This window comes from Anabrus simplex, chromosome 3, assembly GCF_040414725.1.
Source record: "Anabrus simplex isolate iqAnaSimp1 chromosome 3, ASM4041472v1, whole genome shotgun sequence".
Lineage (NCBI taxonomy): Eukaryota > Metazoa > Arthropoda > Insecta > Orthoptera > Tettigoniidae > Anabrus > Anabrus simplex.
This window is the reverse complement of record NC_090267.1, coordinates 7101863-7173951: the sequence shown is the minus strand read 5'-3', so window position 1 is coordinate 7173951 and position 72089 is coordinate 7101863. Positions and strand designations below refer to the sequence as shown.

Sequence of the window (72089 nt, the reverse complement as noted above, 5' to 3'; positions counted from 1 at the left end):
TCAGAGCGACAAATGGACTGAAGCATAAGACGCGGTCTAAATGGCCGGTCCTATAATATTTTCTCGTATCTCAGCTATTTGTGTGTTATAATTAGTTTGAAACGTTGCATAGGATGTAATTTGGGTCAGATTGTCTCACAGTGCATTACTTTTCATATAATTATGTGACAGCTACAAACATTTGGCTACTCTGTGGGCCAATGATCGTGTAGAATTTGATGATTCTATCTTTCCTATAAGTTATTCAAAGTATGAATTATGTGTGTAAATAGTGCAAAATTTACTTACAATTCAGAATTAGAGACAAATGTAACATGTAAGGGATAGAGATACGACAAAATGTCATAAGGCCAAAGATGTAGATCACTCCAATTTGAATGGAGATTGTGCTATCCATTTAGTGATAGGACTTAATGATTGGGCTCAAAAGACTTCGAGAAAAAGGTCTGCACCATAATTAAAATTGCTTCCGTATTTCGATATTCTTCGGGGATAAAAAAGGGAAAACAGAAATATCTCGGAAATTTTCTGTCTGTTACAGGCTAAAATGTATAATTTGGCTAATGTCAGTTCTCTAGCTCACCTGGCAGATTGTGCTGCAATCTTGGTTTTGGGGGAGGGGAGTAAAAATAAGGACATCCAGGAAAATAAAGCTAAAAAATATATGCAGATGGTATTTATTGGCCCCTGAAGGGATACCTGTATGAAAATTTCGACAAAAAAAGTCAATGTACAGATACATGGCCGTTACGACTTCATTTACGTCGACCGTTCATGATATCTTCCTTATTAATCCTCCTATCCAAATGATGCACATGAGAAAAATGTTTACAAATTGATTTCCGTTAAAGATGGTGGTTTCCATTTATTTTGGGTATGCATATTTTGCGAGAGTGCAAAGTCATGGTTCTGGTTTTGGATAAACCGCCAGTAAATTTAGGTATTCAGAAATATTATGGGCCCTAAAACCTACCCAACGACAGGATTCTAAATATCAAGTTTGGTAGAAATACGCTTGATGCTGATGCTTGCTGTTTTAAGGGGCCAAACATCGAAGGTCACCGGCCTTCGTAGAAATACATCCAGTAGTTTTCAAGTTAAAGGAACTCAAACAGAGAAACTGACAAACACCAAAGCTACAAAGTATGCAGATGGTCACTATTACACCTGAAAAGGATAGCTGTAGGGAAATTTTGCCAAAATAGTCAATGTTCAGACACACAGTCATTACGATTTTACTTATATAGAGTAGATAAGGAATCTGCTCCACGTAACAACACCTTTTGGAAAATGTCCGCTGGACTTGGCCTGCAGAACCAACCACTTACGATACCTCACCTATTAATCCTCCCGTCAAAAAAATGCACATGAGAAAAAAGTTCCATAAATGGATTTCCATCAAGATTAGTCAATGTCCATTCAGGTTGGTCTGGTATATATCGTGACAGTATAAAAGCACTGTTTCGGTTCCCTATAAACCGCCAGTCCATTCCGGGAATTTGAAATAATATCGACCTTAAAACCTACCTTTGGACAGGTGGATGCGAAATATAAAGTTTGGTTTAAATATCTTTAGTAGTTTCCAAGTTATAAGAAATACGCCTTACATGGACTAACTTTTGAGTTAAGTCTGTTGGGACTTGTGCTGAAAAACTGTCTGTTAATAACATCTCCCTTATTAATCCTCCTATCGAAATGATGCACATGAGAAAACCTTTTAGAAACTGATTTCATTAAGGATGGTCGATTTTGATTAAATTTGAATGTGCATATGTTGTGGGAGTGCAAAATCTTGGTTTCAGTTTCGGGTAAACCCCCAGTAAATTTGGGTATTCAGAAATAATATTGGCCCTAAAACCTACCCATGGACAGTGGATTCTGAATATCAAGTTTGGTAGAAATATATCCAGTAGCTTTCAAGTTAAGAACTCAGACAAACCAACAGACACCAAAATAAAAGGTATGTAGATGGTCATTATTACCATTATTACACCTGAAACGGATAACTGTATGGAAATTTTGCAAAAAATAGTCACTCTACACACACACAGTCATTACAATTTTGTTAATATAGACGACAGATAATCATGCGCACGTTTGTAAGTCCAGACCTTCATTTCAAGATTTACTGCTCCTAAATGGTACATGATATCAAATAATGGTTTGCACCACCCTGAATGTTTGGTCCTGGAATATTTTCTTTTATCTCCTGTCTTTATGTGTTTGAATGAGTTAGGATGTTTGAATGGGATGAAATTTCAGTACATTTTTAACACTTTACATTATTTTTCACACATTTATCTGGAAGCTAGAATCATGTAATATGTCTCGCATATAGGCATTGGTCATGTCAATGTGCGTGCCAAATTAGATGAGCCTGTCTTTCCTATAAGTGTGTCAAACTATGAAATTGCATGTAAAAAGCGCACATTTTATGTACACTAGAGAAATACAGCCAACCTAATGAATAAGGGATAGAGACTAGAAAAAGTCATACTGTAGGACGAAAGTTGTAGATCACCCCAAATTAAACAGAGATTGTGCCACCTGTTTTGCGATAGGACTTACCGTTTAGCAACACAATACCTCAAAATGAAGGTCTGCGCCATCATTGAAACTGACTCAGTATTTTCTTGTTATTCATGGATAAAAAGTGAAAAATATAAAGATCTTGTAATTTTTCAATCAGTTACAGGTTAAAATGTACAAGTTTGACAAATTTCAATCTTCTAGCTCATCTGACAGAATGCGCTGCAATCTTGATTTTGGGGGAGGGGGGTAAAAATTCAAACTTTTAGGAAGCTAAAGCTAAATAATATGCAGGGGTTATTATTACAATTTAAACAGATGACTGTACAAAAATTTTGCCAAAATAGTCAATGTACAGACCCAAAGTCGTTACGATTTATGTAGATTGTAGATAAGGAATCTGCTTCACATTCAACACCTTTTGGGCTATGTCTCCTGGACATAGCCCACAAAACGGACCATTCATGAGAAAAAAGTTTTAGGAATGGATTTCCATCAAGGCTGGTCGATTTCCGGTCAGCTTGCTCTTGTATATATTGTGGGAGAGTAAAATCACTGTTTCGGTTCTGTATAAACACCCAGTACATTCCAGGAATTTGAAATGGTACGGACCTTATAACGTACATTTGGACAGGTGGATGTGAAATATAAAGTTTGGTTGAAATATCTTCAGTAGTTTTCAAGTTATAAGAAGTACGCTTTTCACAGACTCGCTTATGAGTTAAGTCCGTTGGGATTTGTGCTGAAGAAGAGTCCGTTAATGATATCTCCCTTATTAATCCTCCTATCAAAATGATGTTCATGAGAAAAAAAGTTTTGGAAGTTGGTTCCCTTTAAGGTTGGTAGATTTCCATTAATATTGGATGTATCTATTTTGTGGGATTGCAAAATCATGGTTTTGGTTTCGGATAAACCCAGTAAATTTAGTTATTCAGAAATAATATTGGTTCCAAAACCTACTCAAGGAGAGTTGGATTCTAAATATCAAGTTTGATAGAAACACATCCAGCATTTTTCAAGTTATAAGAATGCAGACAAACAGACAAACCAACAAACAGATACCAAAACTAAAAAAATATGCAAATGGTCATTATTATACCTGAAATGCGTAACTGTACAGAAATTTTGCCAAAATAGTCAATGTACAGACACATGGTCATTACAGTTTTATATATATAGGTGTGTGTTCTTTGAGGACTAAGCGACCGCTGGCCCAATAGATATCACAGAGGGGTACCAATTAGTCTTCATGGATCCATCTCATTAAGGCAACATTATCATTTTTTAAATGAATATCTATCTGAAAACTTAAAAGTAAAAATCACAATTGGAAATCATATAATAGTTTCTGCAACAAATCATATACCTCCTGGCTATTCCCCACCTCACAAATTTGTAGAGTATATCATTCGTAAATACAGTACATATATCATTATCACAGATTTTAACATTATATCATATACACAACAACAGCAAAATACTTACGATCAACTATTACATGATATCTAGGGTGTTAACTTACCCTTCCATTCCCCTAGCTGCTCTACATCAAATATGACCCCTGAATTTCTGATCCTCATCCCTAACCTAGCAACAAACTGTGACATCACCATGCTACTTTCAATGGGAGATCACCATGTCCCTGCCCTACTTACCGTAACAAATGTACTAACAAACCCATGCGACACAACCATCGTCCCCCAATAATCATACGGTACATGATACAATTGGGTAGCATACAATATCAGACATAATACGCAATAATGAACCATCTACTTCATCGCATGAATTACAAGATGAAGTTAAAAAAATCAGAATCCCCACTAACTATTGTTGACCGACACCATTTTCCTTGCCACACCATGCATCCATCCAAACCTCCCCTCCCACACTAACCACTTCAATTATTAAAATATTCCCTTGAACTCTACAAGGCATGCCTTCCAACTTATGACCCAAATATTCCCAGCAAACATAGAAATACCCTCAGACATGCTAGATCATTCATCAAGGCTATTAAAAGAAAAGCCTAGGAAAAACCTTGCACTGAATTAACGAACACAACTGACACTTGCAAATTAAAACAACTGACAAGCATAAAGCAATTCTACTTCTGGTGTCCCATAGTACGTAACAAATATGCACTCAGTGATAGTAAAACAAAAACTTGATATTTTTGCAGATTAATATAAAGCAATTTTCTCACCATCTTCTGATTCCAATGTCTACCGCCCTGACCACGATGCAATATCCGAATATTAGGATATCGCACAAAATCCTGTTTGCCCTACGTGTGGATCCCCTCCAGCTCTAGACTCCCAACATCCTGTAAATGCTCCTATTACAGTAAAAGGTATAAAAGATGTACTCTAGGACTAAACAGAAGAACACTGCCCCTGGACGCTCCACATCCCTTCCTACAACTCCGACGTATAGTACATAACCTTATTCTCCGTACTGGATTCTTCCCCTTCCTCCTCCTCCCCCTTCCCAACTGGGTACATGCTAACTGCAATCTCAACTAATATTTCTATCGTACCATAAGTCTTCTAACAGTGTGTTCTAAACTCTTAGAAATCATCTTCGCTCACTGTGTATTCACCTACCTCAACTCCCTCCATCTCATACCTCAGTAACACGCCAGTTTCTGTCCTCAGCACTCCATACATAACTACGTCTTTCATATCTCTGCATCCCTCACAAAATTCTTACCTACAAAAATGTGCCCTGCCCTTACCAGTCTTGATGTTGAGAAGGCCTTTCAATGGGTTGATATATAAACTCCATTACCTTCCAGTTCCTATGACAATCACCCATTTCCTAGCCAATATCAATATCCATATCCATATCCATACAGCTCTCCAATTAAAGCAGGAGTATCACAAGGTAGCCCATTGTCACCACATTGGTATGTCCTATATTATATCAATATTATACAAGCTATACCTGCATCTTGATTGTCACCTTGCTGAACACACACAATTAGTGGCTGTAGAATTCAATAACTGATCCTTGCAATCCCATTTCCAAACCGATTTAAATGAATTCGAAAAATGGCTTTATCTCTAACAAATCAAAATTAATGTAAGCAAAACTAATAATAATTTTCCTAATCGTAAATGTAGATGCTGTCCTACTAACAAACTCCACCTAAGCATACACAATAATCAACCCCTTGCTGAAAGCACCTTTCTTAGCTACCTAGGGGAAACGTTTCAAAATACAGTAATTTACAATGGAATGTACATTTGGATCAAATTTATAAAAAGGCATCCCTCAGGATTCATCTCCTCCGCTGGCTGTTAGACTGAACCTAGGGCTTAAAAGCCATACAAATCATTAACATATCAAAGCATTTGTTCGACCTGTTATCACGTACGCCTCATTATCCTGGATCTCCGCCTCCCTTTCCCGATATTTAAGACGTAAAATCTTGACCACCATGCTATCCGATTAGCTTACTAACTCAGACCAGAAACTAGACTCAATGTAATCAATATGCTTTAAATGTTCCCTAAAATCCTTTGTCATTGACACTCTATTTGTCTTCTCTGTTTACAAAATGAAGCCTCCCACAACTCACATAAATTTTTAGAAGCACTTAGCCTTTCCCATCTCTCTACTGCCATTATTAACAAGAAACCAACCAACACCTTCTACCAACTATGCCTTCCCACCTCTGATTCAGCCCGTAGAAAAATTTAAACTCAAAACAGAATTATTGAGAACTGCAGATCACATATTTCTGGGCGGGGTTTTTCTTGTTATATTTCCTCTACTCAGAAATTATGACAACTTGCCTTATTCACATTGAGAAGAATTGGTTAATAATTTTATGTTATCGATTGTATACTTAAATTATATATATATATATATATATATATATATATATATAAGATGACATTAGCCTGATGGCGGTGGGAAATTTCCCCAGTACGGTTTCAGAGCTCATACAGAGCTCCTTACGTAGGGTGGAAAGATGGTGCCACGACACGGACTTGTCGGTTAATCCCGACAAGACGGAGCTCGTGGTATTTACCAGGAGGAGGAGGCTAGACGGACTGTCAGAGCCTTTCCTATTTGGGAAAAAATTAGTTAAGACAACCTCAGTTAAGTACCTAGGGGTAATCCTTGAGGCAAGACTGAGTTGGAAAAAACACATAGATCATAAGGTGGATAAGGCTCGCAAGATTATGTGGGCCTGTCGCAGGGCCGTCGGAAAGACTTGGGGCCTAGGACCTAAGGTGGTCCATTGGCTCTATATTTCTAATGTACGGCCCATGATCACCTATGCATCTTTAGTCTGGTGGCCAAGTTCGGAGAGTAAAACTGTGACCACCAAGTTAAACAGTGTCCAAAGACTTGCGTGTCTAGGAATAACAGGGGCACTGGATACTGGATGGAGGCCATCCTAGGTCTTCCCCCCTTACATTTATATGTTAAGGAAATAGCGGGAATGAGTGCTTACCACCTCTGGTCACTCGGAGGATGGTCCTTCAAGAATCCGAATAGAGGTCATGCCTCTATTCTCACAAGGCTTCACCAGACCTGCCCTAAGACAATGATGATTGGGGACCTGATGAAGCCTAGTTTTAATCTGACTTATAAATTCACAGTTGGCATACCCACAAGGGAGGAGTGGGCCACGGATGCTGAGGCCCGTCTTAGGTCTGGGGGCTGTACATGGTACACAGATGGCTCGCGGACAGAGACGGGCACAGGCGCCGGGGTCTGGGGGCCTAAGACAAGGCTCTGCCTACCTATGGGTAAATACGCTACTGTTTTCCAGGCTGAAGTATACGCAATACTGGCCTGGGCTCTATATATATGGAACATGCCTGGACACAGAAGATGCATCACTACTTGCAGCGATAGCCAGGCAGCGTTAAAAGCACTATGTGCAGTTAAAACAACATCAAAAATGGTATGGGAATGCCAAAGGATGTTAGATCAGCTGTGTGAACTTAGCTCAGTTACCCTATTATGGGTCCCTGGGCACACAGGTATCAGTGGAAATGAAGAAGCTGACAAACTAGCAAAACAAGGCTCAAAAGGTTCTTTCACAGGACCAGAGCCCTTCCTGGGAGTGTCACTCCGAAGTGTGAAACTCATAATATCCCAGTGGACAAACCAGTCTCACTTAGACATTTGGAAGAGGTTAACTATAGCAAGGCAGGCACCTGAACTTATCAAAGGGCCTAGACAAAGTTATAAAAAGGTCCTGATAAATTTGAATAGGACCAGAATGCGAATGGTAGTTGGACTGTTGACAGGCCACAATACCTTACAGAGACACCTACACATCATGAAAATCAGTCAGGATCCGATGTGTAGAAGATGCGGTAGGGAGGAGAACACCTCCGCGCATGTGTTATGTCAGTGCGAGGCTCTTGCAAGCACTAGACATCGATACCTTGGCTCACATTTCGTGAGTCTGGAAGACATCAGGAATGCCAACATCCAGACACTGGTATCCTTTATAGGAGCACTAGGGTTGGACTAAGCAAACCCATTTAAGGGACACAAAGGGTCTTCACAGACCTACGTGTGGAGCCCTGCGAAGGCGGGGTTCACCCATTCTTTATCTATCTATCTATATATAACTATAAATGCATTTAAGTAAATATGAAATATATTTAATGAATTTCACTTCAAGGAAAACAATATTTACTGTTCTGTTATTATGTTTGTAGTGATTCATTGCTTTAACCAGAAAAATACTTTTATTTTGACGTGTTTTGCATAAGCAGAAGCAAAGGTTTTTTAATTTACTTCCATAAAACATATGAAATTAGCACACAAACATAACAAAAACAAATATTTGTAAATGTAATTGGCCAAAGGACCATTTATGACTGATGGCCCACTCTCCTAGTGGGGAGAATGAAATAACTATTAAACTAAAATGATTGGTTCATCTCTCTTAGTGTCTCTGTGTCATTGGCAAAATATCTATCATGATACAACCTACTCCAGGTTATATTTGCAAAGAGTGTAGAAGAACATCCCTCTGCAGGTATAAGAGATGTCATGAGAAGTCGTGTAGTACAATTTTTTGGTGCTAAAACTCTAAAAGTCCATTCTAGAATATTTCCAACAGCAAACTTCATGAAGAAGCTTGTAGTGTAACTTCATCCAGAAATAAGTTTAAAGTACTCAAATGTATTCTAGCAGATAATAATTTATTTGTGAATTGTGCACCTTTACCAAATATTTCAAACCCTACTTCATTGTCTAGATTTACATCAAGTTCTCTTGCTATGTTCACATCTCAAGAGGAAGAAAAAGAAGATCTCAATGATTTTTACCATCAGTGTTTTCAATTCTATTTTATTGCCAAAGCCTACAACATGTTCTATTGCAGTGCAAGCATCTACAGGAGAAGAGCAGCAGGATGAGGTTCAACACAAAGAAGGCGATGAAAATGAAGACAACCGAGAAGATCTCAACGCCTTTTTACCAACAAAGCAGGTTAAATACAGTCTAATACATATCAACTGTCTGCATATAGTCTGAAATATTAACAACAAGCCTCTGTTACCATATAGCCTATAGATACTATAAGGTCCCACCCTACTTGTAGAACGCTTGTCAATTCTAAGAGCTAATCAAGACTGTCGTTACACAAAGTATGAAGCAGAAATTGTAGAAACGGGGCAAGAATTAACATTGTCTGGGAATTATTGAGTCATAGCTCTTCAAAGTGACAACGTTACTTGTAGTACAGTCAGTACAGTACCTTCATATATTCATACTCCTAAACCTATGCTTTCCTTCTGTAGCATATAGTACACTATAATATTGCAGGCTTTTCCATAACCTCCATTTCTTAGGGGGTTAACTCCACCTGTAGCTGTAGAGCAGGTCTCAAGCCTGGATAAAGCAAGAGAGACACAGTAATTGTAGTAGACCAGCTGAAATGGTAGTTTAGGGGGAAGTATACAATTTAATTCCTTTATAACAGCATAAGCAGCCATTCTATCAAAAAATGCTACATAACTAAACATGTAAAACATACCTTTTCTAATCATATTTGTCTGAACATGACTATTCAACACAGATATTCACGAATTTAAACTTTTACTGAGTAGTTTAAAAATAGTTGCATACAATGTAAAAAAACTGCAATGCACATCTTGATAATCCACGCTTATTAGTCAATGCTCATTAGCCCACATTCATAAGTAACTGCTCAATTGCCCCCTGATCATTTGCGATTGCTTATTAGCCCCTGCTTGTTAAGTCATGATTATTGGCCCCTTTGCTCACTAGCGACTGCTCACAGCAGATGACCATGTAGTTTCAAACAAACTTACCTCTTACACGGCCGGTTTTCCAAACGTGGAAGATGGATGGGTGTTTGTACCATATTTAGAATTAGATGACATCTTCTCAGCCTAAGTTAGTCGATATAAACTTTATATGCTGCTAACTTTTAAGTTCACTTCTGCCATTTTTAGATCAGCCTTTGAGGCTGATGGCCTTGTAGTTTTCAGAACTCAAAAAGCTAGTATTCTGCCACCTGAGGTACTCAGTCTAAGATAGTCCACAAAGAAGTAACATGCTGCTATGTTTCAACATCACCTTTGTCCAGTGATCCTTACATCAGCCCTTTAGGCTAATGGCAGTGCAGTTTTCAAGACTCAAAAAGCTAGCGCTCAGCTCCTTGAGCTACTCAGTCTAAGTTAGTCTACACAGACTTGATAGATATCTTCCAACACTTTTGTTAGTTCTGAACCCAAGGCTTTAATCTCTAAGTGATGTAACCATAATGGTATGCAATTAGAAGTCTCTACAGTTAAAACGTATAAGCTCAAAAGGTTAAAATCAACAAGGGACTGAATCTGTGGTCACTCAGCTCTGAGACCCTGAAATCAACGTCCATTACGTCCATATAAGCAATTCAAACATGTTAGCCATTACACGACCTCTCTAGTCCCATATAAACTATGTATAGTCACAATCTTGTACAGAACTACAATTTTAGCAGAGTCCCTCAGATTGCCTTCCATTATGCCCCTGTCAGTATTAACTCTTACACCATCTCCCTCGTCCCTTTAGTAAAATAAGTAACCACCATGTTGTTCAAAGTCCAGCACTGAGTCAAGCGGCTGCCTTCCAATGTTCTGACCCTATGAGTAAAGTTTACGTATTAAGTCTTACACCATCTCCCTAGTCCAATTAGAACAATGTGTAGCCAACATTTAGTTTCAAGTTTAGCTGCGAGTCCCCAAGTTCTTCCTCCAATGATATGCCCCAATGAGTAAAGCATACGTATTAAACCTTACACCACCTCCCTAGTCCCATTATTACAATATGTAGTCGCCATCTTGTTGCAAGGTCAGTTCCAAAGTCAGCTCCGAAGGAGCTGTAATGCTTCTGTGCACTGCACTAAAATAATTGGGGGTATGTTTTTCAGGCTGGTGGCAGCATGTGGTCGAGTATTTTGAAGGCTGTTAATTACCTTGATCTCTGTGAAGTAAAGGTTGGGGAGGGAGAACGGTAATGGCTGAGCCGTGTTTGGGAACATATTTGTACTTTTTCCTAGCTCATTATAGCTCCCTTTAAATTTCTTATTGATCGTTGAGGAAATGACTTCGGGGAAGGCAACTGTTTTCCCTTTAGAGTAGAATGCACTAGGTGCTGTTTTGCCGTGTCTAATATTAAGGTATTATCACATGTCTTTGCTGTTATTGCTTATCTTGTTCATGTAGTTTTTGTAAGCTTCATGGATGAGTTTCTTGGTCGTATTCATCACGCATTTATGTTTGTCCCACATAAGATTGCTCTTTTGCGATCTATGGAAAGTTTTTCTTGGAACGATGGGTAGATGGCTCCTTAGAAGTTATGATAGCAGTTCCCAGTCAGCTTTCTTGTAGTTACAGACTTTTCTATTATATTTTTTACTGGTGGTTTCTTGTATTTTAGGTTAGCTCTAACTGCTAGGTGTTCAGAGAAATAGGGGATTACTTCTGTCTTCAGTACTGAGGATGGTATATTAATAAGGACAAGAGTTTTCATTATGTGGGTTGGTTCAGTAATGAATTGGTCAAGGAACAGGTCACAGAATGCTACAACAAAAGTTGCTGCTAATGGACTGATAGTAATAGTCAGGAGGTGAGGGCGATCATGCTGCCAGAACATTTCCAAGATATAATCAGCAGCCTTGTATATACCTTTTGTTGGAAAGGCATGATGTTTCGGAAAGTAATAAGGTCAGCACGGTTTATATCAGAATGACACTATTTATTACATACGTAAATCACAGATGGATGCAGGGAAAACAATAGACATGGAGATTACAATCGTGACGTGACAGAATGGGGAAAGAAACCATAGTGTGTAGGTGGCGCTACTTGATGGTGGCTCAGCCAGAATCATATGAATATATATAAATATTCTCAACATGCCCTATCAAAGGCTGAACCAGCTTCAACATTTCAGTCTTCTGACACCCAGACATTCTAAGCACTTCCAGTGCTTATCCTTCAGTAGTCCCTTGGTTAATATGTCTGCAGGCATCTTATCAGTTGATAAGTATACAAGATGAATGTCCCCAGAAAGAACCTCTCATACAAAATGATGTCGCACATCAATGTGCTTAGTCCGAGAGTGGAAAACAGGATTTCCAGCAAGCTTCTGAGCTCCCATGTTGTCGTTAGATAGCTGAACAGTCAACATGCTGTTAATGACTACCTCCCTTGCTAGTTGTAGTAAGCGCACTGCCTCTTTTGAAGCCCCACTCACGACCATATATTCAGCCTCCATTGAGGACAATGCCACTGTCCGTTGTTTTCTGGATACCCAAGATACAACTCCGCCATACACTGTAAAGACAAAGCCAGCGTATGAGCTGCGATCATTGATGCATGCAGCCCAATCAGCATCCACATAGCCAGTTAAAATTACTGGTATCGCTTGCAAAGGTGATTCCCACATCAGAAGAAACTTTCAGGTACCTCAGGACCCTCTTTGCTGCTCGCCAGTGTTCTTTGCAAAAGAATCATTGTATTGGCTTAACATATTCACTGCATGGGATATGTCTGGACGTGTTGCAGTTGATTGGTAATTAAGAGCACCTATGAGCTCTCAGTAGGGACTTCTCACCACTATCCTTGGACCAAGAACTTGATCTTCACAGTTTAATTCCAGCTTCAACTGGTGTGGTCATGGGTTTGCAATCAGACATTCGAAAGTGATCTAAGATGTCCATAACATAGCCTTTCTGTTGCAAGTTATACTGGATACACCTTGAGAAAAATCAATCCCAAGACAGTACTTAATGTCTCCTAGGTCTCTAACCTCAAATGACTTTTGTAGAAATCTGTAGACCTTGTCAATTTCTACCGAGTTCTGTGACAAAACTAAAATGTCATCAACATAAACTATGATTAGGAGAGCATCAGCATCTGAACCCTTCACGTAGACGCTCAAATTGCCAGACGTTGGTGTGACACCAAGCTTTAGCAGTTGCTCGTTCAAGCACTGATGCCAACAGTGGCCAGCCTGCTTCAAGCCGTACAGAGCTTTTTTAATACGGCACACACAATCCTCGTTCAGCATCCTCAGCATCATCTTGGCTTCAGCTATGATCTCGGATGCTGCACTGCTTTCCTGTTCGATGTATCTGAGCATTTTTCTGGTGTAGTATGGTACCTGCATAAAGATTTCCTCTTCAACAATTCCATTTAACCCTTTTGCACTCAGCGCGCCTATCTATCGGCGCGAGAGGTTATGGCAAGAAAGCTCACGGCGCCGATAAATTGGCTCTGTCCTATTTAGGGATTTTTGTCATTTGCGTGGCTGTTAAATCGTAACAGTTGATCGTGACGGTACCTTAAAGCGTTGAATTTGCGTTTTACTCTACAGATATATCCACCAGCCCTACAAAATATTTTTATTATTGACAAATAAAATCTGTTCACCGTGAATGTTTATGTTGTGGTTATTTGAAGTTGTTATGCGTGGATCTGTTTCGGTTGGCTTATGAATACAACAATTTGATCTTGATATGAGTTTATTATAGAGTATATTTCGTTTCTTTGGTATATCTTGTGTTCGCTGTAATTCGCAAACTACAATTTTACGCTATTTCATGACTCCGTTGTTGCATGTGCTTGCGTCATCTTTTTATCGTAATGGCTAGGCCATATTCAAGGCTGAATGAGGGCGATATACTTGAATTTTCAGATGATTTAGACAGTAATAATGACCTTCTTTTGCCGAAAGTGATTCGCATTATGTGGGAAATGACACAGTCACAGCTGCTCACCGTGCATCGGACCACAAGGACCTGACATCGATGACCGTTACATGTACAGTGAATAACTATGTGCCATCCTTCATTAATTAATTGCAGTACACACATCATACTGATATCAAATTATTGAGAATCAAATGTTCTTTCTTTCACGTCTAAGAGTAAAGAAGAAAGACGCAATAATGTCTGATTTTTCAGTCATTGAAAATCAAAAATTTTTTTTTTGGGCTTTACCGGTAACAATATGTCCTCGGTATATTAATTTCTGAAATGCTCATAGTTTCTCGTATTAGTGTGATTTATTTTATTTTAATGTGTGTTAAAATTTTTACGTGTTGTTTTTTTGTAACTTGATTTGGAAAATGACAGAAATTAGTCTGAGTGTCTTCGAGCAAACTCCTTTATATAGGCTGAGTGCCAAAGGGTTAATTATGCAGTTGCTACATTGAATTGTCGGACATACATTACAAGATGAGCAGCGAGCGCAATAGCCATTCGTAATGAGCTGAGTTGTGCTAATGGTGTGAGCATTTCAGTATATTCTACACCTGGACTCTGGGAAGAAACCCTGGCCACGACTCTAGCCTTCCTTCTTGCAATCTTGTCATTTGCTTCAGACTTATTCCTAAGGAATACACGACTTCCAATTGTCGTCCTATTTTCTAAGAGATCTCAGGTCTTGTTTTGCCAGCATTCACTCATTTTTCTCTGGACCTGAAAATGTCATCTGAATTGAAACCAGACATACCGAATCAATTTGTCCTCCGCCATGTTCCTGGAAAAGCTATCGAGGTCTGCCTCGTGTTCCCGAATAAATCATTTTTGGTCTTCCTGTAGCATGTCAAGATTGTTGTATTTCTGGTTCAGTTTCAAAACCAAGAAGTTCTTCTTCTGAACTGCCTGGATCTTTGATGCTTTCTGTATATTCTGTGTGTCTAGGAGTTACATTTACATTGATGAAAGGATCAATCTGCTCTGGCTCTATCCTGGCTCTACATTTGTGCACTGACTTGGGAAAATATAAAGAGCGTACTTTTGCTCTTTTCTGTCTCCTTTCAGAAACTTGACATCATGTGCGATTTCCACTTTTTGTTCCTGTGGTATCCAAATTCTGAAACCTTTGGACTGCTCCGCATATCTGAGGAATATGCCCTTTTTTCCCTGAGGGTCGAATTTTCCTATGTTCAGTGTGCCGCACCAAGTTTCCCTTGGTGGCGCACTTCTTTGTATGTAATATACATTCTTTGACTGCAATCGACTTTTGGGTCGATTTATTCCCCGGACGTGACGTATGACTCGTTTTCTCCTTGACAGAGTGCGCTTCCGGCCATCAGCCGAAGTGCCCTCTCAGTCAGTCTTGTGCTCGCCTTCTTTGAGATAAGTTCGCAGGACGGTTGCAGCCGACATGGCGGCCGAGACAACAATATACTTTTTGAGATACGAGATCTTTGACCTGTGCCGTTTATATTTCCTGCAGTATATTTATCTACTTGAATGCCCGATTCTTCATCTCTGTCGCTATTTTGTGACTACATAATGCTCTGAGCAACGCCTGACTATTAAGGTAATTTTTTGGCTTGCTATGGTTGCGTGGGCGTATTAGTTATGTACATTTATCCGTTAATGCTGCATTTTGTCTTATTGCTAGTTTTCTCTGATCTTGTGTGTTCTGATTTTTGTGTGACTTAAACCCGTAAGGATGGAGGATGGTTTTAGTCAGTGGTGTGTGTGTTTGGCGTGTATGTGATCTGAAGTTCGAGACCTATTGCCATTTATTTTTATTCGTCGATTCTCTCATGGCCGAGCTCTTGATGCGTGACGTTGTGTTTGACGCTATGACTGGTATTCATGTTCGTCCGTGGTGAGGCGATATGAATACGTTGCAAGCGTGATGGTTACGATGAAGCTACTGTGAATTATGTGGGGATATGCCTTGCCCTTGATGCGGCAATCCTTTGTTATTTTACGCGTCTTGTATTGAGCTCATGAGTCCATGAAAGCACTTGTCTTGCTATGCGGACCTCTCTGTGTTCGTTATGTGTCTGGACAAAACTGATTATTCTACCCGTACACATTTCTTTTGGGTCTCTACGGTATGTGTGTACGTGTGGTTGTGCTGTATGCCTGCCTGATTAACAGCATTCTCCTTTTCTTACAGTGTTATTTTTTAAAGTATTATTTCCATTTTCTTATTTTCATTCCTCGGGCTATTTGCTGGCCTAATTATGTATTTACGTTTGTTGTTTTCATTTGAATGAGTCTTCCTTTCATTGTTAGCATTGTTTACTCGCCTCGTAACTATGGCAGCCATTTTTATTCTTTGATTTTCTTTCTGGGATGCTGTGCTTTTCAAATGGGGGATTGTTGCGTGATGGATCTCTTTCTGGGATGCTGGTCCATATACATGGAGATGTTTGAGATGTAACGCGTATGTTTTTATTTGATGTGCGTGTAAGTTCTTTCGATATATGTCCACTGATATTAATTCATTGCGAGGACGAATGTGTCATACGTCGCGTGCATGAAATTGTGTGGAGGAAGTAAATCGTATGTTACAAGTTTGTGATTGTAAGAAGCTTGTGTGGCCATGTTTGATATGTTTTTCAATCTGCCTCTTGATATGATTGGATGAATAACCCGCACGATAAGTTTCTATGCATATCTCCGTGAGTAATATTTCAAGCTTGATTTTTTATTTTTGTTTGTTTGATCTCTTTCGCTTTATTTTTCATTAATAAACCCCCATGTATTTTTGACCCCGTTCTTTCATTTATCGGGAAGGGTTCTGGGTTCTTTCCGTCTCCCGCTCCTCCCTTTAGTTTAATTTTGTTCGAGTCCAGCTCCAGACTGTTTTAGTCTGTTCCAGCCCGTCCACGGCCTCGTCTCATGAGGTAAGTTGGTAAGTATTCACGGACCTGTTGGTGTGTGTATGCGTGCGTGTGTGCGTATGTATGTGTGTGCGTATGTGCGTGTGCGTGTCTACGGTAGCAGAGTGTGTGTAAGGCATGAGTGGGTGTGGGTGTGTTCGGCAGATGCTATGCAGAGCGTGGTTCGTGGCTGGAAAGTTTCACCGAGGGGTTGATTCTCGGTGGAGCAGAGCTGGATTCTTTTAAAATTAAGTCCTCCTTTTTGTGTTTATACTGTGCCATGAATAATATATATATTAATTGATGCTATTTCACAGCATATTTTCGTTAAATCTTGTGTATAACTTTGGTTGTGATTTTGTCATTGTTGACTGTTGCTCTTGCATTATTTATCTTATCTGTAAACAATGGAGAACATACAAGACTATGCGTGTGAAAATCCTCCCAGTGTTGATATGCAAAATAATTCAGGCACGTCTATGGAAGGTAATTCCGTTCATTCAAACTCTGATCACAACAATGCGAGTATTGCTGTAAACAATCGCCCTGATGAGTTTATCTCTAGCATGGATGTTCAAACTGTAAATCGCATTCCTCAGCCTATTGCGAGTGGGCCATCTCTATTTAATCCTGCGCTTGATGTTATTCGAAAATGGAATTTGAAATTTTCCGGCGAAGAAAAAGGTTTCTCCGTGATCGAATTCTTAGAGAGAGTCGAAGACGTCGCTGCGTGTGCTTCTATGTCCCTAGACCTATTTGTCCCTGTTAACCCCGGTATGTTAGAGGGACGTGCAAGTAAATGGTTCCGATTAAATAAATTTAAAGTCAAATGTTGGTCCGATTTCTCAAAAGAACTTAAAATTAGGTTTGGTCTATCAGACATGAATTTTGTTCTTAAACAAGAGATCCTGCGGAGAACCCAAGGTCCTAACGAACCTATTGATGAATATGCGACTGGTATCCTTACCTTGTTTAACCGTCTTGATGTTGACATTCATGAGACTGAAATATTTGATACATTTTACCGTAATTTGGCTCCTAACTATAAGCTCTTCATAAAGAGATCTGAGGTAAATTGTGTGGATGATATAATCAATCTAGGGCGCGAATACGAGTCTACTCTTCAACTGAATCACTTATATCAACCCCCTCCTCCGCCCGATGCCTGTTCTTTCCCTGATACCGCCTGTCGCTCTGTGTCTAAATCGGTCTCCTTTGCCCAACCGCTCTCTTCTGCGTCATGCACTGATCGTTCTGATTACCGGTCAAAACCTCCTCACTCTTTAAATAATATGGCAGGCAGTCTTCAAAATCATAACGTACCCCGTAGGAGGACGCCTACGTCCATTAAATGCTGGAATTGTGGAAAAGATGGACACGTCTTCATGCAGTGTAAGTCGAAGCCCCCAGTAAAATGCTGTCAGTGTGGCCTAGTTGGCGTATTTCGTGATATCTGTCCTCGATGCAATGGAAACCAGGGAAACTGATCCCGCACCCACGAGTAGGCCCGTCGTTGGTGCCCCAAACTTCTTCTAATCGCAAAGTTTGTGGTCTTCCCTTTGCGTCTCCTTGGGCCAAAATTATTTCCGGCTCGCGCTCGCTATATGCCCTTTTGGATACCGGATCCTCGAGTTCTTTCATAAATCAGTCTGTGGTAGAAGGCATGGCTTTGAAACATCTTCGAGATAGTGAATGTTCCGCAACTTACGTGTCTGCCAATGGCCATCGTATGTGTCCCACCGGACGTGTTCGTATCCATTTCAAAATTCACAATTTTTCCTGGGACTGGAATTTTAACGTTGTTCCCGATTTGACTGTTCCCCTCATCCTTGGATCTGATTTCATGTTAGCCACCGGGTTATCTATCGATTTTATCAGCTGTTCATTTGCCTTTCGCTTTCGATCAAATGAAAACTTCCGTTTTGAGGTTCCTTCTGGTAATAATCCGTTATGCCTTGTATCGAACGGCGTTCCCCTTATCGATCCATCTGATCTTTCCAATGACCAAGTCTCCGTGCTCAATGATCTTCTAAAAGATTTCCCTGAGGTACTTACTGCCAAATTAGGGTGTGCCAAAGAATTTTCGTACTGTATCGAACTGAAAGATCGTACTCCCGTCAGACACCCACCTTTCAGTTGCTCCCCTCCCAAGCTCGCCGCTATGAGAAAGTGTATCAATGAACTGCTGGAGAAAGGCGTCATTAGCCCATCAAAGTCTTCTTTTAGTAGCCCCGCCTTTCTGATTCCCAAAAAGGATGGCCAACCTCGTCTTGTGATTGACTATCGATCTTTGAATCGCAATGTTATATTTGACAGTTTCCCTCTCCCAACCATCGAATCTGCCCTGCAATCCTTCGGGAAGGCCCAGTTCTACTCTGTCTTCGACTTCAATTCTGCCTATTTCCAGATTCCTCTTGACCCTAGTTGCCGAGAATTTACGGCTTTTGCCACCCCCTTTGGCTTATATCAATTTAATAAAGTTCCCATGGGTATTTCAGTAGGCGGCCAAGCGCTGAGTCGCATTCTTGACTCCGTCTTCGGTGATTTAAAGTTCTCTTGTTTATTCTCGTATTTAGACGACGTCGTGATCTTTTCTGACACATTCGAGGAGCATGTCGCTCATCTTCGCGAATTTTTCACTAGGTTGAAGAGACACGGATTCACTGTCAATCCTGAGAAGGCATCTTTGTGTTCTAGAAGGATAAAGTTTTTAGGACATATCGTTTCCGGCTCCGGCATATCTGTTAATCCTGAGAGAGTGAAATGCATTCGTGAATTTCCCAGGCCAAAGAACCTACGAGCTGTCCGTAGATTTCTTGGCATGATTGGATTTTATTCTAGATTCATCCCCAACATTTCTGAAATCTCAGCCCCCCCGAACTCGTTGAAAAAGAAAAATGTTCGTTTCTTCTGGAGCGATGCTCAAGAGCAAGCTTTTTGCCAACTTAAAGACGCCCTCTGTCAAGCTCCCGTATTGCACAACCCTGACTTTAACGGGGAATTTGTCCTTCAGTGTGACGCTAGTGATATTGCTGTCTCTGCTGTATTGAACCAAAGACTGGAGAACGATCATCTTGCCCCCATTGCTTATTTCAGTAAGAAATTGCTCGACTCTGAAACCAGGTACTCCACGTACGAGAAAGAATGTCTGGCTGTTGTCCTTGGTGTCGAGAAATTTCATTCGTACCTCGAACACCGACATTTCTGGATTCACACTGATAACCAAGCACTATCTTGGATGGCTGCCAATGTCAAAAGGTTAGGGAGGACTGCTCGTTGGATTCTCCGACTGTCGTCTTATAATTTCACTGTTGTTCATGTAAGAGGTAAAGATAACATTGTTGCCGATTGTTTGTCGCGCATGTTTGAAGGTGGTGAGACAACTGATTACGAGATCGGGTGCAGCCCCGATAATCATCTTCCTGTCTGCATCCTTCGAAACTACCCCTTTAGTTTTACCGAATTGTCTGAATTCCAGAAGAAAGACGATGAATGTATCCGTCTAGCCGATAGACTTTCGAAGAAGGAACAAGGTTGGGAATCCTTGGAAATAAAAAGGGGCCTTTTGTGTCACAAAAGTCTTCACAACCGTACTTCTAAAATTTTCGTCCCCCAGAATCTGAGACCCATGATCTTAAATTATTATCACGATTCTCATTTAGGCGCTCATCTCGGTCAGTTAAAAACCTTTCATAAAATTTCCCGGAATTATTACTGGCCGAACTTAAAAAAGGAAGTCTTCGAGTATGTCAAAACCTGTGATATTTGCCAAAAATGTAAGCCTGCTCAGAATACTCAGATTGGTTTTCATTCCGCCGACGTTGCCAATTCTCCTGGTGAGAAACTATTCATTGATTTCTTTGGACCCCTAACTCGATCTCAATCTGGTAACGTGGGTATCTTATCTATTATCGACGGTTTTTCTAAATTCATTTGGCTGTTCCCTGTTCGTAAAATTAATTCTAACGTCACGGTGAATTTGTTAACTAAACACATCTTCGGAGTTTTTGGTCCACCTAGGACGCTTGTCTCTGACAATTCTTCGGTGTTTACCGGCGCTAAGTTCCGTAATTTATGTTTCTCCTGGGGTATAAAACATATCCGTCTGAGCCCTCATCATCCTCAACCGAACCTTGTTGAAAGATTTCATCGAAATTTAAAAATCTGTTTGTCTGCCTTCCATTATAACACCCAATCCCTTTGGGATTGCTATCTCTCTTTTTTCAGCCTAGGTTTCAACACTGCCATGCACGAGTCCAGCCGGTTCACTCCTGCCGAATTATTTTTGGGCAGGGTCCCCAATGACCCACTCTCTTTGAAATGGAATGTGGAGTATCTCTCCGAACCCTCCCGACGTCTGGATGTCCTGGAGAAATGGAAGATAGCCTCCGAGCAACTGATTAAAGCCAGAGATAGGGTGGCCCAGAGGTATAACAAGGGAAGAATGCCTGTGCCTTTCCGCGTCGGAGATCTGGTCCTGGTAAAGAGGTTCCCTGTCAGTTCTACCATGGATCACATTAGTAAAAAGCTGTGTCGAAAGTGGTCTGAGCCCAGAAGGATCACTGAGTTTCTGGGACCTGTTACGGTAAAAGTGGAGGATCTCTCCGGCCGTGTGCAATCAAAGGCGCACGTTTCCATGTTAAAAAAGTATTACTCCAGAAGTTCGTAGCATTGATTTATTTAGCACCCTTAACATGTATTGGACTTCATAATATGGAGTTAACTTTGACTTGTTGCAAGCACGTATGCTTATATTGTTTTGTGTTTCAGGTAATGATTGCCCTGTGAGAAACACATGTATCGTAAGGAAAAGAAACGTATTGATAGCTCGACCGAATTCCTTCGCAATCCACCCTCAGTGACTGAGAAGAGGTCGGAGTGTGTTGAAGTACTGTGGTCTGAACTTGTTTAATTCACTGGATTATTAATCGACAGATACATATGTTTACCTGACTCGCCATAACTCTCCTTGGAGTCAATTACCGCTCGGTGAAAGGACACTGACACCTGCATAATTCTTAATGAATCTGTGTTTGATAACGAAAGGACGTTTATTATATTGTATGTCTTCAAAATAAGGTGTAATTATGACGTGTGTACAGATGTTTTCATATTCTGTTGTCCATTTTTAATGCTTTGAAGTTATTGTTTAATTGATACGCTTAGTTATAGGGTGTGTACACACTTAGTGTTAAGTTTCACCCGTGGTAAAATGAGCCCTTCTTGCCTGATCACCAAGTAAGGACTCATTTTCGAGGGGGTGTGGGGAAGATGTGCCGCACCAAGTTTCCCTTGGTGGCGCACTTCTTTGTATGTAATATACATTCTTTGACTGCAATCGACTTTTGGGTCGATTTATTCCCCGGACGTGACGTATGACTCGTTTTCTCCTTGACAGAGTGCGCTTCCGGCCATCAGCCGAAGTGCCCTCTCAGTCAGTCTTGTGCTCGCCTTCTTTGAGATAAGTTCGCAGGACGGTTGCAGCCGACATGGCGGCCGAGACAACAATATACTTTTTGAGATACGAGATCTTTGACCTGTGCCGTTTATATTTCCTGCAGTATATTTATCTACTTGAATGCCCGATTCTTCATCTCTGTCGCTATTTTGTGACTACATAATGCTCTGAGCAACGCCTGACTATTAAGGTAATTTTTTGGCTTGCTATGGTTGCGTGGGCGTATTAGTTATGTACATTTATCCGTTAATGCTGCATTTTGTCTTATTGCTAGTTTTCTCTGATCTTGTGTGTTCTGATTTTTGTGTGACTTAAACCCGTAAGGATGGAGGATGGTTTTAGTCAGTGGTGTGTGTGTTTGGCGTGTATGTGATCTGAAGTTCGAGACCTATTGCCATTTATTTTTATTCGTCGATTCTCTCATGGCCGAGCTCTTGATGCGTGACGTTGTGTTTGACGCTATGACTGGTATTCATGTTCGTCCGTGGTGAGGCGATATGAATACGTTGCAAGCGTGATGGTTACGATGAAGCTACTGTGAATTATGTGGGGATATGCCTTGCCCTTGATGCGGCAATCCTTTGTTATTTTACGCGTCTTGTATTGAGCTCATGAGTCCATGAAAGCACTTGTCTTGCTATGCGGACCTCTCTGTGTTCGTTATGTGTCTGGACAAAACTGATTATTCTACCCGTACACATTTCTTTTGGGTCTCTACGGTATGTGTGTACGTGTGGTTGTGCTGTATGCCTGCCTGATTAACAGCATTCTCCTTTTCTTACAGTGTTATTTTTTAAAGTATTATTTCCATTTTCTTATTTTCATTCCTCGGGCTATTTGCTGGCCTAATTATGTATTTACGTTTGTTGTTTTCATTTGAATGAGTCTTCTTTCATTGTTAGCATTGTTTACTCGCCTCGTAACTATGGCAGCCATTTTTATTCTTTGATTTTCTTTCTGGGATGCTGTGCTTTTCAAATGGGGGATTGTTGCGTGATGGATCTCTTTCTGGGATGCTGGTCCATATACATGGAGATGTTTGAGATGTAACGCGTATGTTTTTATTTGATGTGCGTGTAAGTTCTTTCGATATATGTCCACTGATATTAATTCATTGCGAGGACGAATGTGTCATACGTCGCGTGCATGAAATTGTGTGGAGGAAGTAAATCGTATGTTACAAGTTTGTGATTGTAAGAAGCTTGTGTGGCCATGTTTGATATGTTTTTCAATCTGCCTCTTGATATGATTGGATGAATAACCCACACGATAAGTTTCTACGCATATCTCCGTGAGTAATATTTCAAGCTTGATTTTTTATTTTTGTTTGTTTGATCTCTTTCGCTTTATTTTTCATTAATAAACCCCCACGTATTTTTGACCCCGTTCTTTCATTTATCGGGAAGGGTTCTGGGTTCTTTCCGTCTCCCGCTCCTCCCTTTAGTTTAATTTTGTTCGAGTCCAGCTCCAGACTGTTTTAGTCTGTTCCAGCCCGTCCACGGCCTCGTCTCATGAGGTAAGTTGGTAAGTATTCACGGACCTGTTGGTGTGTGTATGCGTGCGTGTGTGCGTATGTATGTGTGTGCGTATGTGCGTGTGCGTGTCTACGGTAGCAGAGTGTGTGTAAGGCATGAGTGGGTGTGGGTGTGTTCGGCAGATCAGCGAACGATTTAGGCAGAAGGTTTCACATCCAAATTCTTTGAATTTACAAACATTTGGAACATTTTCAGCCTAGGCTTAGGCTTCATAAGCAGTTCGTCCACCTAGTTTACTTGTAGTGCATCTGTTCCTAATGTAATTCACTGTTGCAACAGCCTCTGCCCAGGAAGAAGGAGGAAGTCCGGACTGCATTTATAAACATCTGGTCATCTCAACGAGTGTACAGTTCTTCCTTTCTGCTACTCCATTTTGTTCCGGGTTATGCAGAATCATCAGGTGCCACAGGATCCCGCAGCCCTTCAACAATGCGTCAAATTGGGAATTCACATACTCCATACCATTATCAGACTGCAAAATATTTATCTTCGCATTTTTCTGTGTTTTGAAACACTTTCTGGAGTCCTGAAACTCATTAAAGCCATAATTTTTCTAAAGAAGAAACTTAACTTCACACCATCCAGTCGCATCGTCGATGAATGTGACAAAGTAACGTGAGTTCCCATTGGAGGAAACCCTCATAGGGCCACAAATATTGGAATAAATCAATTCCCTGGTTTTATTCTCCTACTGGACTTCTTTGGAAAAGGGGTACGTGCCATCTTTCCTTGGAGACAGATCTCACATTCAAAATCCTCTTCAGTGTCGATGACTTCGATTCCCTCTATATCCTTTTATTCTTCACTGCCTCACACACATCCGTTACATTTAGATATCCCAATCGAATGTTCCAGTCCACAATGAACCCTTTGCGCATATCTTTGGCTAGGGCAATTTTTCCCTGTTCTTGATGTACGACCCGTTAATATAATAAAGTCCGTATTTCCTATGTGAAACGAATAAGGTACTATCGTTCTCATCTGTAACTCGAACGGATGTTTTGTCAAACACTACGTGCTGACCTCTGTATGTGACCTTCCCGACTGAGAGTAGATTAGTACGCAGATCTGGTATGTATAATGTATCACATAGGTTGAAACATTTATCATGACCATGACTGACATTGTCACACCGCCTTTTGCACTTACTTTCGTCGTAGAATTGTTCGCTAACTTTAAATCGTCAGAGACATCGGATTGTACTTGTGAAAAACAGTCCCGATTACTACACATGTGTGATGTACAGCCACTGTACAGGCACCAATTTTTATCTGCATCACAGTCCGTCACGAACTTACACAAGTTCAGTACTGATGTGATATATAGCGAGGTACTTTCTTCGGCCTTCTGAGCATTGTTGTGATCATTTTTACTCAATTTGCACTCCTCCAGCTTATGACCTATCTTTTTACAATGATAGCAACGAAGAGATTTGGATCAAGCATCATCATCATTATTTTTTATACCTAAAACCTCGGGCTTTGGAAGTTCAACAACAATAAAGCTGTTTTAATTTAATCCACCTAATCAATACTTTTATTTTCACTTATAGTGGTTACATAAACAGACTATCAGTTAAATGGGAAATGTTTCGCCCTCAATTAAGGGCGTCTTCAGCCTAAAAACAATCATCAAGAGTACAACTAGTATTAAATGTGGAAGCCAAAAGTTTAGCCAGTTATTAAAATTCGGGCCATAAAAATGTGAAAAATGATACAATATATGAGGATGCTAATGGAAACACTGTCAATGATTAAACTATAATCTTGTCAGCGACTAAAACTTCTTCCTTTAAAATTCTAATTAAAACAGTTCAGTTAAAATGTTAGTGGAATACCAAAGTGGTAATAATATGATGGCGTGAACATGATTGTCGTACGTCCAAGGCCGCTGATGAGAGAGAAGCCCTCAGCACCGGTCGGTAATACTATTTGCTGAAACCTTGTCAGGAAATGTCAGTAGATACTGAAATAATGTTTTCTGTTATTTGAAAGTTGTTATTTGTTATCTACTGTTGTGTTGGTTGCTGCCCTTCTGTTGGCTCTGAGTCTAGTGTTGGAAGTTCGTCGCGAGATTCTATCGTGCACCAAAAGTATTCGAAACTGACTGGCAAGATATACAGAAGTAATATGGATAACAAATCATCCTTGACTGCTACGTCCATACCTTTGAGCTTGTCCATGGCATCAGAAAATCTCCGCAAAAGATCGCGTACATCCCAATCCTCATTCAGTCTTTGAAGTACAAGCAGCTTTAATACTGTTGCTTTCCACGCTGGCCCCTTCAATTGGTATAACAATTCTAGTTTTAGCCACAGTTCGCACAAAGTGACACAATCTTTTACCTGTTTCAATTCCGAGGGTTGGATTGCCAAGATGATATCTGACATTGCTTCACTGTCACGTTCTTCCCATTCTGTAATAGGAGCCGCATTCTCGCTGACCAGTTCAGGCTTAACCTTTATCCCAGCCACGCACGATTTTTTACTAACACAGCCTTCATATGAATTTTCCACGTGTCAATTTTTTCCTTTGAGAATGTCTCGATGCGCACCATACTTGAAGTGTTCATCTTCACACACCATTTCTTCGCAGACGACACTTGGCTAAATGCTTAACTGAATTTCGCCAACTGTGCGCGACACAATGTTTACATGCATCTATTTTTCAGTGTATGTTATCAGTACGCATTTGATCACTCTCCACATGCACATCCTGGGCCTGTAACCTGTTGGAAAGGCACAATGTTTCGGAACGTAATAAGGCCAGCATGCTTTATATTAGAATGACACTATTTATTACATATGTGAATCACAGATGGATTTAGTGAAAACAATAGACAGAGATTACAATCATAACGTGTCAGAATGGAAAAAGAAACCACAGTGTGTTGGTGGCGCTACTTGATGGTGGCTCAGCCAGTCATATGAATATATATAAATATTCTTAACAACTGTGAACCAATGTTGTATAATTTGTACATGGCTTAGAGACAGTAGTAATTCCTCATGATGTTGCAAGGGGAGTTCAGGGCTAGGTACATTGAACGGAAAAGAAGTTGCTTTCAGCGCACGTAAATTCCACCCAAATAAATCCTGTCTTTGTTTCCAGCTGCTGAAAGCACACAATTCAGGTTTCATGGCAATAAGTGTTCCTCCCTCTGAGGTTTTCTAAATACTGTGTATGACTGATGTACCACTTCTATGTCATAGATTGACAAATTTAGCCAGGATTCACAAACGCGCACAAGTGGCAGGTCCAAGCAGCAAGAATGGCCAGGGCTGTCTGTTTAAGCTTCACATATTTCAAGCTGTGAGCATTAAATCAAAACACAGTAGCTGTCCAGTTACCTGCAGTCCAAGATTCTGAGTTGCTAACATCTCTATTTACACTGCTTGATGTCATGTTAAAAAATGACCCTGAGATTGAGGGAAACTACATTTCACACATGATCATGTCTGAAACCCCGACTTGATTTTCGACAGTATAGATGCATTAATCTTTGCAGATATTCTCTGAACTGGTGAGTTACAAAATGTACTTGTCACAAATAGCTGATTAACATGACCTTCAGAATTACACACATTACACAGGCATTTGAATGAGACTTCTGAGTTTGTTCCTGGATTCAATTCAACATTTCCACTAAGAGCAAATGAACACATAACAAGGTGGAGTAATGATACGGGCGGTTTGGCAACTTCGCTCCCTCCATCACCCCTTCCCCACGAGATGTATTTTACCCATTCCTGCGGTGGACTGTAGACCTTCAATTCCACACCACACGCAAGAATGAATCTCATATTAAGATACTATTAATATGCACTTATTAATTCCTAAATCTGTATACAATTCTCTGTTTGTCAAGGAGTACTTTGATTCTATTTTTGCAGATGTTGTAACACTTTTTACCATTGAAATCATGACACAAACTCAAAGAAAATTGTATCATTATGGAAATGCTTGCCGCTATCTTGAACTATTTCCTGGTTAATTTGCTGTGATGAGCTGCAGATTTAAATATTCGAGCATAACATTCTTGCAAAACCAAACATTAGATTCCTCCACTTTCATCCAACACGGCCAGACAAGAGATAGTGTTGCCAACATTTCTCTCCCAGCATATACTTTCCACCTGCGTGAACACCAAGGATGCCGAGGCCAACCTCTCGCTCTGAATCAACCCCACTTTTGTTTTTGTTTACTCATTTAATTTAACCCTAACAGGATGCATTTCCCAAATAGGTTGCTTACCTGTTACTCATGAACGTATTGATTTGATGGTTCTTGGAATATTGCAGAGAGTGAGTCAGTGAGTGGTATTTTTTATTTTTACCATAAATTGCCCGTGATCACTACATTGTTCAGGAATCAGATGTAAGAACAAAGACTGTGAAAGAGCAACAGGAGGCTACGTTAAATGTCAGAGAGCAATAAAGTCTTGACATTTACACTATTAAATATCTCCAAACTGCATGAAGCCGTGTTTATAATAAGGTAAATAATAATAATCGTATGGCCTCAGCTACCGTGTGCAGACATTTCGATTTGACGCCATCTGGCTGTCTGCTCGTCAATTTCGACGTTCCGTTTTACTCTAGGCCCACTAGATGGCATACAGAGTAAACCGGATCTCTCTTGGGCGTCTATGGCTGAGATTTAATTAATTTTGTCGGGTAAACACCAAATGTGTCACCAGAGATCTTTTACATGCCAACATCGTACGACATGGAGTATCGAAAGGACTTTTTTCCGCCCTTCAAAAATCCGACTACCTCTGCCGGGTTTGAACCCGCTATCTTGGGATCCAGAGGCCGACACTCTACCACGGATCCACAGAGGTGAAGAAGAAGAAGAAGAAACAAAATACAGATGATGGAATATAACACACCAGCCTCTGTGGATCACTACTGGATTTTCAGCCACTGGATCCCAAGGTCAGATTTTCAACTGTCGGAATAAATGTTGATTATAGAAAGCAAACTGTATACATCAGAACATGGTCACCTAATTGCAAATAATCAGGCCTTGAAATATAAGAAAGATTCCAGGCAGGTGTCTGAAATCTGAAACAACTTTTAAAATAAGTACCTAACAACACCAACTTAAAAATCTACTGTGTCATCATATGAGCCAGTGTATTGAACAGCATTGATACTTAACGAGCCACAGAAATCAACGGTGAATATATCCATAACACAGAAAGAGATATTGGCAATGTGCCATTAATGAAGGAAATTGGGATTCGACAGAACACAGAGAGGTACAGAGATATGAAAGGAGACAAAACTGAGTGCCTAATTCACTGGACTTGTCATGTTGCAAGAATGGCGAACAGTAAAGCCATGGTCAAACAGGAACACCTATTACAATATGGAGAACAGAAATGGTATAGTATTATTAATAACCATTGTACTGGCTCAGATACCAAGTGGTGCAATCTAGGCAGCCTGGCGATCAGTAGATATTACAGGTTGAGTTATTTCAATTTTATGACATTTTCTGACGAGCCAACAAGTTTAGACAATGAGTGAAGTACAGGTGACAGAATTCGAGAACAATCTGGATGGACCTGTGCTCACTTTGATATCGAGGTCTACACTCCACCTCTTGTCTGCAGAGGAAGCTACTGAACACATACATAACAAATTCCATGTTGTTGGGTGTTAGGGGTGTAAAATCTAATTAAGCTAAACTGAACTTACTTGTCTTCTTCTTTGAAACAGGTGACCAGCTGACCAACTGCATGTTCATCTATGCATATTTCATCCTTTATATTGGCAGAGGGCTGTAAGGAACAAATATGTAAAATAAAGTAAGAAATGCAAACAGACAACTAGAGTAAAAGTTTATAAATAAGCACGATATAGCTGACAAAATAAATTTTGTAGTTGCAAAATAAAAATATTAATTAAGTCTCCCAATGTTCAAAGGGAATAATAATTGAACAAGTGTCATGTCATAACTATATGAGAACAGGAACAAGAAAAGGAACTCATAATAGGACAAGGACTTGAAGGACTAGGATATTCTCCACATTCCTTGTCTTCTCTTCCACAACATCCTGTCATCATGTTCATCCTATTATGAATTCTTAAATGACCTGTCACTTGTTGGTTTCTTGTGTTCCTACAGATGGCCCTCATTGTCACACAGATATACACTGGATCTTAACCTGAGAAAGGTCAATCTCTTTCCTACCAAGTCCAAGTTTGGTCAACAATTAGTCATTTGTTGAACTTTCCATTGATTCTGGACAACGTGAAGGCTTTATCAATATAGAGCCACAACATTTAAGGCAAACAAAGTATGGGAGATAAGATGGTTGTAACTTTAATAGTGACAGCACTGCTGCAGAGACGCCATGCAACGGAATCCAATAATGTCACCACAGCAAAGTCCACCTCTGTAGCATAACGGTTAGTGTTATTAGCTGCCGTCCTTGGGGGCCTGGGTTCGATTCCCAGTACTGCCAGAAATTTAAAACTGGCCGGAGGGCTGGTACGTGATTGAAATGGTGCATGCAGCTCACCTCCAATGGGGGTGTGCCCGAAAAGAGCTGCACCACCTCAGGATGAGGATACGAGCTTTTTTTACCACAGCAAAGGTTAGTTACATACCTCAGAGGATATGGATTCTCCATTCTCACATCACGCGCATGCCAACTGGCATGAGGAACACAGCCTCGGCAAACTAAGAGAGTTTTTAACGATGTTTCTGAAACCGGAACAATGGAAACGAATGAGGATTGAATGAGCCAGATGTCATACAGCAGACAGTGTCATCAAGCCCATCAAGAGGCTTGTGGAGAATCTACATTACCTTACAGGACAGTGCCAAGGTGGGCAAAAACCTTCAACGAGGGACACCAATATGTGGCAGATGTGCGTCAGCCAGGTCATGCTAGTGACAGTGAAGGAGAAGTGCAAGTTCTTGCCATCTTAATGGACACTGGTTGATGTAATATGGTATGTGAGCTGGCCCGAGACACTGGATTAGTGAAAACTGTGCTTCATATTTGAAGGAACACATGGGCATGAGAAAAATATAATCACAAGAGCTCAGATAGAAAACAACTTCTAGGGTAAGAAGACAAAGCAGAATGATGACAAGAGTATATCCAACAGTTGTATCAAGATTAAGAAGTAGATGATAGTGTTCTGGCACAAGTGGCTGTTGATGAAGATGAAATGGGAGTGTCAATTTTGAGGTCAGAATTCAACAAAGTTTTGAGAGACATAAGTATGAACAAGGCATGAGGAATTGATGACATACCCACAGTATGGTGAGGTTAACCGATGTAGTGTGCAAGATGCATGATACAGGAGAAGTGCCATCCGATTTTTGATAGAATGATGCTATAGCTTGTCAGCACGAAAGCCGGTGCTGACAAATGAGAAAAACTATTCCACCATTAGTTTAGTATAGAAATACAATTTGAGACCAAGTTGAAGGACATCAATTTGGCTTCAGAAGAAATGTAAGATCACGTGAAACAATCCTGACTTTATGTACGATCTTACAAGTTTGAATTAAGAAGGACAAGAGCACATACATATTGTTCGTAGGCATTCAATGTTGTTGATTCTGGAGGTGATCGGTATCATATACCGAGAAAGAAAATTATTTACAATCTGCACAAATATCAGTCTGTCATGATAAGAATCAAAGACTTTGAGAAAGAAGGAGCATTCCATATGGGAGTGAGGCAAGGCTGCAGGTTCTCACTCCTTCTTAATGTTCATATAGAATAAGCGGTAAAGAAGATCATAGAGGAATTTGGAACAGTAATCACAATCCAAAGAAAGGAAATCAAAACCCTGAAGTTTGCTGTTCATATTCTTGTTTTATCTCAGTCTGCAGAAGATCTGGAGAAATTGTTGAATGGTATAGACAGAGTCTTGGGGAAGAAGTACAAGATGAAAATAAATAAATACAAAACAAATGTAAAGGAGTGCAGTAGAACGAAGTCAGCTGATGTAGGAAATATTAGATTAGAAAATGAACTTCTAAAGAAGAAGATGAACATTGTTACCTGGGTAGTAAATTAATTAAGGACAGCAGAAGTAAGGAGGACATCAAATGCACACTACAGGCTAACACAAGCAAGAGAGGCCTTTCTTCAGGAAAGAAATTTGCACTCTTCAAACATTGATAAAAGAACTACTTAGATGTTTTTGGACACTTTTGTCTGGAGCGTGGCATTGAATGGAAGTAAAACATGGATGATAACTAGCTCAGGAAAGAAAGAGGGTAGAAGCTTTTGAAATGTAGTGTTAAAAATGAATGAAGGTGAGATGGGTAGATCGAATCATGAACGAAGAGATACGGAATTAAATTAGTGAGAGATCAATTTGGCTAAATCTGACAAGTAGAGATACAACGATAGGACATATCTTAACCCTTTCAGACCGAGTTCGCACAATTGTGTGGGTTCGTATTTTAGTTATCCCTGACCGTATTTGATGTTTTTTCGGCGCTACACCGGACTGCAGTGATTGTGCAGGACACGTGGCGTGTATTTCAATTGATTTTAGTATGCGCTTAACTGCCAGGGCGAAGGAAGAAGAGTTTAAAAAGCACAGTTGATCGGCGAGATGGCAGGAAGCAGTAGTGCCGAAAGTAAGTATTTATTTACTGCGTTTATATTAATCTAGAAGCTTTACTGAATACCGGAATATATTCAATGAAGTGTGTACATTGGTTAGTGAACGTAAATTTTGAAGCTACACCATCGTACGTGATACGAGGTTTTGAATTTTGATACGCACAATTGTGTGGGTCCTGTTTTTCGGATGTTAGTTTTTATTTTGTAAAATAAACTATTAATATGTGTACTGAGGAGCATTTTAGTCAGTTCTTGACGTACAAACAAAAATTCACACCTCCAGTTTTCTTTCAGGTCTGAAAGGGTTATGACACCCAGGACTTGTTCAGTTGGTTTTCGAGGGAAGTGTAGTTGGTAAGAAGAGTAAGGGTACACCATGATATGAATATGACAAGCAGATCAGAGCACATGTAGGATGTAGTAGTCATATAGAAATTAATAGGTTACGGGTCTCACAAAAAGTTGCATCAAACCAGCCTTTGGACCGATGACTCAAATAGTAGCAAGTGAGAAATTGTGTCCTGCTTAACAGAGACTGGAATTCCTGTCCAAATGGACATGCTGAGAACCCGGTTATATTCATTAATCAAAATGAAGAAGCCAGTCCAATACACTTGTAAAACAGACTGCATTTGACCCAAACATGATCATACTGTACTACAGCATTCTCCATATCACCCAGAATTTAATGGGCAAGTATCAACAGTGGCAAAGTATGTTCAGAATGGAAGCATTACTAATATTTATGGATGAAGAAATTGCTTATATTAAAAATGAGGACTGAAAGAAAAATTGGTGAGCACATAAAGAACATTGAAGACCAGTACATTTCAAGTGAAGGTTTATGGGACCATGGTAAACATATACGTGAAAAGTGAGATGGACACAAATAGTGAAACCGAAAGAGAAGGTAATAATAAATCAACCAACACTGCAAGTAGAAGTGAACTAGACATGGATACAGAATATGATGAAACAGAACGAGGGAAATCTCTAACAGATTTACAATAAGATTGTATTTTTCGTAAGGCCTGTATTGTAAAATATCCTCACTTATACTCTCCTATGCATGCTCATACCTAGTCTTTGTCGCCTTCCACTACAGCACTCTTCCTGTCCTGCAGTTAAACAAGCGTTCTCCACAATTTGCGCAAGCTGTATGCAAGGATTGCGACTTCGTCCTCAACACATCACAAGCAATGTAAAAAAGAAATGAACACCACCTGAAATATTTCTGGTGTTCAACATACATGCAGACAGTGTAAGAAATATGGTATATATAGGGAGTAAAATTGGACCACAGTGCTGATATCAAATGTTGGATAGAGAAGGCAGAGTCTATTTCATTAGCATGTGGCAACTCCTATCCTGAAACGATCTCAGAATAAAACTCAAAAAGAGAATAATATGTTGTGTCCTCTCCATCCTACTAAATACCCTAGAGACCTATATATTTCATTACCCAGAGAAAAGAAAATCCAAATCAAGATGTGGATATAACAGCAAATGTTATAAATCTTGTGGGTTATTTTTACGTCGCACCAACAGAGATAGGTCTTACGGCAACGATGGGAAAAGAAAGAGTTAAGAGTGGAAAGGAAGCAGCTGAGGCTTTAATTAAGGTACAACCCCAGCAAATTACTGATACGAAAATGAGAAACTATCAAAAATCATCTTCAGGGCTGCCAACGGTGGGGTTCAAACCCACTGATCTTTTGGTTGGAGCATAATAAAAATAGGGAAGTACCCCACACAACAACCTGTCGACCTCAGCTATTCAAGACAATTAAATTGAAGAGGCTAAAATACGTGCATTACATTACGAGGACTGTTAAAAAGAACAGTCTGTTACAAGTAATATTTTGAGGAAAAAATTTAGGCGAAAGTGGACTTAGCAGAAGATGGACATCTTGGATCAGTGTTTGAAAAAATGTGTTGGAACTCTTTGACACATGACAAAAAGAAGTTAGCCATGGTCGTAGTCTAAATCTGCTTAGGATAAGGCAGCAGTAACAGTGATGAAACAAGACACCAGATGCCAAACAATGGAGAGACTTACTGCAGAACAATAATAGCTGCTGTATCTAACCTAGCATAACATTTTGAACTAAATGAAGAAAATATGAAAATCATTTCTGGAAATCTCACTATAAATCTTTCTGAGGACCTTCAAAATGTCTGCTTTAAAATGACAAGTTGCTCAATGAAATCTATTCAGCAGTTTGTTACAATTTCCATTATCAGAAAAATGGCATCAAAATATTGGATTACTTCAAATGCATTCACCTGTGTTGCTCCTGTATCTGACAACTCTGATTTGGGTTCTTCTTTCAATTGCATCTCCTCTGATGTAATTTTATAATTGTCCTGTGGAAAAGTTAATATATCAGGCACATTTTTCAGACACATTTGGAAATGTAGTTATATTCAAGTGGGCTTAACAATTCATAATTTCCTAGTAAATGAGTCAGTTTCAGTTCCAAATCTTCATTACCATTTTTCAGAAAAGGCTGAAGGAAACATAGTAGAGAAAGAATGGACAGTCATGAAGAGTGAGACCAGTAAGGCTGCTGAATAAAAGTTATGAAGAAAGGAAAGATCAACTAAGAAAGAATGGATAACTCAACAGATACTAGACTTGATTGAATGATGAACGATAAAAATACATGAATGGAAAAAATGAGGAGGGCAGACAAGGATACAGGCAAATAAAGAATGAAGTAGATAGAAAGTGCAGGGCTGCTTAGGAAGAACGGCTGAAGAAGAAGTGCTAGGATGTTGAAGTTTGTATGGTTCCAGGAAAGGTAGATGCTGCATACAGGAAAATCAATAAAATGTTTGGAGAAAGGAAAACTAGGTGTATGAACATTAGAAGCTCAGATGGAAAACCACTTCTATGGAAAGAAGGCAGGTCAGAAAGATGGCAGGAACATATCCAAGGTGAAGAAGTTGGAAGAGGCTGTTGATGCTGATGACATGGGAGACCCAATTTTGAGGTCAGAATTTGACAGAGCTTCGAGAGACCTAAGTAAGAACAAGGCACCGGGAATTAATGACATACCCTCAGAATTACTGACTGCCTTAGGAGAAACCAGCATGGAGCAGTTATTCCGTTTAGTGTGTAAGACGTATCATACAGGAGAAACGACATCTGATTTTCGGCAGAATTTAGTTATACCTATTCCCAAGAAATCCGGTGCTGACAAGTGTGAAAGCTACCACACCCTTAGTTTAGTATCTCATGCCTGCAACATTTTAACACGTATCATTTACAGAAGAATAGAAAGACAAGTTGAATCTGAGTTGAGAGAGGATCACTATGTTTCAGAAGAAATTTGGGAACACATGAAGCAATCCCGATTTTACGTCTCACCTTAGAGGACGGAATTAAGAAAGACAAGCCCAAACATGGCTTTCATAGATCTACAAAAGGCATTCGATAACATTGATTGGACCAAGCTATTTGAGATTCTGATGGTGATTGGGACAGATACCGAGAAAGGAGAATTATCTACAATATATACAAAAATCAGTCAGCAGTGATAAGAACTGAGGGCTTTGAAAAAGAGACAGCAATCCAGAAAGACATGAGGCAAGGCTGTAGTTTGTCCCATCTTGTTTTCCAGGTTTACATACAACAGGCGATAAAGGAAATCAAAGAGGGAATTGGAAAGGGAATCAAAATGCCACGGAAAAGAAATCAAATCTGTGAGATTTGCCAATGATATTGTTATTTTATCTGACTCTGCCAAAGATCTGGAAAATTGTTGAATGGTATGGACAGACACTTGGAAAAGGAGTACAAGATGAAAATAAATAAGTCAAAAGCAAAAGTAAACAAGTGCAGTTGAACAAAGTCAGGTGATGCAGGAAATATTAGATTAGAAAATGACGTCTTAAAGGAAGTAGATGAATTTTGTTACATGGGTAGTAAAATAACTAATGATGATAGAAGTAAGGAGGACATAAAATGCAGACTAGCACAAGCAAGGAAGGCCTTTCTTAAGAAAAGAAATTTCTTTACCTCGAACGTTGATATTTGAATTAGAAAGATGTTCTTGAAGACTTTCATCTGGAGCATGGCAATGTATGGAAGTGATCTATGGAAGATAACTAGCTCAAAAAGAAAGAGAATAGAAGCTTTGGAAATGTGGTGTTAAAGAAGAATGCTGAAGGTAAGATGGGTAGACAGAATTATGAATGAAGACATACTGAATCGAATTGGTGAGAGCAGATCGATTTGGCAAAATCTGAAGATGAAGAGGAGATAGAATGATAGGGCACATCTTAAGATACCCAGGACTTGTACAGTGGTCTTTTAGGGAAGTGTAGGTGGACCAAGGAGATTAGAGCAGATGTATTATCTAGTAGTTATGTAGAAATGAAAAGTTTAGCACAGGACAGGGTGGCATGGAGGTCTCTATCAAACCAGTCTATGGATTGACGACTCAAACAACCACACACTAAAATATGAAGTAAGCCTACATTTTAGAAAACTCAGGATGATCATGTGTTTCGCATAGATGACCAGAGTTTAAGATATGTGAAATTACTTCAGAAATCCAAATAATAAAAGGAAACCCTCAACGCGTTGCTTTCAAAATTATACCAACAAGCATGCTTTTCTCCCTTGCAGTCGAGATGGGCAGCCTGCCAATGCTATTTTTCATCTTCTTAACTTTGTACCCCAAGATCGAGGTGTCCCACACTTCTCGGTATGTGAATATTTCATCGTACATATCTTTAACAGCTTTATCGAACATAATGCCATAATAACTGAAAGGTACAGAGAAAGAAGGGACTCACTGCATTTTTGATAAATGTCAATATTCACTGTAGCTGGTACTCACTTGAACTTCCTAGTGGGCAACTCCACTTGTGAAAGAAGGAATTCCCGCTATAGAAAGTATAAGAGCAGCAGGTTAGCTATGCAGAACAAAGCATTTTAATTGAAAAAAAGCCGTAAGGATATATCAAAAGTCTATGTGAATGTGAGGTGACTTGCTTTGACTGTGGGAGAAATTTGTCAGTTTCTAACATCTTGATGAATGAAGGTCTATGATAGGAGACAGTTTGTTTGCATATAACATGTACTTTCCTCTTCCCAAAGTGTTCTTCATGTGTATCCGAAGCATGAAAGCAAAAAGGGAAGTGACGATGTAGATCCTTGTTGCATCACTACATCTACCATTTTAATGTAATATACCAAAGTATGTTCCATGACTAGTGTAGTGGATAAGAGAAGAAATTTACTTCCTTTCATTTCCTCTTCAACAAGGTGAACATTGAGAAAAAAAGTACCATGCAAGTTGGCCGTGCAGTTAGGGGTGTGCAGCTGTGAGCTTACATTTGGGAGATAGTTTGTTCGAACTCCACTAATGGCAGCCCTGAAGATGGTTTTCCATGGCTTCTCATTTTCACAACAAGCAAATGCTGGGGCTGTACCTTAAGGCATGGTCACTTCCTTCCCACTCCTTACACTTTCCTATCCCATCATCACCATAAGACCCATCTGTGTCAGTACGACGTAAAGCAAGTCATGAAAAATGAAAAATAACTTTCCAAGTAAGGAGTCATTCCTATCTTGAGAAGGATAAGAACATGGGTTCGGTGGATACAAAAGCCCATACAATTGTTTGTAGTGACCGGATCTCTATAATCTTCCCTGCCAGTAAGAGAGATGGTCAAGACAGGATCACCGTTAAGCTTCCGGACTACATACAATGGAGCTTGGGAATCTGTCTCCATAGAGGAAAACGGAAGAGACATGATGCTTCGAATCACCCTGATGGCCAATTTGTCTGGCCAAAGAAGCTTATGAAGGTAAGTGCATCATTACCTTCCTGGTGTAATTCACACGTTCATTTAATTACTCCAGAAGAACACAATGCTTTTCTTCCCTAGGAGCTTTGCCCATAACTGCCAAGAACTTCATAGACTTAAGAGAGTCAAGGAGATTCTGTGATAATAATCAAAAATCCTCATGGATAATGAACTGAAGCCTGTGTCAAGGGATATGATGGATGTTATAGTTACTAAAGTAATTGATAAATTGTTACAAATATTCTAAAATGCGCTTGTAATGGACTCGAAAAATATTCAAACTTTATATAATGTTCTTGTTATTTTATTAAGGATAATGAAAAAGAAACAATAATACAGAGACTTCAGTGCAATGAGCCCCTTCCTTCCAGCACATGTGCATAGTCAAGAGAATATTTTAATTTTTATAAATTCCATAATAAAAATAAGTTACAGTCAAAATGAATGTACAACGGTTTGTGAATTTCTGGGCTTTAAATGGGTAAAAGAACAGGTTTTACAAGGTTTTGAAGTTTAAAATGCTTCTACTAAAAAATTGGTAAAATGTTGATGAGCCCTTTTCTCCCTGTACCTTTCGATTGTGTTAGACCATTCTTCCATGTTTCTGCCTGCATCCTCACACTGTTACTGGGTAACACAGCACCAGCATTCTAATTGCAAAAACTGCCACAGAGATGAGGCACGCAAATTCATAGTGCCTAATTTCATGCAAGTTGAACCTAACAGAAAGCCAGTTCAACTAATCCACTCAAAACAATTTGTTTTCAATTAATATTTGCTGACAAAGTCAATGTTTATGATATTTTCACTACCACATGACACAATAATCAAATTCTCTCATTCAGGGAAAGTGCAAATGTATGGACCAGGGCCTCTCAGGGTGCATGCACCAGTGCATTGCACGGTGCAGGGTGCAGGAGACGACTTTATTAGGTTGACCGCAGTGCAAACCCTTACTCCTCTTTCCCCACACCTGTCTCACCGGTTCGGCATGTCTCCGCCTTCTTCACCTTCCCCACTGATTCTCCCCTCACTGTGAAATGTTTGTGTGCAGTGAGCAGACACACACACTCTTGTATGGGACAATGTTACCGGTGTTAAAATACTCTCCTTTCAATTTGGTTTGAGAAGACAATTTATCTTCTCTAGGTCTTCTTTTCCTTTTTCTTTGCAATTATACCAGGAGTATCTGGCTGACAGCAATTCTGAGAGCATACTTTAAATTACAATCATAAATACTCGCAATCAATCTAGTCTAGCGTAGTCAATACGGAAAAAAATAATCTTTCACATATTCATATGGAAATAAACACTGAAATAAACTTAGCTGCTTCTCGACGCAGCTTAAGGAAATCTTCTTTTGACAAATTCTGGTAGAATTCGAGCAGTGCCTTTGCATTTAAAAATAGATCTTTTTGATGATCACATAATTATTGTCGCAGAGATTAAGTATTTGGCTTTATCATCATGACTGAGAAAAAATATGAAAGTTTCCCATTGGATTGAAATGTACTTTCGAAATTCTTTGCTTTCTTCGAAAGAGGCTGCTCCATTAATAAGTTGTTGTCCTGCGCTCATCTTTTTCACTGACAAACAAGCCATCAATCACCAAATGATTCATCGTTCTCAGCGCACTACACCATCTGAGTCAAGTTGAGTTGAGCCGAGTTGGACCGATGCAAAGTGCACAGAGCTTCTACGCCTAGGTTTGCATGCGTGAGACTTTGGGGATTTGAGAGGCCCTGGTGTACACATTACCACAATATTACTGCAAACCTTGAGTGTCAAATTAAAAGTTTAAAAAACTGAGCACAAGGTCAATGCTAGACCTATCTCTGTAAAGAAAATAATGTGCGCATTTGTCAGAAGTTGCAGCCCTGTACAAATTAAAACCTTTCTGTCTTACACTGAATATTTTTTAATCAGCGCTAAGCAAAATGTAAGAAGACACTAGTGGATTTTGCGATATGCAAGAACAGATTTCAATGACACTTTGGTGAACAAGCAATGAACATATTCTAAATTTTGCTGTAAAATCAATGGTAGTATTAAAACAAATTACACAAAAGATAAATGGGTTGATCACAACAATTAACTGTTAATGGTGCAGACTGATTTTAAGTAAGCAGTGTACAAATCTGCAGACAGTTTAATTTTTAATTTTTTGCAGTGCACAAAGACACACATGGCTTTTGACAATGCAGGGATGGGAAAGGGTTACAACTGGCAAGGAATCAGTTGTGACATCAATTAAGATACAGTTCCAGCATTCACCTGGTGTGAAAATGGGAAAACAGCCTGAAATTTTTTTCAGGATTGTTGTAAGAGGGTATTGAACCATTTTCAAATTGCATAAAACAATTTATACAAAAAATGAGATTTTGGCACCGTGAATAGGATTTCTACACAAGTATTTTACTGACTCATGCAGCATATCAATATTTCAAAATATTACATTTTTAACACATTGAAGGCGGCCATATTTGAATGTGCTATCCCCCAGAAATCGCAGGATTTATAACATTGTTGTAAAAACTGTTGGTATAATTAGAAAGACCTGACTTTCCTCTTCACAAAAATATGTTTTAATCATTATAATAGTACACCGGTTTATTTTTTATATATTTATGAACATGGTATGTTTTACAAGCAAAAAAATGTTTTTCCTGATGTTCCTATGGATATCAGTCAGTTAAAATTTTAAATTTTTGCAAATATTGAGAACAAATCAGCTAAAACATACTACTGATATATGCATAGTCTAGCTTACGAGGTCAATTGGCATGGGTATCATTGTTCACAAGCAGTAATTAGCTGTAGTGTGATAGGCCTTGAAACAATCTCAATATCACCAATACCAATATCACAAACGCTGCAGAACCATCGTGTTTCCCTCCTAATTCTCTTTCCATTATTCTTTTGCCCTTTGTCTGAACATATTTCACAGTACCTACATGCATACTGCTTTCCTGTGGTGGGCGGAATTCTTTCAGCAAAATGCCTCCCAGTCAGTCATGCAGCTGGGTACTGGATTGTCAGTGCCAACCATCTCCAGGAACTTATTTGCTAATTCAATCATAAAGCCCTCTAAAAGTGCTTTCTTTTGATTTGACCAGGTTTTCTTGTAAATTATGAAGGAATTTAAAATAGCCACACAAAAGGTATTGAAAAATACTGTTTTCCACCATTTCAGTAGCTTATAATAATAACTTAGGAACTGATCCCCATGATGCACTCCAGTTTTACTTTTATTGTAATCTAATACTAGATCAGGCTTTTCTTTGTTTAGATTTCCTCCCTTACATTTTACCTGAACACTTGTCATTTTTCCCCATGTCTTGATGAAAGGCAATAAACACCCCTTGTGTCTTTCCACTTAAGTGCAAGTAAATGTTGTTTACGTCTGAATAACACTTCACCCTTTCTCAATTTAGTTGTCTTGAAAACTGTCGGTAGGTTTTTCCTATTTTTTTTAACAGTGCCAACTGCCATTGATTTTCTGCTCCACAAATGATGAAACAGTGGGACACTAGTAAAGAATCTATCCATATAAATAGTGTGACTCTTGTTGAAATAAGGACCACATAACCGATTTATTAGTTCCTGAAATGTGTTAATTGTTCCCCCAGCCGACCCTGTACAAATTTCGCAGTTGCAAATGTAACCAGATTCTGCACCACTGACAATGTAAAACTTGATTCCATATTTGTTTGGCTTATTCTTTATGTTAAACATGGAAACCAACCCGGCCTCGGAAGGGACATACGCCCTCATCAACTGTCGAATTTCCAGTGAGATAGAAATTTTCTTGACATTTTGTAATCAAATGGTCATTAATCAGTCTAATCTTGTGCAGGGTAACATGGTTGTGTTCACCTTTTGTAACATCGGTTCGACTGTCATTCAAGTGTAAAAATGACGAAATAGCTCGAAATCTGTCCCTAGATAGGAGTGACCTCGGGAAAAGAGCTTGAGGAATCAGCCATTTTGCCCAATATTCTGTCAACTTTGGCTTCACAACCAAACACATATGAATGATTATTGCAAAGAAGTGATAAATCTCCCTCAATGTAACTATAGTCCAGGAGCCAAAGAGAGATCTTTGCTTTATCTGCTCACTAGGATTACTTTCCTTTTTTATTGCATCACTTGCATAACGATTTGTTTCTGATTTTATGTCCCTAAAAATATCCACGATCAGGTAATTACTAAAACATTCCCATGCACCACTGTTATTATCCACTGGAATTCTGACTCCACATTTTTCTTGAAAGATTATCGGTAGATGACCACCCGTCATCAGTAGCGGATCTCCGAACTGCACGCTTCCTCCCTTTGTTTTGATCTTTATCCCGCAGTTCGTGACTTAACGACAGGCTTGCATCAGGTTGCTGCAGGTTGTCATCTATACACTGGAAAGAACCCACATGATAAGGGACCCGGAATAAAACTATAATACAGAACCCACTTTGTACTTATTTGAAATTAGCTAAATAATAAGTTTACTTGCCTGAAGCATCAGAATCATCATGGTCACTTTCTATAAAATCGTCACCATCGTCCTCCATTTCAGAACCTGAGTCTTCCATAAGAACATCCAATATGGATTCGTCTAAATTTTGTGCACTTGAATTAGGCATAATAGGCACAAGAATGACATAAACAAGCCAAGTTCCCGAAACACACTCCCTTCCTATCTGTAAGCATGTACTTTCCCCGCTTGTTTCACAGCTGAGAGTGAGCGATGACGCAGCCACAAGCTATATAGGAATGCAGCTGTGTTATCAATGTTCTGAAAAAAGAGCTCTTGACTTCAGCTCATAACTAGTAAACTGTATGCTTACTAGAAGCATCAGACAGTGTCCTGGTGAAGTAGAGCTCACTGGAACAGTGGCCTCTCTTTCTAGTCACAGTGAAAACATATGCTCGTAGATTCTCCGAGCACCATCAGTAGCAATGAAGTCATGCGCCTGTAAAAACTACAGGCGACATCTCCAATGTGTTAACACTTCTGTATCATTCATAGCAAATGGAAAAATAGTATATACTATTTAAATATTGCAACATACTAAAATATGCATGATATTCATATAACATTTACTTAATACAAAGGAGGTAAACCTTGTTCAAAATCAATCCTTTTGTCATGCTGTGGAGAAATATGCAATGACAACAGGTGTTAAGCAATGTTTTGAAGCTCTCTCATTGACCTCCTTACTATGATTTATTGCAAATGATACATTCAATACAAAACATTAGATTTAAAGTGCAGTAAAATGTTATTACTGCTAAGTAAACATACATTACATTTCAACAGGATTACTACCATCATCATGTTTACTGCCTTCATTGATAATTCAACCACACTGCATTGCATTTGGTCTTGTCCATCCCAAACAGTCTCTACAAGATCGAGGAAACGGATGGAAACATCCCGTGACAGAAGTAGTAGTAAATGACTACATGAAATATTATATACTGAACATAACTCTGTCAATTTTTAATATAAAAGCTTCAAACAAAACTCACATTAGTGTCCTGACAACAATCTAACATGCCACTGATTGAAATAGCAATTCCTGCAATATGCCACTTATAGCAATGATACCAGTTGCTACACTAATTATGCATACTGTGAAAAGTCATGGAATTATATCAGATAGTGTATTGTTTGGAGCATTGGCCCTTGGAACAATGCTACTTGTCACACAACACCTAGCTGTGCATTACAGTACCCAGCACAACACCTTGGCACAAATTAAACAAAATCAGAATGTTATATAGCAAATCTAGCAGTCATAAAAAATCTACTACTTTCAGAGGATCTTCCGAATTAATGCCTTGAAGCAAAAGGTCCTTCATTGAAAACAGTTCAATAGTATTTTCATGGTATACTACACTATGTCAATAACAGTAATAAAAGAACTATAACTCATAAAATCTGTATACAAACAAATTTACACAGTCAAAATTACTAGTAGCAATGATACCAGTTTATGGTGGTTTATGGAGCTATACCATCTACCACATGATATCTAGTGAATACCTTGAACTACTAGAAGTAGATATGAAAATTAGTTAAGAAAATTGTCTATCTTATAAAAATACATATTTTTCCCTAACACCTTCAAATCGTATGCACCAAAATAAATGATCACACTCTGAAATCAGTTCAGCCGTTCCCTTACAGTTTCACTATTAGACAATGGCTTATCTAATTATGTACATTACCTCAAAAGCATTTTCCTGTATTATCCTTGGCTCTGGTAATTCTGATTTGGTCTCTTGTTTCAGAGGTATTGTTTCTGATGGGATTTCAACATTTTCCTGTGGAATAAAGTATATATTAGGCAAGCTCTCTTCACATGTCAGCCACTTTAACCTAATGAGTGCTACGCCCACCTATAGACGGGCTGACGTGGCCAGTCCGCCACTGCTACGCCCGTCTATAGACGGTGCATGAGAAATTTAATTTTTTTGAGTTTCCCAGTTCACTTTCGAGTGCCAATTTGATCTTTGACATGTTCTGCCACCTGTTGTAATTAAGTAGAACTAATTGATCAGAGATTATAGCTTCAGGAAGTAACTTTCAGAGCTTTTTGTAGACGTCTGTGGAGTTCATCTGTGATGTAAACAAAAACATGGTGGAACAACAATCTAGTTTCTCTTGCAGTGATGTTATTTCGGATCATAGAATCTTTCAGTTATTAACCACAGCAGAAAGTGATGATGGAGATGATCATTTTAATGAATTGTTAAGCAATTTTAAAAGTGGGAGTGACAGAGAGAGTGCCAAAAGTATTGTATGTGAGAGAGAAACAGAGCCTCCTTCTAAACTAAAGAAGAAAGACACGGCGAGTACAAAAGCTATTTTATCATATTTTTGTGGCGGACAGATCACTTTTCTTCACCAGAGTTGCAAGTAACTTTGAGAGGCTCTGAGGGCCAAGTAGTGTTTGATGACAACCCAAAAATCATTGATTTTTTAGAAACTTTTGTGCCAGTGGAATTGGTGTAGATAGTTGAACACATCGGCATCACAAAAAACCTGTAGAAAACATTTTGCTATCACCGCATTCCAGGTTTGGAAAGTATTTTAAAATATCAACTTATATACTGTACTTCTAGGAAGTTACATCTATTAGCTGCCTACAGATTTTAGAAAATAATATTATTTTGGCCTCTACTTTGCACGCATGTGCACATAAGTGTAATTTTGTTTTCTCTCAAAATAATATTGAACGTAAGTGTAGAATTTTCTATTTGCATTTAGATTTATAAACAACCAACATTTATAAATATTTTAAGCTAATCACCCCACCGATAATTTAAAAATGGAGGCTTCTACAAATTTTTTTACGAACGAATGAAAAAACTCAGCACTGAGGTACCAAACAGTCAAATGATGACTCAACACATAAAAGGTTAATAACCAACACATGACAAGTACAATTCATTACCTACCATTATTTGAGTTCATCTCAAAATTTACTAATGTGTAAGGTAAATTTAAATAATAATAATAATGTTATTTGTTTTACGTCCCACTAACTATTCTTTTACGGTTTTCGGAGACGCCTAAGATAAATTTCTTCATGTATAAGATCCTTAAAATCCAAAGGTGCACATCAGGAGAATTCCTAAAACATACTACTAGTAACAATGATACCAGCTGCCACACACTATGTACATAGAGAACATTCATGGAACTATATCAGTGGAAGACCTTTGAACTAACTGAAGAAAATTAGTATATTATGTAAGCAAACTACCAATCCTACAGAAATTATGTTTTGGAGGATCTTTTGACCTGCTTTATAATAGCAGGTCACTCATTCAAACAAGTTTGATAGTTTTCTTGTGTTATTTTACACAGTGTCGAGAACAGTAAGAACAGAATTATAAAACATGCATCCTGCGTATAGCTGACAATAACAGCAATGATACGAGCTCCCACATGATATGTAGCAGTCATTCCTTATCAGCCACATGATACACAATGAGAGATATTGGAACTACTACAAACAAGTATGAAAATTTGGTAAGAAAACTGTCTATCTTATAAAAATACACATATTCCCTAAGAACTTCAAACTGTATGCACCAAATTGAATGACAGCCCTCTGAAATATGTTCTGATGTTTCCTTACTACTTCCATTTACAGATAATGACTTATTAAATTATGTACATTACCTCAAAAGAGTTTTCCAGTATTAGACTTGGTTGCGTTAACTCCGATTTGGTTTCTTGTTTCAGAGGAATCACTTCTGATGCGAGTTCAAAATTTTTCTATGGAACAGAGTATATATATTAGGCATGCTCTCTGCACATATCAGCCAATCCTATCACCAACAAATGAGCACTATAATTCATTACCTGTCAGTAATTGAGTTCATTTCAAAATTAATTGATGTTAAGGTAAATTTCTATATGTAGAAGATCTTAAAAATCAAAGGGTGCAGTTCAGGAGAAGAATTCCTGAAATATACTGCCAGTAGCAATGATACCAGCTGTGACACACCATGTACATTGAGAAGAATCATGGAACTATATCAGATGTTGTATGGTACATATCAGAGGGTCTTAGAACAATGTTATTTGTCACACCAATGTCCAATAGAGTACTCAGTACAAGACTTTGCATTTATTTGAAGAAAATTAGAATGTCATATAGGAAACTCAGCAGTCCTATTAAAACTACTACTTATCACAGGATCTTCAAACTTAATGCTTTAAAATAAGGACGCTCTTACTGAAATCCGTTCAACAGCTTTCTCATGTTATTCTAAGTAGTGTCAGTAATAATAACAGAAGAAAAATAACTTATAGAAATTTGTTTATAACTCTTAGGTTCTCTAGTCTCTTGAAACTGAAAAGAAATGGCTTCAAATACCCACAATTATAGAGATTCTGTGTTCAAAATATTTACACATTCAAAAGTATTAGTAGCAATGATACCAATTCCCAACTGATAGCTAATGCAAGATCTAGGAACAATTTAGAGCAAATATTAAAAATAGGTAAGAAAACTGACAAACTTGTAAAAATTTATATTCCTATGCACTGAAATGAATGGTTGCCCAGTGATATCTATTCACCAATTTTCTCCTATTTTCATAATCAGAAAATGGCTTATCAAATCATGTACAATACCTCAAATGCCTTTTCAGGTGCTGGAACCGGCTCTGTTATCTCCAATTTGATTTCTTGTTTCAGAGCCATCATTTCCGATAGAAACTGAAAACTTTCCTGTGGAAAAGAATATATATATAATATTGCATATCCTTTGTGGACATCTTTCAATCTAGTCACTACCAAATGACCTTGATAATTCATTACCTGCCAGTACTGAACTTATTTCAAAATTTACTGATGTTTAAGGAAGATTTCTACAAGTAAATGATTCTTAACAAAAAAGGATGCAGTTCAGGAGAAGAAAAACATCCTATCTCAATACTCAGGTTTACTTTTTAATTGTGGAATACTTATACATTAACATATCACTGTGACATCACAAATATTGTACATAAATAGTGATAATTATTTTAATCATCCTAATCACCCTACAACTCTCAAAAATACAGACCACTGACCTTTACTTTACACCAAAAAGTAAAGCTCATCATGAAATATATTTCATCCATCTCACCTGCTGTATGGTAACTCACCAACTATGTCACCAGGGAGACATACTAAAGAAAGGAGGAGTGAGTTAGTTTCCCTTTACCTTATTTTCCTAGCCAGATCATGCTATCACACATTACTTTGCCAAGAATACTGAAATGTTCCTTGACTATTTGTTTTACATCACACCAATACAGATATGATAGAAAGAGCTACCAAGAAGCAACAACGACCTTAACCAAGGTACTGAAATACAAAGCCAAAGAAAAACCACTTCAGCGCTGCTGCCACTCTCTCCCAAATGCAAGCTGTCAGTTATGTGATCCAAGCATATGTATCCAACTCACCTGGTACCTATGACATGCAGCCACCAAATGAACTTAATATTTTACAACAATGACATAAATATCACTACCAGAAATTTTCATCAAGTGATAAAAATGATATGTTTCTGGAATGTGGGCAGGTGTTAGTCTACCAAGCGACCAGTGCTCAGCTTGAAGCCACCAAATTACAAGGTGATACATGTTCAGGCTCTGGCTAATGTAGCTTGGTTCTTAAACATGAGCCCCTCTCCCCATCAGGTAGGTAACCCCTGAATTGTTCTCTTATAACCTCAGTGGATGTCAAACCAGTTCTCAGATTTGGGTAAAAGGCTCATCATTGAACACACAGTCTCTAGGTAAAAGGAAGATTGTCCACCCCTAAACCAAAAAACTGGGAATATAATTATTATACTTAAGAGTAAAATAAACAAAGTAACCCTAACATAAACTTTGTTACTAATGGTAACCAGGAGGAGCCATGAATACTAACAATGTTAGAGTTAGAGTACACTGCATGAATTTCATCGACATAAATGTAAAATAATCAGCCAACAGTGAGCAGGTCTGAGAATAGTCAAATCAAAAAAGAATACATGGGAAAATGAAATGAAATCCATGTTCCAAAGTCAATAAATACCCACCATTTTCAGCAACAATAAATGACCCACAGGATTGCATTACTGCTGCTCTGATGGTGAACAAGAGCAAAATGCCACAACGTGTACTAACCTAACTAGACCTATAGGTGTGCCGTGTGAAGAAAAGAAGATACATTGAACAACTGTACATTACTTATTATGTTTATTTTGTCTGAAAGACATAATAAGCTATAAGTTTTAAAAAGTCAATGAACCCTTTAGAATAACTTGGTATGTTCATGAAAAAATATTTCAGCTCCTACACTGGCACAAAATTTCCTTTACAACACATTGATATTCCTACAAGTTTGATTCTAACATTATAAGAAACAGGAACAGGATAATGCTCATACTTCAGTTTAGAGTTTGACACAGTAACATAATAAGAGTTAGCAATGCTAAAGATGTTGAGCAGGAGTGCACCCTTATGTAGGATATGTTTAGATGTCACTCTCTTCTATAGTGCTTGGACCTTGGAACTCTTACAGCACACATTTATTCTGAGAACACTGTGTATTTCTTGCGGAATCTAGCCTTTAGCACTATAACATCTTTGAAGCAGCACTTCAGCGTTTGAATAGATTATTACTGTCAAGCCACAGTTATTTATCAAACATCCCTCGAAAAAATGTTCAAGTTTTTTAAAGACACAAAGGTGCCAGAATGACGTCATGCATGAATTTACTTACGTACCAGCATGACCAGCCATATGTGCCGAGATATTTCAGCATTTTCAAACACCACTTGACCAAACCTCGATACCACTCACCAACATTAAATTAGCATGACATTGCTTTACCCCCTGAGGTATCCCAACTGACAATTTTCCTGTCAAGATTAAGAGGCACTGAACTGCAAGGCACCCACTCTGAAGATTACAATGTGATGTGCTGAGTATAGCAACAGACAGAGCAAAGACAGGTAATAAAATTCTCTTCCCTTCTTTTCCATTTCCTTCACTGAAGCTCAGCCATCATCAGGGTTTTTGCCTTCAGATGTACTACACTAACAAATATCTGTCAAACTTAATCAAATAACAAGGGTTAAATTCTAACCGCTATTAATTTATATGGAATGAAACATACAAGTGAAGATTTTGCATTTCCTTCAAGCCAGACTAGTTCCTCTTTGATCTCTACTTCTTGGTCCATTTCACACTGCAAATGAAGTAGTTCAAAGGTGCCAGTAAACTGATTGAAACAAGAGGCACAAATATGTTATTATCATGATAATTATTGTTGTGTAGATCATAGTTCAAAGAATTTTTACCTATTTTATATATCTGCCTGTATTAGTGGTGAGATTAGGACTCATCAGGCACTCTTACAAGAAACTTGTTTTTACATGGCCATTGATATCGTGATCATAGCTACAGTTCCATACAACGGTCAATATCATGATCACAATTATATGACCTCCAGCTTCAAACACTGCCAATATTGTGATGATGGGCCCAAGTATTAGTGTTACATAACTGTAAATATCATATTCATAGCCATAGGGCATACATATCTACATAGAAACCATTTAAAACCACAGAGACATGACTTTTCATTCTAAAAGTCCCATGTGGATTGATCAGGACCAAATAGCAGGAAACTTCATGAAATTCCATTGAGTAGGCCACTTGCTAATCACCTTGAGCACCCAGATTCATGTCCAGATTTGATGCAGCTCTGCATGACACACTCCTGTGCTAACATCCTACATATACTTGAACTGTGTATTATATTTTGCTTCTTCCTAACATCTTATCATTTGCACTTCACTTCAAATCAAATGAACAAGTTCCCAGTGTCTTGAGATGTATTCTATCAATCGTTTCCTTTGTTTGTCCAACCCTTGTCCCGTTTCCCTACGGGGTCGGGTATGAGGTGAGATGAATTTTGTCGTGGCGGTTTTTTTATGACCGGATGCCCTTCCTGACGTCAACCTCATCAGAGGAGTTAATGAGTGATGAAATGAATGACGTGATATATGATAGTAGGGAGAGGGTGAAACCCGGTGCCGGCACATAGCCTACTCCTGTCGAATAGCACCAAGGGGTCTGCTCAAGGCTTAACGTCCCCATCCGACGGACGAATCACCATCAACAGCGTCATATGCCCTCACTCCATATGAGCACTGCGGAGAGGTTTGGAATTTAATCCAGGCTTTTGGCACGCAATCTAGTGATTAGTATACCACCACCTCCCCTACCCTGCCGGCCAACATTCTGATGGTGAAAATTTTTTCGACCAACGGGACTCGAACCGGCTAACCTCGGTGTTAGACCGTTTTTAGACTTCAGCGCCTTAACGATCATGGCCACCAGGCGGGCTTATCAATCGTTTCCTTTGCTGGGATCAAATTCTCTCCTCATCAATTTGATTTACTATACACTTATTTGTGTACTGTTCTATCCATCTTACCTTCAACAACTTTCAATAACAGTACACATCACAATCTATGATAGAAGTGAGAAAATTTCTGTTCTTAACAAAGGCCTATGTAGAACTTCAGCATGCTCTACCAGCTAGCAATGCAAGAGCACACTGCACAGGGCACAAAGAACAATCCCCTCATTGTTAGCTCCTTGCTCACCCAAATAAACAAACAAACAAACAAACAATACATACATACATACATACATACATACATACATACATATATACATCAATCAATCAATCAATCAATCAATCAATCAATCAATCAATCAATCAATCAATCAATCAATCAATCAATCCTGATCTGCATTTAAGGCAGTCGCCCAGGTGGCAGATTCCCTATCTGTTGTTTTCCTAGCCTTTTCCTAAATGATTTCAAAGAAATTGGAAATGTATTGAACATCCCCCTTGGTAAGTTATTCCAATCCCTAACTCCCCTTACTATAAATGAAAATTTGCCCCAATTTGTCCTCTTGAATTCCAACTTTATCTTCATATTGTGATCTTTCCTACGTTTATAAATGCCACTCAAACTTATTTGTCTACTAATGTCATTCCACACCATCTCTCCGCTGACAGCTCGGAACATACCACGTACATGGAATGTTATTATTTCAATCACATACCACTTAGTCGAGCAGCTCTTCTTCTTTATCTCAATTCCTCCCAACCCAAACTTTGCAACATTTTTGTAACGCTACTCTTTTGTTGGAAATCACCCAGAACAAATCGAGCTGCTTTTATCAGTTACTGAAGGACATTTTCTTTACTGGTTTGCGCATATCGTCACTAATGACAGCACCCAGCAGAGAGTGCGATGAAGTGAGTTTTGTGTCAGACCATTCGTCTAAATGTCTAGATGTTTATTGTTCCACAGGTGTTAACAGATCCAGCCTGTTTTGAATTCTGGGAGCGAGTTCAGTCAGTCTGATTGTTCGTTCAGCTGGCAACTTTGGAAAATGTCACTCATCTTGTGATATTTTACTCTAAAGGTAATAGGGCAGATGGGTTGTTCCTCACTACTGACAATGAATACTTCAATTTCTCACACATGTAATACGAGGTAAGATATGACTTTCAATGTCAGGGACAATTCAATAATAATCTGCACTAGGCTTACTTTTTCTGACCATCACTGTTTATTCTGTTAATATATTACTGATTTTACATACAAATCACTACATTTTACGGTTTCCAGAGCCAGAATATTGTCCTAAGGCAGGTTCGTTTGTGAGCTGGAAATTCTCGGATAATATCTTAAGAAAGAAAGTACACACACAAATAAAACATCAGGAGTGAATACTGGCTATCAACTGAATAACAGTCAATGTCGGATATTAATATGATAGCGATGAATCTCCAAAGTAACACTGATATATGAAGAAATTCTACAGAAATATGGATAATCTTAACCTAAACGGCACGACTGTCAATATTTTAAACGTGGAACATCATTACTAACATGTTTTGTAGTCTACAAAGCAAGAAACAAAGAACTTTCCGTGAATACCCCTTTAGTGGCACATACAAGTGAATTAAATTAAAATTATATACCAAATATTATTTCTTTCTAAATTTATCATCCTCAAATCTTCACTTCAAAAAATTCTCCCTACAATGAAATTTAGATATCCGATGCAGTGAAACTCAGATATACATTGTTACAACACAACCGATACGGTGATATGAAAGGTACAGAAGTTTAAAAACGAAGCTGGGTGTGTGGGTATACATTTGTAACGCTTAACCATACAAAATACCGCTAGTAGAAAATGAAGTAGGCCCTACATGGATTTCGGGAACAGTTTTGCCTTATACAGTACGTTACTAAGAAAGATTTATATGAAGTTCACTACTGAGTTGTAGAAGATCGGCAGAAGTATCGGTAACTTGTTGAGACTTCAACTTACCAACAATATTTCATAGGTTGAGACACAATATAAAGTAACAGAAATCACAATCCCTTAATGAAAAAATATCTTGGCGAAGTGACACAGTAAGTGGAAGTGGAGTAAACGTATCGCGATGTCCCTAATACAAATGCAATCGCTATAATCGAGAGACATACCCCCTACTTCGAACAGAAACCGGATACAGTGAAGTGTGTAATAATCCAAAATCCAAAATTATAAACTACCATCCCATAAACCAAACGCTTGGCCAACAAATTTATTTCCTGTGAGCCGGCAGAACAGGCTGGATTTAGAAATAATCAAGTTCCTATATCCCAATAATTGCAATTCAAGCCCCTGGCGTAGTTAAGACAGAAATACTTTTGAGAAATTACTGTAAACAACCTCATATTTTTCAGCATTTAAGGACGCTTTAATTCTCTGTCCCGCGGAGAAGGGAAAATAATAGTTATCCACCGTTTGTAATAGAGGTGTGACAAACGGTTATTTTTGTGTAACTGCTACATCTGTCACTGCTACAATAAAGTAATTGTGAAAAGTATCAGTGAAAAATAACGTCCACCGTTACTCACCTTTTACCGGTCACAGCCTGGTCACGGCTTCAAGCTTGTCCCCGTTTAACGTCCAACGTTACTCACCTTTTACTGGTCACAGCCTGGTCACGGCTTCAAGCTTGTCCCCTTACAGCTGTGTTGCAAATTGCCATTCATTCACTCACACATGCGCGCACGCATCACTACACACACTGTTGAACAGCAAAACACGCATTCCAATTTGCTATGAAGTTATCAAGAGGCAGACAGGGGATGAAATGAGAAGACAACATAGCATCTTTTTCTGAAATCTAGAGGAGTGAGTTTGACAATGCCCCAGTTAAGGATGGAAGACAAGAAAACATGATGATCTGTCTGCCAAACCTTGCACAAACCGGTACAAGAGGATCGTTTAAGTAAAATGAAGAACCGATAATGTGTTATTTTGTTATACCGGTAATGGATTGTGTGAAATGAATTAATAAAAACTTAAGTGGGTGAAGAGACGTTATCACGTTCGTTTCATTCATGACAATCTGAAATGTTTATTGTACTTGTTATGAATATTCAAACAATTGTGCTCATTGTGTTCCACGGTGTAGGGGGCAACGCGCCCGCCTGTCACCTGGTGGTCCCGGGCTCGGTTCCCGGCGGTTCAGGTTTATTCAATTATAATGATGTCAAAGTGAAATAGTATTACAAAATGCATTTTATCTACGTTCATTCTATAATATCAGTTCAGTATGGAAAGTTAGCATAATAATTTATTTATGGTACAAGAAAAATTATACGGGTGAAACTTATAATATTATAATGTAGGTAGCCTTGCACGAACAGTTGAATGTGTGATAACAGTTTACACTTTAGTTACCACTACCAGATGACAGCAGGAACTTAAAGCAATCTCCTACGAAACCGCTCTCACTTGGAAGACATGCGTACTATCTGAAGGTCACATTCTGTGTCTGTAAAGTGCTACTAGTGTGCAAGCTGCTACTAGTGACTGGTCCCCACTTCCCAGTTACTGTTTTCACTAGTATGTTTTTCTGTTGTCGTTACTCGATAACCTGTTATTTCTCGTCCTCGTTACATGTGTAACAGTGACAGACATGTAACTGGGACAAAGTAACTGCTACGTTATTTTTCAGCCATCTCTAGTTTGTAACAATCACGTACGGTAACCACACTTCAGTTGGGAATTGTAGGCCTAGTGTAGATACGGTACCATTAGATAGTATCTTGCCTCTTATATTCGTGTGTATTTTTGTGCAAACGGCAAGTTTCATTTCTATTACAGCACAGTAGGATAAAGTAGTACTAATATTAATCTGTCTACGTGTTTAACTCTGTTGGTACGGTAATCCTTGAGTACCTACCCATAGTTCTTGCGAATATCTAACTTTAGTCCTAATTGGAATTTTCATTTCTATTTGTGCTTAGTAATAATTGATTGTAATTAGGATACGTCTGAACGATTTTTTAGAATTATTGTATTGTATTATAGTAACTTATTAGAAATTAGAATGCTTATTACATTATTTTGAGTACCGGTACGGTACCGGTACCGGTAGTCTTGCGAATTTTGAACTTAAATTGCATTTTTTTTCCTGTTTGTGCTTAGTAATAACCTGTTTTAATTAGAATACCGGTACGTCTGAAGGTAGTTTAACATTATTGTAGTGTATTATTAGAAAATAGTGTGTTTATTCTATCACAGTGAAATATTTGTGTAGTAACGGTACGGGATAGTATCTGTGGTACCGTACCTATCTGTAGTAACTCTCTTACTAGAATTCTGTTGCAGTATAGACTTAACTGCAGCTTAGAATTGTGTAATTCTTGTGTATTATGCTCTGTTCCCAGTAATTAACAACAATTTTCAACCTGTTAGCGTGTTGTAGGTTAGTAGTAACCTACAACAATTGCCGTACCGGTGCTTTACTGTCGTGTGATCTTTGTGATCTATCCTAGACAATATTTCCTTCCTTTCATTTTTATTTTGCACAGAATCAATTATCTTATTTTTCCTTTTCTTTTAATTATTCAGTAATGACTAAGGAATGCAAGTGTAGGAATTGTGGATGTGGCCAGGCATTAAGGATTATGAGGGAGTACTTGAAGAGTTTGAGGGAGATATTTAGGATTCTCCCAGGAGACAGGGAGGAAAGTAGGCCTCCCTCAAACAATGTACAGGACACAGTAGGTGTAAAACAGGGATGGAAAGGAAAGGGGGGAATTGTAGAAAAGAGGTGGCCTAATGTTTTAAGGGGAAGTAGATTGCAAGCTAAGGGCTCCATTCATGTTCAAAATTCAGGGCAGGTGTCTGTGAGAAATTGGTACGAGTCACTGCAGGTGGTACAACTGATGGAAGGTGAGGAACAGGGAAATTTTGCTAAGAAGTGTGGAAGTAGGAGAAAGGGAAGTCTGTAGTAGTGGATAGGAAAAGACAGGTGGAACAGGGTCATTGGATGAAGAAAAGGCAGGAGGAAGTAGCTCTGTAGCTGTAAGGAAAGGCAGGAATGAGCAGGAGGGGAGGGGATCAAATGAGGTGGTGCTGTGGTCATGGGGGACTCCATTGTTAGAGATGTCGGGAAAGTGTGTGGAGGAAAGAGAACCTGGGTAGGGTGTTATCCAGGAATTAGGTTAAGGCAGATGTTGAAAAAAGTATAAGAGAACGCGGAGGAAAATAAGAAGGTGGTGTTGTTTCACATTTGTACTAAGACAAGCAGGTATAAGTACCAACATAGTTGGGTATGAGTGCGTCCTGCAAAATGCAGCATGGGTGAAGTTTAAGGAAGTAGAGATTGTTATCAGTGGAATACTGTGTAGGAGGGATACTGACTGGAAGTTGATTGGAGATTTAAATGAGACTATGGACTATGGGTCTGCGTTTCTGGAAATAATGAAAAAAGCAGTAACGGGGTTGCAATTGTGATCAGCGACAAACTGAATGGCCTAGTGAAAGGATATAAACCTGTTAATGATCGTATTATAACACTAAGTCTCAAATGCAAGCCACTTTCAATCAACATCGTTCAGGTTTATGCCCCAACAGCGGATGCGTCTGATGAAATAATCGACCATTTCTATCAAGATCTTGACGCTACTGTTTCAGCTTTTCCAAGCAGGGAACTAACTATTGTTATGGGAGACTTTAATGCCAATATTGGTTCAACAAAACATGATGAGCATGTCAGAACATCGGTAGGAAGATACGGAATTGGAGAAAGAAATGAACGGGGAAACAGGCTTCTTGAGTTTGCAATTCAAAACAGGCTCACTATAACTAACAGTCTTCAAGCATCACATCCGGCACATGTACACATGGACTTCGCCTGATGGTCAATATAAAAATCAGATTGACTACATCCTGATCAGTTCAAGATGGAGGTCTTCTGTAATAGACACCAAAACCTATCCTGGTGCAGTATGTGGCAGTGATCATCAGCTTCTTAGAGCAGAACTAAGAATAAAACTTCAAACACCAGTTAAAAGATCACACAGGTTACCACAAGTAGTTAATATGCCGTCATTCAAAGAATCACTGGCGCGAAGAGCCTCCATATTACAGATCCAGTGACAACTGCAGAAGGGCTGTGGAATGTGACTAAAAACTGGATAGAGTTCTCTTTGAATGAATCTAGGGCACAAAATAATAGAAGGCAACAGTGGATCTCTGGCTTGACCCTTCATCTTGTGGGAAAAAAGAAGGTGCCTTAAAAATCTGGCATTAACACTAAAGAAAAAAATAGGGCATGTGTTTAATCTTGATCGAAGGATTCAGTCTTGTTGTAGAAGAGATAAGAATAAATTCCTTATTAACATTTGTTCTGAGATTGAAGACCATGCAAATCAAAACCACACCAAGGATCTTTTTGGCAAAATTAGAATAATCACTCGAGAATTCAAGCCTTTTTCCTGGAATGTACAGAACTCATAGGGTGATGATGTGGATATAGAGAATATTCTGGAAACATGGAGATTGTACTGCCACGTTCTGTACAGTGAACAATGTAATGCACAAGACCAAGTGAAGATAGACAAACAGTCAGATCCTGAACCTAACATCCTCCGAAATTAAGTAGAAATGACTTTTAAAATGCTGAGAACTGGAAAAGCGTGTGGACCTGATGGAATAAGTGCAGAAGTCTTGAAAGCTACAGATGATGCTGGAATTGAAATGCTGTTGAAAATCTACCAAGCAATATGGAATTCTAGAAGCTGGCCCGAGGAATGGGTACAGTCAATCTTTGTCCCAATCCACAAGAAAGGATTGAGGAAAATGTGGGAATTATCGCTTAATTGCTTTGATATCAAATGCCAGTAAAGGTATGCTTCATATCCTGCATAAGAGACTCCAGGCATTCCTAGAGTATCAAATTCCTGAAGTGTAGACTGGATTCATCAAAGGAAAAGGCACTCGAGAAGAGATCTTAAGCCTAAGACAAATCATAGAAAAGGATAGAGAATTCAATGTTCCGGTATACCTGTGTCTTATTGACTACCAAAAGGCCTTCGATACAGTCAAATGGAACCATCCTTGGAAAATTTTAGATGACATGGGTTTGCCACTCCATTTGATTGATCTCCTCCAGTCCTTGTATAAGGAAAATACAGCCACTGTAAAGATTCAAAACAAATACTCTAAGCAGTTTCGTACGAGGGCTGGAGTTCGCCAGGGATGTATCCTGTCACCGTTACTTTTCAATATCTATGGTGAATATGCAATGAGAACTGCATTAGATGACTAGGACAAAGGATTTTCCATTGGGGGATGCAAGATCAACAACTTGAGATTTTCTGATGACACCACCTTGATAGCATCATCTGAAGAGGAGTTGACAGAGCTTATCAAGAGAGTAGAGGAAGCAAGCCTAGAAATTGGATTACGCCTAAATCGACAGAAAACCACAATCATGATTGTTGATCGTACGAACAACTACAGTCTACATATCAAACAGATTGGAGGTTGTGAAGTTGTACATCAGTGTGTATATCTAGGCTCCTTACTATGCAATTCTGGTGGTTCCAAAGATGAAATAAAACGAAGAATTGAAATAGCAAAGGAACCAATGATCCGTCTGCAGAAGATCTGGAAAGATAATACCATCAATACAAAAAAAAAGAAGCTCGTAGAATCTCTAGCCTTCTATGTCTTCTCGTATAGCGCAGAGACGTGGACCATTCTCAAACGTGATCGTGAATGGATAGAAAGCTTTGAAATGTGGTGCTGGAGGAAAATGTTGAGGATTCCTTGGACAGCTCATCACACGAACACATCAATTCTGAACCAACTTCAGATAAAAGTTCGTCTATCGTATAAGGTCTCCCAGCGTATTGTACGCTACTTTGGACATATAATACGCCGAGATGGTAGTCTTCTAAAGTTGATTGTTGAGGGCAAAATCCAGGGAACCAGACAACGAGGACGAGTACCAATCCGATGGATTGACATGGTGAAGGGCTCCCTAAAGAATTCTCTCAGAGTAACCACATTGAAAACTTTAGATAGGGAAGAATTGCGGAGCATGTTTCATTGGCTAGATAGCTGAATTTTATGATAGTCACGACGCCTCAGTCATGAGGCAAAACGAAGAAGAAAAAATGGAGTGGGGATGTGGAAAAATGGAAGTGATATTTCTAGATCCTAATGGTTGGATAGGAGAAAGTGATCTGCTCTCAGAAGGCCTTGACTTAAACCGCAGTGGTACATATAAGTTAGGAAATTTGTTTAGAAGCGGTATAGGGGGGTACATTCAGGAAAACGGGGTGGCCTCGGGAGCGGTGATAAGGGAACTGGGAACTGGAAATCAAGTAGGGATGACAAAAAATATTAGCACTCAACTGTAGACGTATTGTAAAGAAAGGAATAGAATTACGTAATAAAATAGATTTATACTTACCAGATATTGTAATAGGAGTTGAATCATGGCTGAGAAATGATATAATGGATACAGAAATTTTCTCACATCACTGGAGTGTGTATTGTAGAGATAGGATAGGAGTGGTAGGAGCGGGAGTATTTATTCTGGTGAAAGAAGAATGTGTAAGCTACAAAAGTTAAAGATGACAAACATGAAATTCTAGGGGTAAGGCTCATCCCTAAAGATAATAGGAAGATTGATGTCTTTGGAGTGTACAGATCGGGTAAAGGTATCGCAGACGCTGATTCAGAATTATTTGATAAGTTAATCAGCTATATGGGAAACGATAAGGAAGGAAACATGATTGTAGCCGGTGATCACAATTTACGAAATGTCAATTGGGAAGGTAATGCGAACGACAAGAACCTTTTCCAACAAATGGCAAATAAGTTAAGAAGGGAAGTGATGGAACCGACTAGAGGGAAGAATATTCTGGATGTGGTGCTGGTAAAACCAGATGAGCTCTATACAGAAACTGAAGTAATAGATGGTATGAGTGATCACGAAGCTGTTTTTGTGGTAGTTGAAAATAAATGTGAAAGAAAGGAAGATATTAAAATTAGGAATGTTAGGCCGTACCATATGGCTGATAAAACAGGCAAGTGTGAGTTTTAAAGTGTAACTATGATCGGTGGGAAACGAAAAATAAAAATGTGAACAGACCCTGGGATGAGTTTAAAGCAATTGTTGAGGAATGTGAAGATAGATTTGTCCCTACAAAAGTGGTAAGGAATGGTAAAGATTCACTATAATATAACAGAGAAATAAAGAGACTAAGAAGGAGGTGCAGGTTGGAAAAAACAGAGTTATACATGGCTGTGGAAGTAAGAAGAAATTGAAGGAACTTACTAGGAAACTGAATCTAGCAAAGAAGTCAGGTAAGCATAACAAGATTGCAAGCATAATAGGCGGTCATAGAAATTGTAGTGAATAATGGAAGAGTATGTATAGGTACTTTAAGGCAGAAGCAGGTTCCAACAAGGATATTCCGGGAATCATTTATGAACGAGGGGAGTGTGTATGCAAGGATCATCAAAAGGCAGAAGTATTCAGCCAGCAGTATGTAAAGAATATTGCCCAAATAGAGGATATGATTATACTAAAGAAGTATTAAAATTCACCTATGACGACAATGACATTGACAGTTAGATACAAAAGTTGAAAATTAGCAAAGCAGCTAGAATTTATAAGATTTTGGGGGATATACTAAAGACAATGGATTAAGATATACGAGGGTTAGGGCAAAAGTCATGGCAACTACTTTTTTCTTGAAGATACCAGTCTGTTTGGAATATGTGACATATACAGATGAAAGGACAAGATGTTAACTACATGCGTGGACAACGAATAGCAGTGAAATATTGTAACACACTAATTTATTACAGTAATATCAGGGCAAAGTGTCCTTCCCGGTGCAAAAGAATGACAACTCAGTACACATAAAGTTGACAGGACAAACCTGGGCGGGCGAAATGTCGGGAGAGTACGGTGGGTGCTCCAATTCTTCCCATCCCCAACGTCGCAGTAGCTGCTCTACACACTCTGCTTTATGTGGTTTTGCATTGTCGTGCAGGATTATTGCACTGTCCACAAGATCCGGACGTTTCTCCCGGACGCCACGTCGTACCTGTCGCACCAGGAAGTCCCTGTAGTACTGTGCGGTCACTGTTCTGCCATGTGGAACAAAGTGGCAAACAATGACACCCCTGACGTCATACGCGACTGTCACCATCAATTTGACTGGGGAAAGATTCTGACGGACCTTCTGCCTCCATGGTGATGCAGCATGTCGCCAGTCCGCGGACTGACGTTTCAGTTCTGATTCGTATGCCCTGGCCCAAAATTCATCGATGGCGATTATTCGTGCCAAGAATTGATCGCCGTTCTGTTGCCAGCGTCAGGGTGCGAAATCGCGGGGGAAAGGGAGGGTTGCCCTCCCCCCACCGACGATTTTATCTCAAAGTTCCCCCCACTAAAATTGTCCGGGGGGATTCTTTCATTATAAAATAATGAGGAAAATGTAGAACACATACAATTCACTACTGAAATTCATGATTTTACTATACATATTTTCATAAAAACATCAGCAATAATTCAGTGGCCATCCAGACCTGCATGTTTCACTCTGACAAGTCCATCTGAAACCGGGGCAAAAATATAAATTATTTGAGCCCTCCTTTGTCATTGCTCTAAATAGCTCGTGTACTCTTGGCGAGGGTGTGTTTCCGAGAGGTAGCCAATAGGACAATATTCACTTAAGCAGTGTACAAACCGAGAAAATTGTTCAGTCAAAACTTAGCCCTGATAGACGAAGGTTCCACTAATAAAGCAATAAATCAGGAGAAATCGCGCTTCGCCCGGCCTTTCTTAAGAAAGTGACAGTCTATCATAAACTTCTCAGCTGATTGGAATAACGTTCTAATGCTTATCATTCTCGTTATAACAACAATATTCAAACAACAAATTTTAAATTTACTTTTCCTGGGGAAGGGGTAATTACATTACAGGGGAATTTTGTACCGCCTGCCCCGCGAAATACTGCCCGAAATAAACACTATCCCTATGTTCCTCCTCCCCCCGCACCCTGGCCAGCGTGCAAGGTGGTCGGAGTATATTGCATAGCGCCCCACCTTTGAACTTCCGTCAGTGCATGCGGTACCCACCGCGATGCGATTTTGCGCAGCTGCAGCTCATTACGCAATATCCTGTGGACGGTCCGTTTCTTGATGCCACTTGCCCTCTCTAATAACAGTAGCGTCCATCGTCTGTCTTAATCAGGAGCTGCTCGATGACGGCACGTGCCACGTCGGTCCGCACACTGACAGGTCGTCACGAACGTTGCTCATCACTGGTTGACACACGTCCTTGCTGAAACTTGTCTACCCACCGTGCTACTGTACGGTATGGTAGGGCATTATTCCCAAGGGCTTCCACTAATTCACTGTGACATTCTCCCTCGGAGAACGGCTATTTTGATGCAAGAGACAAGGCGGTAACTAGCTCCTATGAAGTCGCTGTTAAGAGCTGCTGCATCGCCCTTTGTTCCGCGAGTTCGAGCTCAGCCAATCCCAAGTCACCGAACAACCAACCTTGTAAACTGCATGATTGGAACAGTAAGATATTACGAGAGGAATCCGTCATGCGCCGATATTCCACACTTCTGATATGTGCAGAGTGTCAGAGGTGATTTTACCAATGCCTGTATATGGAAATGTTTATTATTTGGAATTGAAAGAAAGATTATGCAGTTTCAACGACTCGCTGTTTGAACTCAAGCGGCGGTTGAACCGACATCCTATTCACTCATGGGGACTCCCCGGATTCAAATGGAAGTGAGTGAGCCTTCATAAGAACGAGGAGAGGGGAGAGTTCATTCATTCCTGTTCTGTTCGTCATTGTCACTTGTTCGCTAACCGTCACTGTATTTTGCTAACGACGCTTTATTCTGGTGATATTTAAACTAAGCCTATATTCGAGAATTATCATTTGTGGCTGTGATTGTAAATGCGCAATGCCTGTGCTGTGTAAATTCGTGAGTGATATCAGTTTAATTGAATTAAGGTTGGCGCATAAGTTATCTACCTATCCTAAAGGCGGTATGAACGGTATAAATTATCAACGCATAAAACCCCGCAGACCAATTAACTTCAGTGAATTTCTGTAAACTGGATCGGTTCACGTTCCGTGGTCGCGTGAAATCCGTGTGCGTATCGCTATATTACAGCGACAAGACCTGAGTGTGCCCGCACGTTGACTCCTTAATTTGGTGGTGCGCGAATCGAACTAATATTCATACACAGCCTGTAACAAATTGACGGTCAAACATTAAGGGCAGGATGTTTGTACACGTGTACTACTGGCGGTGAAGAGAGGACATCTAACACCATCTGTACTGCATGAGTTCAAAACACCCAGGAGAATGGTGACATCACCGAGGATCGACAGAATGACTACTTGCATCCTGGAGTTTGTCATGATGATGGCCTGCGGCTATGTGAGCGCCACGGATGCTGAGAGCGACAAAACCTAGGTTCTATATGTCAAAATTCTAAGCATGCCTGGGATGCTAGTTTCACGCTAGTAAACATCATTTGTAAATACACGGTTCACTGTTAAATGTCAGTCAGATTGGCACTGATTCGTGTCATCTTTGAGGTAACATTAATTTTGTCCAGAGCCGTCTGTATGTTTGAGCTTTTTCCATTATTCAAAGTTGGATGGGGAAAGTTATTGTTAGGGTAGGTGCAGGAGTGTTCAACTTTGTGTGCGATACGAGATGAGATATAAGGTCGTTGTTTTTATAGGTTGCACGCCATTAGTATTCGTGTTTGTTAATATGTTCATAGCACCAGTACCGATTTCTTGTAATGCATGGAGCTTGTTTTCAAGGCGAGTCTCGGCGTTGTCTAGAGAGAATCTTATTGTTATGCAAGGAAGGGAGGTTATGCGGGAAGAACGAACTGCGGATCTGATGTTTATGAAGCTAGATGTGCACAAAATTATTGGGTGGTTTCGACCACTAGGGTGGTTAGAGAAAGGCTCGAGGAGCCTGGATATAGGTATAAATGATTAAAGGGAAGCTTTGGAACACTGCGTTACTTAAATGAGCCTAGATGATGCATGCATCGACTATCGTACTAAACTTCTTCTACTAGAACGTGCGACTATCGCTTGTGTGTGCTGCTATCTTAACATAACGAATGTGCACGGACTTAAAGCATAAAGAATAACTATGTGTAAAATTCTTGTAAACATAGCAAAGTTCTAACCAAGTAGGCGTGGATTTTGAACTTCGCGTGCTGACGTAGGATACCATGTGACCGAAACGTCACGAACACGTGCTCTTGTTTGTAAACAAAGTCACGTGCTTTTTTGATAGCTGTCATCTTGGCGGACCCTAACCTCACTTTTAAGGACAATAGAACATCGCCAACCTCACTGCTGCCATCTTTACGGCGCTAACCCTCAAGGCTGCCACCTTATGCATGTTGTAGCGGGGAATTTAAAATCCAACAACAGAACATAGCTTACCTCACTGCTGCCATCTTCAAAAGTTCAGAATTCCAAACACTTAAAACAATCAAGCAGATACTGATTTCTGTTAGGAAAACGCAACTCATCGCACCACTAATAGGTCGGGGATATTAGGTAATTCTGATAAGATGTGACCCCTGGGTTCCATTCCCTGTTATGTGTGGTGTAGTATTCCATACAAAATCACTACTGATCTGCATTTAGGGCAGTCGCCCAGGTGGCAGATTCCCTATCTGTTGTTTTCCTAGCCTTTTCTTAAATGATTGCAAAGAAATTGGAAATTTATTGAACATCTCCCTCAGTAAGTTATTCCAATCCATAACTTCCCTTCCTATAAACGAGTATTTGCCCCCAATTTGTCCTATTGAATTCCAACGTTATCTTCATATTGTGATCTTTCCTGCTTTTAAAGACACCATCCAAACTTATTCGTCTACTGATGTCCTCCCACTCCATCTCTCCACTGATAGCTCGGAACATAACACTTAGTCGAGCAGCTCGTCTCCTTTTTCCGAAGTCTTCACAGCCCAAACTATGCAACATTTTTGTAACGCTACTCTCTTGTCGGAAATCGCCCAGAACAAATCGAGCTGCTTTTCTTTGGATTTTTTGCAGTACCTGAATCAAGTAATCCTGGTAAGGGTCCCATACACTGGAACCATACTCAAGTTGAGGTCTCACCAGAGACAAATATGCTCTCTCCTTTACATCCTTACTACAACCCCTAAATACTCTCATAACCATGTGCAGAGATCTGTACCCTTTATCTACAATCATATTTATGTGGTTAACCCAATGAAGATCTTTCCTTATATTTATACATAGGTATTTACAATGATCCCCAAAGGGAACTTTCACTCCAGCAACGCAGTAATTAAAACTGACAGGACTTTTCCTATTTTTAAAACTCACAACCTGACATTTATCCCCGTTTATCATCATACCATTGCCTACTGTCCATCTCACACCATTATCGAGGTCATTTTTCAGTTGCTCACAATCCTGTAACTTATTTATTACTCTGTACAGAATAACATCATCAACTTCTTTACACATATCATTGATATATATAAGAAAACAAAGGTCCAATAATACTGCCTTGAGGAATTCCCCTCTTAATTTTTACAGGGGCAGATAAAGCTTCACCTACTCTAATTCTCTGAGTTCTATTTTCTAGAAACAGAGCCACCCATTCAGTCACTCTTTTGTCAAGTCCAATTGCACTCATTTTTGCCAGTAGTCTCCCATGAGCTACCCTATCAAATGCCTTTGATAAGTCAATAGCAATACAGTCCAATTGACCTCCTGAATCCAGGATATCTGCTATATCTTGCTGGAATCCTACAAGTTGGGCTTCAGAGGAATAACCTTTCCTAAACCCAAACTGCCTTCTGTCAAACCATTTATTAATTTTGCAAACATGTCTTATATAATCAGAAAGAATGCTCTCCCAAAGCTTACATATAATGCATGTCAAACTGACTGGCCTGTAATTTTCAGTTTTGTGCCTAATACCCTTTCCTGTATATACAGGGGCTACTATAGCAACTCTCCATTCATTTGGTAAAGTTCCTTCATGCAAACAAAATCAAACAAGTACTTCAGATATGGTACTATATCCCAACCCATTGTCTTTAGTAAATTAGTACATTTGGTAAATTGAGATCACCCGCTACGATCACGTTCCTTTCCTTATCGTTTCCCACATAGCTGATTATCTTATCAAATAATTCTGAATCAGCATTCTCCCATCCTTAGCTGACTTCTTTGCTTTGTCCAGAGCCGTCTGTATGTTTGAGCTTTTTCCATTATTCAAAGTTGGATGGGGAAAGTTATTGTTAGGGTAGGTGCAGGAGTGTTCAACTTTGTGTGCGATACGAGATGAGATATAAGGTCGTTGTTTTTATAGGTTGCACGCCATTAGTATTCGTGTTTGTTAATATGTTCATAGCACCAGTACCGATTTCTTGTAATGCATGGAGCTTGTTTTCAAGGCGAGTCTCGGCGTTGTCTAGAGAGAATCTTATTGTTATGCAAGGAAGGGAGGTTATGCGGGAAGAACGAACTGCGGATCTGATGTTTATGAAGCTAGATGTGCACAAAATTATTGGGTGGTTTCGACCACTAGGGTGGTTAGAGAAAGGCTCGAGGAGCCTGGATATAGGTATAAATGATTAAAGGGAAGCTTTGGAACACTGCGTTACTTAAATGAGCCTAGATGATGCATGCATCGACTATCGTACTAAACTTCTTCTACTAGAACGTGCGACTATCGCTTGTGTGTGCTGCTATCTTAACATAACGAATGTGCACGGACTTAAAGCATAAAGAATAACTATGTGTAAAATTCTTGTAAACATAGCAAAGTTCTAACCAAGTAGGCGTGGATTTTGAACTTCGCGTGCTGACGTAGGATACCATGTGACCGAAACGTCACGAACACGTGCTCTTGTTTGTAAACAAAGTCACGTGCTTTTTTGATAGCTGTCATCTTGGCGGACCCTAACCTCACTTTTAAGGACAATAGAACATCGCCAACCTCACTGCTGCCATCTTTACGGCGCTAACCCTCAAGGCTGCCACCTTATGCATGTTGTAGCGGGGAATTTAAAATCCAACAACAGAACATAGCTTACCTCACTGCTGCCATCTTCAAAAGTTCAGAATTCCAAACACTTAAAACAATCAAGCAGATACTGATTTCTGTTAGGAAAACGCAACTCATCGCACCACTAATAGGTCGGGGATATTAGGTAATTCTGATAAGATGTGACCCCTGGGTTCCATTCCCTGTTATGTGTGGTGTAGTATTCCATACACAATCACTACTGATCTGCATTTAGGGCAGTCGCCCAGGTGGCAGATTCCCTATCTGTTGTTTTCCTAGCCTTTTCTTAAATGATTGCAAAGAAATTGGAAATTTATTGAACATCTCCCTCAGTAAGTTATTCCAATCCATAACTTCCCTTCCTATAAACGAGTATTTGCCCCCAATTTGTCCTATTGAATTCCAACGTTATCTTCATATTGTGATCTTTCCTGCTTTTAAAGACACCATCCAAACTTATTCGTCTACTGATGTCCTCCCACTCCATCTCTCCACTGATAGCTCGGAACATAACACTTAGTCGAGCAGCTCGTCTCCTTTTTCCGAAGTCTTCACAGCCCAAACTATGCAACATTTTTGTAACGCTACTCTCTTGTCGGAAATCGCCCAGAACAAATCGAGCTGCTTTTCTTTGGATTTTTTGCAGTACCTGAATCAAGTAATCCTGGTAAGGGTCCCATACACTGGAACCATACTCAAGTTGAGGTCTCACCAGAGACAAATATGCTCTCTCCTTTACATCCTTACTACAACCCCTAAATACTCTCATAACCATGTGCAGAGATCTGTACCCTTTATCTACAATCATATTTATGTGGTTAACCCAATGAAGATCTTTCCTTATATTTATACATAGGTATTTACAATGATCCCCAAAGGGAACTTTCACTCCAGCAACGCAGTAATTAAAACTGACAGGACTTTTCCTATTTTTAAAACTCACAACCTGACATTTATCCCCGTTTATCATCATACCATTGCCTACTGTCCATCTCACACCATTATCGAGGTCATTTTTCAGTTGCTCACAATCCTGTAACTTATTTATTACTCTGTACAGAATAACATCATCAACTTCTTTACACATATCATTGATATATATAAGAAAACAAAGGTCCAATAATACTGCCTTGAGGAATTCCCCTCTTAATTTTTACAGGGGCAGATAAAGCTTCACCTACTCTAATTCTCTGAGTTCTATTTTCTAGAAACAGAGCCACCCATTCAGTCACTCTTTTGTCAAGTCCAATTGCACTCATTTTTGCCAGTAGTCTCCCATGAGCTACCCTATCAAATGCCTTTGATAAGTCAATAGCAATACAGTCCAATTGACCTCCTGAATCCAGGATATCTGCTATATCTTGCTGGAATCCTACAAGTTGGGCTTCAGAGGAATAACCTTTCCTAAACCCAAACTGCCTTCTGTCAAACCATTTATTAATTTTGCAAACATGTCTTATATAATCAGAAAGAATGCTCTCCCAAAGCTTACATATAATGCATGTCAAACTGACTGGCCTGTAATTTTCAGTTTTGTGCCTAATACCCTTTCCTGTATATACAGGGGCTACTATAGCAACTCTCCATTCATTTGGTAAAGTTCCTTCATGCAAACAAAATCAAACAAGTACTTCAGATATGGTACTATATCCCAACCCATTGTCTTTAGTATATCCCCAGAAACCTTATCAATTCCAGCTGCTTTTCTAGTTTTCAACTTTTGTATCTTACTGTAAATGCCATTACTGTCATAGGTAAATTATAATACTTCTTTAGTATTAGTCACCTCCTCTATCTGGACATTATCCTTGTAACCAAGAATCTTTACATACTGCTGACTGAATACTTCTGCCTTTTGAAGATCCTCGCATACACACTCGCCTTGTTCATTTATTATTACTGGAATGTCCTTCTTGGAACCTGTTTCTGCCGTAAAGTACCTATACATACTATTCCATTTTTCACTAAAATTAGTGCTTGTCATCATGTTATCCTTAGCTGACTTCTTTGCTAGATTCAATTTCCTAATAGGTTCCTTCAATGTCTCCTTACTTCCACAGCCCTTTCTAACTCTATTTCTTTTCAACCTGCACCTCCTGCTTAGTCTCTTCACTTCTCTGTTAAATATAGTAGATCTTTACCATTCCTTACCACCTTTAAAGGTACAAACCTATTTTCACATTCCTCAACAATTGCTTTAAACCCATCCCAGAGTCTGTTTACATTTGCTTATTAAAAACTCCCTCATGCCTGTTTTATCAGCCGTATGGTACTGCCTAATAGTCCTAATTTTAATCTCTTCCTTTCTTTCACATTTATTTTTAATTACCACAAAAACAGCTTCGTGATCACTAATACCATCTATTACTTCGGTTTCTCTGTAGAGCTCATCTGTTTTACCAGCACCACATCCAGAATATTCTTCCCTCTAGTTGGTTCCATCACTTTCTGAATCAGGTGCCCTTCCCATGTTAACTTATTTGCCATTATTTAGTCATGCTTCCTGTCGTTTGCATTACCTTCCCAATTGACATTTGGTAAATTGAGATCACCCGCTACGATCACGTTCCTTTCCTTATCGTTTCCCACATAGCTGATTATCTTATCAAATAATTCTGAATCAGCATCTGTGCTACCCTTTCCTGGTCTGTCTGGTATTAATGTCTTCGGTTCTGAACACAACACCATTTACCAATAGAGATTAATTTGCTACAATTAACAGAGTAGAAGCGTTCTTGCTGATAACAATCGATGAGGGTGTTGCTGCTGTTAAAAATATACCAACTTCAACTAACTCCTTCCGGGAGGAGTAGGTCGTGGTGAGGTGGTTGAGGAGCCCTTTTGCCCTTTAGCCCTTTAGCCCATTAGTCCTTTAGGCCGTTAGCCCTTGGAAAAGTTGTAGGAGGTGGAGGAGGTGGAGGAAGAGTGCTTTCATCCTTTTGCCCTTATGATAAGACGTAACCCCTTGGTTCCATTCCCTATCATGTGTGTAGCACGATTATTTTTTCGGTTCAGCATTTTGCAATCATCTTGCATAGTAGTCCTCTCCTGCACAAGCTACATGCTTGTAACCCATGATAACAGATTGAAACAATATGTTTCCGAACCGATATTTCATGTTACATGTTTATGTGATGACTTGTTCAACAGCTAGGGACTTAAATGTAAGCAGTGTATTTCTTATAGCATTAGCGTTCTGTTTAATTTTACTTTCCGCATGAGCTACATGCTTGTAACCCATGCCAACAGATTGACTGATATTTCAGGTTACATGTTTATGCAATAACTTGTTCGACTGCTAGGGGCTTAAATATAATCAATGTATTTCTTATAGCACCAATCGTTCTGTTTAATTTCACTTTCCGTGTTTGCGATAATAGAACAGGGTTTGAATCTATGTTTTTTCTGTTGTAACTAAATCAGATTATCGTTTACCGAGCGGGTTGGCTACGCAGTATAGATTTTTCTGCAGTTTTTATTTTCGCACAAGACAAGTGATAGAAGGTAAATAATTTGAAGTTGTACTTTTGTTGTATTCATATTATCGTTTACCGAGCGAGTTGGTTACGCAGTATGTGCACTGCCTTATGCATAAGATCGCGTTGTATGTTCGATAAAGCTATGCCTTAACCAAGCGGGAAGAGGAGGGGGACGTTATAACAGCCGCTATCTTACACAAGCTGTTCAGAATTCTTATTAGTTTTTCTCTGTTCGAATGCATCTTCTTAGAACAAAGGTATGACCTGACATGTTCTGAACACTTGTTGTACCGAGTTCAGTGTTCTATTCTAGTCTTGTTATGTTTTAATAACTTATTTAGTGTTCTGAACACATCAAACAACGTTCTGAACGCATGTTGAAGTTATTGACAACGAGTACAGTGTTTGATTCTAGTCTTGTTATGTTTCAATCACTTCTTTTGTGATCTGCAAGTCTAAACATACACAATGATGTTATCGCTGCACACTCTTGCCTTCGCAATACAGGTTTAAACTTGTTCGATAGAGATATAAAGCTATGCCTTGACATAGGAGGAGGAGGAGAAGGATGAGGCCTTAACAGCTTACGTATAGCCGCTATTGTTTAAAGATGACAGCTGTCAAAAGAGGACGTAGAAGTTTTAAATTACCCGCCCCCATATTTCAAAGGCATGACGTTTAGCGTTGTAAAGATAGCAGCACGATGCGTTGTTGTTTAAGGATGGTGGTCGACAGCTATCAAAACCACGTAGATTTTTTCAAATTATTGCCACCACATTTCAGTTGTAGTAGCTAAAGAGAGCAGCAAGGTGCTCTGTTGATTAAAGATGGCGGATGACAGCTGTCACGTGGACATTGCCGCAACCACATTTCAAAGGTAGTAGCTAAAGATGGCAGCACGGTGCTCTGTTGATTAAAGATGGACGCTGTCAAAAATAACGTAGCTTTGTTTACAAACAAAAGCACGTGGAATTTCAAATTGCCCTCTACCGCATGCATAACAGCAGTCGCCATCTTGCGCAGTAGCCTCTAAGCTAGCTTACTTCATAAGAGCCTGTGTATAACCGCCATCTTGTGCAAGCACCCCTAGGCCGTCTCATAAGGAGCTGGGTATAGCCACCATCTTGTCGTTGCCATCTTGCGCAAGCATCCCTAAGGCGTCTCATAAGAGCCTATGTATAGCAGTCATCTTTGCAACCACCCTTATGCAGTCTCATAAGAAGCTATGTATAGCCGCCATCTTGTAGCCGCCATCTTGCGCAAGCATCCCTAGGGAGTCTCATGAAAGCAGCAGCCATATGCACCCTTAAGCAGTCTCATAAGAAGCTATGTATAACCGCCATCTTGTGGAATTAGATAGCAGTCAATGACAAAGTGTCTAAGTAGGAACCGAACCGTTGATCTCATCATTAGACTATTTTTTCTTATGCTATCATGTTTCTGATACTGCGAACGTACGGATTAGGCAGATTAATTTTGTCCGTTTTGCTCTACGATGTACCGT

The 72089-nt window shown here is 39.3% G+C and overlaps 1 protein-coding gene across 1 annotated transcript; it reads right to left on the bottom strand.

Annotated features, from left to right (window-relative positions):
• Window positions 1-26870: 26870 nt before the first annotated feature.
• LOC137498877 (uncharacterized) lies at window positions 26871-53641 on the bottom strand. Its single transcript, XM_068226544.1, has 7 exons — window positions 53580-53641; window positions 47234-47329; window positions 46274-46369; window positions 44311-44406; window positions 34543-34623; window positions 29354-29436; window positions 26871-26958 (listed from the first exon to the last, which is right to left on the bottom strand). The coding sequence occupies exons 2-7, from the start codon at window positions 47303-47305 to the stop codon at window positions 26871-26873; spliced, it is 516 nt and encodes a 171-aa protein (XP_068082645.1). The 5' UTR covers window positions 47306-47329; window positions 53580-53641.
• Between the last annotated feature and the right edge of the window lie 18448 nt (window positions 53642-72089).

Bases quoted from the DNA above. Each gene is read 5' to 3' on its own strand.
- LOC137498877 (XM_068226544.1), bottom strand. From the start codon at position 47,305: ATGATGGCTCTGAAACAAGAAATCAAATTGGAGATAACAGAGCCGGTT. The intron at 29,437-34,542 runs GTGAATGCATTT...TGTTCCTTACAG, and splicing joins CAGATACAGGAGCAACACAG to CCCTCTGCCAATATAAAGGA. The intron at 26,959-29,353 runs GTAAGTTCAGTT...TAATGCTCACAG, and splicing joins TGTTTCAAAGAAGAAGACAA to CTTGAAATATGTGAAGCTTA.